This window comes from Vombatus ursinus, unplaced genomic scaffold (assembly GCF_900497805.2).
Source record: "Vombatus ursinus unplaced genomic scaffold, bare-nosed wombat genome assembly UNPS02014794.1, whole genome shotgun sequence".
NCBI lineage: Eukaryota > Metazoa > Chordata > Mammalia > Diprotodontia > Vombatidae > Vombatus > Vombatus ursinus.
Genome location: NW_020954572.1, coordinates 12016452 through 12088540, shown reverse-complemented (window position 1 = coordinate 12088540; position 72089 = coordinate 12016452). Strand labels below are relative to the sequence as shown.

Genomic DNA, 72089 nt, shown 5'->3' with positions numbered 1-72089 from the left:
ATCTAGACTTGTCATGGTTTTCTCTTTCTCTGTCCAAAGCATAACAACTAATAATGGCTTTTTTTGGCTTAGTTTAATGACAACTTCATCCTTCAAAAGTTGAAGGAAGCAACAAGGACTATAGCTAAGTTCTGTGTCTGATTATTTCCAAGGAGAAAGTGGTTGCTGAAGTAGTAGTAGAAAGAAAGTAAAAATTTTAAGTTTTGTGATAGAAATTAGAAGGCACTGCCTAACTGACTTGTACCCTAGATTTTTGGAGAATATATATTAAAGGATTCAGAGAGATAAGTATGGAATTTCATGAAACTTCTATTGGGAAAGTAATTCCAGGTGAAATTAAAAAAACTCTGTAAGAATGAAATTCTTAAGGCACAAAAATAATTCCGTTAAACAAGAAGAGAGTAATCTTTTAATGACCCTAATTAAAATACATAGGTTACTCCGACCAATTTAAATTTTATAAAGATAAATAATGCAAGGAAGAATACTGAAGGATCTTACCTTACAGGACTAGTGTTAGGACTGCTAAAACTCTTAGTCAAGACTGGCAAGACTTTTGGACAACTAAAAAAATGTATTTAAAAAAACTCAGCAGCCGGGGTCAGGGGAAATAGAGGACAAAAGAATGAGATGGGGCCACTTATTGGGGTCATTTGGCTAATGACATGATGGGGAGAAGACAGAAGTATTCAGCTCTTTTTCCATTTCATAATATATGAGACGCAGTATGGTCTTATGGCCAAGAAGACCTGAATTGAGGCCTTTCTGACCCATCCTGACTGTGTGACTCTGAGTCACCTAACCCATCAGTGCTCTAAGCAACTCTTAAGACAGTAAATCACAGGTAAGGTTCTGACATGGGAGTAAAGGGAGTTTCCTTATCCAGAAGTTCTGTATTAGTGAAATCAGAGGCCTAGTTCCTTCCCCTAAACATATTCCTTTAATTGGTTCAAAAAATGAACTTATAAGTTATTAGATAGATGTGTCTAGATTACAGTTTGTAAGAAAAAGATTGAAGGGAGAGGGATTAGTGGACTCCAAGCTGAGTATGAGTCAAAAGTGTGATACAGTCAATCCTCAACTTTTGCAGGAGTAACGTTCCTTGAAAACAACACACAAGTCAAAACCGCAAATGTTGATATATTGAACTTATGAGAAATAGGGGGTTAGATTCCTACAACCACCAAAAACTGTAATCTTTCACTAGAGAGAGATTGCTGAAAGTACACTTTTCTGTATATAATTATTTATCACCAAATATTAATTCTGATAAGATGCACTTTTCCTCCCATAGTAACCATGAAATGACCCATACCATTCAATACACAAAACAATATTAGTAATATGCAGAACATTTTTTCTTGCTACCTAAAATTCTGTGCCTTTTGTTCTGACATCTCAGAAAACAAAACATTGATTTTAGATAATATTCACTATTCGTAACACATGAAATCTACAGTACCATAAATATTGTTCAGCAAATAAAATTTTAAAACTAAAACTTTAAAAAACTTTGAATCTTACCTTCCACTGTGTCAAATAGGCAGTGTGAAGGTATTGTACTGTATACTATACTGCTATAAACCTCTCTACCTTGGTGGCCCTCTGAAATCCAAGGGAGAGTTTCCTGGGACTTTAGTCACTGCTGTTGGAAGACTCCAATACTGTCAAGGTCTCGACATCATCTGACTCTCTTCCCTTCACAGCTGGTGGATGGCATTATAGATCACGAAGGACGCACCAGCTTGAAATAATATGTTAGCAGCGTTTGCTTTGTGAACCGTTTTGAGATCCTTAAGGATTTTGGCAAATGGGAGCATAGCAGAGGCAAGTTGACACTTAGCCTTGAGGCTGCAATTGATGATGAGAATGGCAGCATTGATGTCCTTAGCCAGCTGGTTGATTAGCCTGACGGGGACTGCAGACAAATTTCAGCTTGAAGTTTTTTCTAACACCTTTATTTCCTCACTAAGCTACCTCACTGACTTTGCACACTTGGGCTTAGAGCTTAAAGAATTTGCTCTATGCTTGAAGGACATAATTGCAACACAAAACTTGAGTTTTTAGAGGCAAACATTGAAAATATGCAATGAACTCATGCATATTCAAATGTGAGCTCTTTACAACAGTAGGGTAAATAAGACCAGTGATACACTTAGGAAGGAATACCAGCTGTTTCACAGATTTACTAGTGTCATGCCTCTCATTTTTTTTTCCTTATGCACACAGCTGTAAATGTGTTTGGTTGCCAGTGCAAAAGTGAAAATGAGATTATTAATAAAATCATGTGAATGCTTGAAGTCATGAAAGTTATATACATGAATGTTGGGGATTGACTGTATGTGCAACAGCAAATGTAATTTTAGGCTACGTTTAGAGGGATATGTCAGTTTTGTTGTCCTGATAGACCGTATTTAAATTATATTCATTTCTAGATACCATATTTTAGGAAGAACATTGATAATCCAGAGCAGCAGTATCAGACTCAAATAGAAACAGATTCCTGTAAGCCACATGTTGACTTAGCACACCACAAATTAATATTATCTATGCTGTAGTATGTTTTTATTTATTTTGTTAGACATATCCCAATTACATTTTAATCTGGTTCTAGTTTGACCCCTGACCTCGAGCTGCACTTCTTAAGTTTAAGATGTGCTGAAGGGATCGTGAGTGGAAAAAGTAAGAAGCCCTGATCTAGAGAATGTGCAGAGAAGTGGAACTAGAATGATGAAGGCCCTTGGAAATATGCCCAGTGAGGATTACTTTATGGACACAGGGAATATTTAGCCTGGAAAGAAAAGCCATTGAGGAAACTGTCATGTGGGAAAGGATTAACTGTGTTCTACTTGACCCCAGAAGTTGTAGTGATGGCTGGAAATTACAGAGAGGCAGATTGAATCTTAATATAAGAAAAAAAAAATTATTGATAGAATTCTCTAAGAGACAAAGACCAATGTATGCATCCGTTACTACTCATGTTGAGGACATAGAACAGGGAGAACAAAATGTCTCTTCTGAGAGTCGTTCAGTTTGGCTGCCGCATAGCTTGTATGGAGATGTCTAATACAGGTGCCTTGACGAGTCAGAGAGGGTACCAGATTATGCAGTGTCTTGATTTTTACAGTTTGAATGTTACTATGTGGAAAATAGAAAGGCCTTGAAAGATTTTTCAATAGGTAAATTAGCTCTAAGAAGATAGAATTATAGCTAGAAGTAATCTAAGATCTTAGCTATGTTATCTTTACAGATGGTAAAACTGAACAGAGATAATAAATGACTTGCACATCAAATAACAGTTGGGATTTGAATCTAGGGCCTGTCAATTACAAACTCATTGTACTTTCTTCTGTGATATACTGTGCCTAGGAAAAGTATTTTGGTGATGAAGGACAGATTGATAGTAGTGGGAAATAGAATGGAATCAAAACCTGCCAGGTCAGAATTTGAATGTTCTAGTAAATGCTTGTAGCCAGCATAGAAGTTAGGTTTTCATTGACTCTTTTAATAAATGCACTGATAAGTAATCTTTTTCTTTTTTCTTTTTGTAGTGGACCTGTACTATCATTAGCTATTAGTTCTAATGGAGAACAGTGTTTTAGTGGTGGCATTGATGCAACCATTCAGTGGTGGAATATGCCTAGTCCTAATGTGGATCCATATGATACATATGGTAAGCAGCAGATACTATGATGTCAGTAGGGCCTACAGATATAAATGTGTGGTTGTCTGGCATATTAGGAAGCTCTCATCCTTGTTTGGTTCTGCCTCACACCTAACATACTTTGGTTTTGAAATAGAACTTACTTGGGGAACTAGTTATTTAGCTGTGAATAACTTTCTACAAAGTCTAAAAAGGTGTAGACATATAGTCTGCAAAGAAAATTCCTTAATTTCTAAGCTGGTTGTTAAGTTAAGAAGGAGAAACTTAATTTTTAAAAAACAAGGATGACTTCTCAGTTTCAAGAAATATGTTTTCAGAGAGCACTGAAGTAAAGGCAATGTGGAAGAAAAAGTGAAAGGTAAAAGTGCTGTGAAGTTTAACAGCACAGCTAGTGTGGGCTTTGCCAGGGAACATTGGCCATTATGACCTGGTTTTGTAGAGTTAAGTTTTTTCTGCACTGTTGTAGCAGATCATGATGGTGATATTGCACTTGAACTTCTGACGTAAATATTAGCTATGTACTTTAGTGATTCATTTCTTTCCTACCACTAAAGTAAAGTGCCATAGTAACTTGGGAATATAAACCCAGTTTTAGATGGAATAAGGGATTACTTAATGCAAGATTTCTGATATATTATGAATGAGTTTGTGGTGGTAGTAAAGTGACAGATCCTTTTTATTAATAAACTGAAAGATTTATTTTGTGCTATTATTTTAATAATTAAATTTACTTTCTCTCTTTTTTTCCCCTAACCCTACTTCCCTAGAGCCAAACGTTCTAGCTGGCACATTAGTTGCTCATACAGATGCAGTCTGGGGTCTTGCCTATAGTGGCATAAAGAATCAGTTACTGTCTTGTTCAGCAGATGGCACTGTTAGATTGTGGAATCCACCAGAAAAATTACCCTGCATTTGCACTTACAATGGAGATAAAGGTAAGTAAATTTTGCTTCACATGAAAAAGCAAACTTTCAAAAAAGGAGTTTGTTAAAGTAGAGAGGAGTTAAGTAGTTTTTATTTCCTTTGCTTTTGACACAGTAACTCAAGAGAATTTTTGATGGATGTTCTTAATGTTAAGAGAATATTAGAAAATTTATGTTAATATTTTGGCTGCCAGTCAGCTGTTTAGAGCAAAAGGATGTTTTACCTTTGATTTAAAGATTAATCTAGTGATTTAAAGGATCCTCTTTTCAAAATAAGTTCTAACTAGTTCATGTTAGAAGAAATTGATTTTAATATTCCTAGCACTTTTTAACAAGCACTTTTTTATGCCTCAAGTTGAGAGAGGAGGTTAGGTTTGGTAGATAAAGTGCTGGCCTCAGAGCCTTCAAAACCTAGGTTCAAGTCCTTCATATTAGCTGTGTGACCATAGGCAAGTCATTTAATCTTTTGATGCCCTAAGACTTTTAAGTAGCAGAGAAAGTGCTGACCTGCATCGGTTAAAGGAGTTGTAACCAGTAACTAATGGGTGCCGTCCTTCTTATCTCTCAGTTTATCATTTAGTTATTTTATAGGTACTATTTATTACCTTGAATCATTTTAAATGAAACATATGTGTTTTTTCCTTGCTAGTGCAGTTGTGCTTCATGTATGTCTTGGGTAATTTTTTAAATCTGTCCTATCAGATTACCCGGGTGTGTTTTTGTCCTGCATGATTCTGATAATTGCCCAATATCCTAATTTAGTTGGTATTGTGTAGAATTTGTTTTCTTTCCAAAAGAATGAAGATTTCATAATGATTATTTGCCGTCATATAATACATTCTTGTTTCTCCTGACCTCTTTAGAACATGGAATACCTACATCTGTTGACTTCATAGGCTGTGATCCTGCTCATATGGTGACCTCTTTCAACACTGGCAGTACAGTCATTTATGATTTAGAAACGTCACAGTCATTGTTGATGCTTTCATCACAGGTAGATTCTGGTAAGTTTGCTTGAATATCTTGGCTCTTCTTCCATCATTCTTCTCCTGCCCTTCATGTGCAAATGGGGTGGGAAAGTGGTGTGAGAGTGTGTCTTTAACTCTCCCTTTTAACAAAGAAAAACATTTAAGCAAAACCAACCCACATGAATGAGTTGTCTGAATTGTCCTCCTGGCTCTCCACTGAAAGGAGCTGGGGTGGGGAAGTGTTTTATCAACTCTTTTGGAACCAAGATTGGTCACTGTAGTTACTCAGAATTCAGCTTCCTTTTAATGTACTTTTCCATTTATAATATTGAAGTTATTGTATGTATTCTTTTCCTGGTTCTGCTTATTTCAGTCCACTCATTCGCTTTTCTTCTTACCAGTTTTGCCAGCCTTTAAATTTATCATATTTGTTGTTTTTTATGTTGTTATAATATTTTATTCTGTGCACGTAACAGTTTGTTCAGTTTCTTGCTACCACAGAAGTGTTTCTGTGAATATTTTAGAACTTACAGAGCCTTTTTATTCTGTTTTTGTTCTCTTTGCTATATATGCCCAGTAATGGGGCCCTTGAGTCAAAGGGTGTGAATAGTTGAGTGACTTTTCTGTGGTACTTCTGGATTGGTTGGACTAATTCTTAGGTCCATCAATATCGAATTCTTGTACTTGTCTTTTTTACAACCCCGCCAACATTGACTGTCAATTATCAGCTGCCAATCTGCTGATAGGTGTAAACTTTGATCTCAGAATTGTTATGATTGTCATTTCTCTTATCTTTAGAGATTTGAAGCTGTCTTTTCATATAGTTGTTTATGTGTTATGATACTTTGTTTGAAAACTATTCATAGCCTTTGACCATTTATCTAATGAAGAATGGCCCTCATTCTTCTTTAAAAAGACAAAATCTAATAGTATTTGGAATAGATCTTCCAGAATTATTTCTGTCTTGTTTCATCAACTTAGATTATTTCCTGAAGTTTTCATTATAAATTGGGTTATTAATAAAATTGCTTAAATATAAAATGAGGAGGTTCAAGGATCAATAACTAAGTTCTTATTAGCTTTTCTTTAACTTAATTCTGAACTCTTCATTCTGTGCTCTTGAGTTATTGTCTTTTTTTTTTATCTAGCAAGTATAGATTGTACATTTGTACACATGGATATGTGACATGGTCCATTGTTGCAACTGTATTTAAAGTCTTAGTAAAACCTGTCAGAGTTATGCCCCACTGACATAATATTTAAGAACTAAAGGTTACCTCCATACTATAATGATACAATTGAGTAGGGATTTTAAGACCAGCAATAATAAATTTTAAAAATCATGGTATGTGTAAATTCTCTTACCTGTCCATGGCCTTAGATTTATCTATAGCACACATAAAGCCACAGTGGTGAAATCTCATTGGATTAAGTCTCTTAGTGCATGTAGAAATTAATTTGTTTTTGTTTTTGGAGTTAAAAGGATTTCATGTTTGAGGCTTAGAGGTTAAGTGACTTGCTCAAGGTTGCACACAGCTAGTAAGTGGTGGTTTCTTCTTCTGTAAAATGGGAATAATATGTCCACTCTTTACCTCACATGGTTACTATGATGGTGAAATGAAGTGCTGTATATAAAGCGCTTTATAATTGTAAATTGTTTTATAAATCTAAGTTTTTTCTGCTCTTTCCTTTCCTTGAATTTAATCTAGAATTGATAAAACAGGAATTTTTTTTCTTTCCACAAGGCTAATTTTTATTGTTTGGGTTTGTAAAAAGTCTGTAGCACCTCACTTTCTTCTCATAATGACCACATGTAGTTCTTATAAATTAAGTGAAAACTATTTTCTCTTATGAAGTTATATCATGTTGAGTATTGTCACTGATGCTGTATCCTGATCTTAAACATAGGAAAATCCACCAGCATACTAAATAATCTTAAATTTAATGACTTCCCATGAAGAATGAGTAGTAAAAGGGAGCCATAAACATCACCCTCAAACTTTGGTGCTTAGGTCTTAATATTAAGTAGAGGCATTAACTTACCATTGATTCCCAACTTAATAGTTCAAACCAAACTATGTAAGAGTTTATAATCTCTTGTGATTAGTACAAGATGTAGTAAAGAAAACTAAATTTGTCATTGGTTGTGCTTTTTCTTCTCCATCCAGGTTTACAATCAAATAATCATATTAACAGGGTAGTAAGCCATCCCACACTTCCTGTTACAATTACTGCTCATGAAGATAGACACATCAAGTTTTTTGACAATAAAACGGGTAAGTAAATTAGTCTTGTTATTTTCATCGTGGGGGAATTATTGCCTTTTTTAACCTTACTTCTTTTGGAATTATGAATTTCAAAATTATCCCACTAAGTAATGAATCTATGAATCTTTTTAAACTTTTTGTGATTGTTATGCTTTAATCTTGTGATTTAATCTTGAGAATATAGTACCTTTGTATGGAGTTTTTTTTTGTTTTTTTGGGTTTTTTTGCTTCAAAATAGCTTATGTCATCTTAATATTATCTTCCTGCTAAAAGTGGGAAATGCCTTCTGCTTTTCTCATGTCTCCTTAATCCTAAGCAATTACTTCTAAAATGTTCATTAGATTGTTTTTTACAGTGTCTTAAATTGATGCCTGAGTCAATTCAGAATAGTTTCTTTAGGCCAAGGGTTCTTAACTCAGGATTCATAAACTTGTTTTTGTCGATATTTTTATTTCAGTAGTATTGGTTTCCTTGTAGTCTTAGGGGTTTTATTTAAATTTTATGCATTTAAAACATTCTGAAAGTAGGTCCATAGACTTTTTACCTGACTGCCAACCTAGGTCCAAGGCACAGTGCTCTAGGCCAGCCTTTGTTTACTTGTTCCTGCAATGTGAAATAATTGACATCTCAGTAGAGTAATGAACTTGATGAGTCTTGACTTTATATAGGAAGATACATCCATTGAACAATTGCTTATTTTTCCAATTTACTTAAATGTTGTAAAAGTGAATTCACTTCTGCAACTTATATAATTTTGTGTCGCATCTAGTGATATAATTTTGCTGTCAGTGGTGTATTTTCGGTGTCTACCACATGTTGCCAGTTCATTTTGCACAGTGGCTTATTTGAGGCTGCTTACTAAGAACTTAGTTCCATGTTAGGATTTTGTTCTTATGTGAAACTGTTGCTATTAACATGTTAAAAAAATAAGTGTTATTCTTTCTCCAGCCTCCCCACCCCCAGAGTAAATGACTTCCAGAAACTTGACATTCTTTATTATGTTTCATATAGGTAAAATGATTCATTCTATGGTTGCTCATTTGGATGCTGTTACAAGTCTAGCAGTAGATCCTAATGGCATCTATTTGATGTCTGGAAGTAAGTTTTAATATAATTCATGATGTCTGAGTGTTGTATGCTAATTGCGGTTCTGTTGCAAAACCTAATTAATTGTGACCTTCTTCCATAGGTCATGACTGTTCCATTAGATTGTGGAATTTGGACAGCAAGACATGTGTGCAAGAAATAACAGCTCATAGGAAGAAATTGGATGAATCCATTTATGATGTAGCTTTCCATCCATCAAAAGCATATATTGCCAGTGCAGGAGCTGATGCCCTTGCCAAAGTATTTGTGTGACATAACAAATACCTGCAATATAATAGCAGATCTTCTTGGACAGAAAGAGGGAATGCATCACTGCCATCAATGAGGTTACTGATAAGACACTACGTATGATCTGCCTAGGCAAAGGCTATTTTGGGGCAGGTATAAATTGGTGAAAATCACCACATCTTGAATAATGTCAGGCTCATTCATTTAACTGTAATTACTGTATTTTGTGGGGGCAAAAAAGGAAACCAGTATTTGTAGCCTTTACTGGATATGAACTGAGCATATGTCTGTTCATTATGTGTCTAAGCCAACGTGGAGTCTGATCTTACAAAAAGACTTATTTTGGACTCTGTGTGCTGCCTTAGGGTTAGGATGTGGTGCTCTTGTGGGGGGAAGTGAGCTCCAAGAGTAGCTTTCTTTTCATCTCTTAGTGATCTTCTCTGTTTATCAGTTGAATGCCACAGATTCCCTTTTAAATTTATTTTGCTTTAAAGAAAAGGAAATTTAACTTAAAATATTTTAGCATTAGTTGCACAAAATGTTTGGATAAAATTCTAGTTTTTATAAGTCTTTTTATATATTTAGCCTGTCACAACAGTGCTCAAGATTGTATTGATGATGTTTTTTCTGCATTATAGAACCCTAAAACACAGAGATCTCACTGACCCGCTGCCGTGTAACCACTCTTCCCTTCTTTTGCCTAATACAGCTCAGCTAAGTCCTTCCATAAGGATGCTAATTCATCATCATCACATAACTGTCTTCATAAATAAAGGACTGTAAAGAAAGATGTGTTAAAATGAAACACTGGGGCTTACCACCCCCAATGAACTCTTTAAAATTAAAAAAAAAAACACAAAAAACTAATCTTGGCATCCTATCACTATGTGATATTTTGTACATCTTACTGTATTTACAAGTTTATTTATCAAGGATTACCCATCTTACTCTAATGGCCTATTGTTATTTATTTCACTTTTTTGTTGGTCTTTATATCCTTTATGTATGTGCTAAAGGGCCCTGTATATCTATTATGGCGTTCTTTGAACAGTCTAAAATAGACTAAAAATGCATAATTTCAGTTTAATTTACAAACCAAGTTATTTTTCTCCCGTAACATATCTCAGTTTACCACAGTTCCAGAAAAGCTATCTTGTTTAAAAAATATTTGAAGTGAAAATGTTATATTTGCATTACAAATAGGACACAAAAGTAGTTGAATCAGGATTCAGAAATCTGCTGTGTTTGGACTAGTTATCCCTGTTTTTATTTTTTCAGATGTGCTTAATTTTACAGTGTAACTAAAGATTTTGTTTGTGTAATGCATGATTAAAACAATAAAGTATTTTTTCTAGTCTTCCACAAAACTTTTCTGATCAGTTTGCGAGTTTTGATGAGTTTTGTAAGGTTTTTGTTTTACAAACTATGAATCAGCAAATTTTTAAGATTGTACCACATAGCAAAAGTACAGCTGTTGAAAAATAATGTACATAAAATGCATATAATAAATATTAAATGGTGTACCTGTATGTTACTGTTGGCTACATTATTTTGTGTTGAACAGCAATAAAGCATAATACTTTATTCTTAGTCATTGAACTAGAGAATTTTTTAGATCCTTTAATTTTTATGCTGCTTAAAACAGCACTTGGATTTTTAATTTATGCTAGTATATCAGTGCTTTGAAAATATTATTCTTTAACAGTACAGTTGACACCAGTTTTAAGAATAATTTTCCAGAAGTTTCATCTGAGTTGGATTTTTCTCTTGCTGATCCTGAAATTGAATTTTGATAATTTGTATCTCCTTTGAAATTATATTATGTACATTGAACCACCATTATTTTCATTTGGATGGTCTTGAAAAGCAATTAAAAAACCTCATCTCTTCTCTTCTCCCATTTTCCTTCTTCCCACCTCACAAAAGTCAACTCAAAGCATTAGTGGTTCTCTTCTTTTCTCCCTCACTGCCTACTCCAATTCAGTTTGTCCTAATCTACAAAAAATCATTAAAGATCAAATTGAATTTTTAGACAGTCCCCAGTCTATGATTTTGTGTATCAGTCATTTGGATCACCAAACTCATTTTTCCATAGAAACAATGTTATAAATGTTATTTAATTCCTCAGCCTAACTCTTTTAAAAACTTAAAATGTAGCTAAACTAGTAATAGTGCTATAAAATAGCATTCCCACCTGTAATGTTTCTCCTTACAGATATGTTCAGAATTACAACTTGGGGCATCAGAACCTAACACAAGCACATCTCTGGCTTACATCAGTGTGGTTTTGACTTTCTCACCTCCTAAGCCTTCTTCACATGGGCTTTTCTTTGCATTGCTACCACCACCACCTGTTAACTTTCTGCCAAAGACTTCTTTCCTTCCTAGCCTAATAATGAATGCTGTCTCAGTTTTTCTTACATTCTCCTGCTCCTCAAAAGCCAGGGTGCAAGAAGGATTGTCAAGCACCTGTTACTGGATGGAGTTTAGGTTCCTGCTATTGCTCCTTACCATAACTGGCTGGGACTTCTCCCCAGGGCCTTTTTGCCTTTAGGTTAGGGTGTGGGCAGCCAAGGGCTGCTGTTTGTGTCCCTGAAACATGGCAAAAAAAAGTGTTCTTAAAAGTGATGTCAAATATAGTGTCGTGATTCATCCAGCTCAATGATGAAAATTAACTACCCTTTTTTTTTCCTTAAGGAAATAAACATAAGATACATGAAATAATATATAGATCACATTTCATCCAGGATAATATAATCATAATTTTAAAAAGTCATGTATAGAAATGTGCATTTAAAAAAACATTGCAGAACAGTTTGGGAGTGTTGCGTATCCAGAGCAGAATTTTTTCGTCATACACATGACAGTCTGGTGTGATGCCTTTGACACTTCAGAATAATGGTTTTAAATGCATAATGTGAAATAAATACAAAGAAAACCTGTTATGTTGAAACTCTGTAATTGGGAAGACTGATCACAATTCATGCACCAGGTTCTATTACGTATATCTAGTAGTGGTGAGCATAAATTTTTCAAGATACTTGCGACAATGGCAATGTGATAGGAACATATCCATTTCCTTTTGGTGACAAAGACCACGTCCTGTTAATACTGCTTTAGTTTGTTGTCAGCATTCGTCATTGAAAGAAATCTTAATTTCCAGTTAAAAGATAGTGGAAGTAAAGATGTATTTTTTTTTTACTATCCAGTTTCACAAACCCTAAAAAATCTATCTGTGGACTGCAGGTTAAGAACCCCTGATTTATCAGGCTGGCTTTGGAGTCAGGAATATTTGGGGTCAAGTCTGATACATACTGGTTACTGTGAGCCCATGGGCGATCATTTAACTTAGGACCTCAGGACAAGGCAACTTACTTAGATAATTTTCCAAGTGAGTTGATCTGCAGTTGTATAATGGTCTACCTTCACAAAATCACAGGTCAAAGATCAAAGAAAAGAGGTTATGTTTTGTGTTCCAAGAAAAAAAGTTTAATACGGTTAAAAAAATTTTCCCTCCCAATAAGTGGAACAATCACATTGTCTAGATTAAGTTCCATACTGTTTGACCAAGTTGTCTTTAAAAAGATGTCAAGAGCTGTGTGACCTTGGGCAAGTCACTTAACCCCCATCGCCTCACCAAAAAAAAAAGTGTCAAGAGACTTTAAGTCTTCCTTTCAAGAAAACTTTAAATTATTTCTATAATACTTGCTGGTTGGTGAGGTTTTTTGTTCTGTTTTGTTTGGTCATAGCTGGTTAGATACTATTATATTGAAAGCCCTTTCTATTTCAGTTAAGCTGTCCAATTTTAGAGTGGTTTTGATAGTAGTTTACTGTCAAGGTGTTGGGGAGCTGAAGGGTGAAGCTTGTTGCCTTAGAATTGTATGCATCATGGGGGATAGGGTGGGGAGACAGTTTTAAACTGGTAGTTTCTTTGGTTTGCTCCTCTTGGTTGGTTCACCTTAGGAAGAGAGGCAGTTTTATGAGTGTCAGTTTATGTGAAAATAATTGATATGCTAATTACAAAGTCTTTTCTCACTATGACGCAGGGCTTCTGGGGTCACCCATTCACAGTCTGTTGGCCTATTCCTTGTTAATGTATGTGCTTAAAAATAATGAAGGCATTTTTCAGTAACATAGACTGGCCTTTCTCCCAGTTTATCTCAGTAAGTGACCAATTTTTTTCTCATCTTCCACTTCTCTCTCTCCAATCACTGAAACAATCAAATCCTATAAATAAAGAGTGGAGTGTTAGGCAACTTGGGATAGTACAGATTTTGTTTTGTTTTTTATTGCTCGAACATTCAAACAGTAATGTTTCATCCCTGGAGTTTCATTCTGTTATTTGTAATATGTATTTATTTTTCCTATGAGTTATCTTCAAGAAAAATGTTTACAATGTAAGATGAGTTTAAATCTTGCTTAACTTGTCTTTTTTTTGTACATTAGAGATTCTTACAGTATTAGCCTATTTCATTTATACATGTAAAAAAAGGATATAAATAGAAAAATACAAGGCACTCCCCCCACATTCAGTGTTATAAGTTGCTAGTCATAAGTTATTACAAAAATACACTACATAAAGCTTGATAAACAGTTCCCTTCCATGCCATAAGTCCTTGGTTTTGCAGCCAATGGACACATACAGAAACGAATAAAATACCAAGAGATACTTCTTGAGTGCGTAATGTTAAAGAAACATCTACAAATGAGCAGAACATACTTGGATCAAAACACCATTTTATCTATTATGACATCACTCATTTTGGCAAGCTCTGAGAAAATATGAGCTACTTCTATAATTAGATAGGTTCCAATGTGTCTTTTTTATTTCTCATATTTAACATAAGTGTTAATTTTTTTTCTTTTCATTTCGGAGGAGCTACCTCTGCTTGCAGACCAATCTGTAGTTACCTTTTATTTATTATAACTTCTGTTGAGCTTACAAAGATGTCAGTTGACATTAAACAATAACCAATCTTCCCTAACCAAGATTATAAGAGTATTTTTGAAACAGGAAATGTGGTGCTTCCAAATACCATCTTGAATCTTATGCCTGTCATAATGCATTAATGTAAAATGTATAGTGTATGTGTTCCATTATATTGTTGGAGATTGTTTGAGAGAGGTACTGATGTCATTAGAATAATGTTCTTATATTAGATCCAAGTACTTTATGTATTAAAACATCAGCATAAGCACTAGAGACCTTTATAGCATTTCCTTCTGCTGTGAAAATGTCACCTTTACTGTTGTGCTTCCAAGAAATCTCTACAAATGCCTCTAATTATATCGGTAGCTATCTGTTCTAATCCTGAGAACTCTCTTGTGAAGAAGGCATGAGTCTCCTTTGGTTCAGAGGCCATATCTTTCAGATCATCCAGAGGTGCCCAAGCCACACCAATAGAGTAGACAGTGATACCTATAACGGAAGTATTTCAAAATTAATTTAAGTGAAACTAGCTGATATATGCAATCAGTTTACTATATAAGTATAAAACTTGGTTTTACATTTTGAATTCATACACAGTTGCATAAGATAGATTAAGGGGCCAAGTACTGTGACCTCAAGCTTCCTGTCATGAACAGTCAAGTTAATTGGGTATACTGAGATTAGGCGAGTATGAGGTTAGATTGCTGGATCACAGATCAAGCTTGGAATACTGGAATACCTTTTCCTGTAATTATGTTAATGAATGTTTACGATGAACACTACCCAAAAAAACAAAAGCATTTAAGACAACTTTTTGCAGGTGTGCAGATTTCTTTAACAGCTCTGCTATCATTAATGCCATTTCTTAGTCTCCTCTGGTCATGCTTCTTTCTATGAGTAGACCAGTATATTTCTATCATTTCTCTTAAAACTCCCACCCTGTGTGAAAGAAAAAAAAATCCTCACCCTTTCTTAAACATGCATAAAAGTAAAATGGGAAACTTTCAGCAAGTAGGAAAAAAGGAATGAAATGGTACCCAATTATCCTCTTTTATCTACTTGTCAAAAAAATAATTAAGACTCTGTTAGTCTCTCAGAAAGCTTCCTTCGCCCTAGATAAGTTCTGTTAGAAATTGTAATTTTTCTTGGATCTGACCAGAAACACTATACACCTTTTGGACGTGAGGTGGTATTTCCTGTGCAGTAGTTGTATTTGTCTAGTACCCAAACATGTAAATAATCTTTCAGATTCTTAGCATTTTAGTGCCCTTCTACATAATATTGATAAATCAGATTTCCCCAAAAGACTTCTGTATGGGAAGTATCAGAATGGGTCCTAGTCATTTACCCCTGTTGGCTTCCACTTAGCAGATAACTCACTGTGGTTCTCCAAGATTAACAATTAGTGAGTAATTGTAGTAAGAGCAAGTCAGGTAACGTGACAAATGCTACTTGAAACAATTTCTGATGGTATTGCAATTCCGTAACCCTTTTTCTGGTTCCTCTTGAGGTTCACTCCATTTAGACCTACCTGTTAAGACTAAAACATTGCTTAGACCCATTGCTAAAGTAGTTGGTGATTCCTAGACCTAGACCCTCATCCAGTTTCAAGCTTTTTTGAATCATACTTCTTTCCCAACATGCAGAGGAAACTCAAGACTATTCCAACAGAGCTTCAATGGAGATAAAATACAGGAAGATATCTGAGTATTCAGAAATATGGCAGGTAGGTTACAATGAACATGTGCAAAGCAGTGTACTTATAAGGAAAAATTACATAAGATTTCTTAATAGTCCATGATAGTTTGTATCCATCATTTATATTCTAAGAAGGGAGCTAAAAAGTCCCTGAAGAGTATTTCCTGATTATACCTACCTGATGTACCACCAAAAAGATGGACATTTTGGAAGCGAAGCTGAAGACATTCATTCTATCCTTGTATAGAAGTCATAATGCTTCTTAGTTTAAAATACAAATATTTCTGTTTGCCTCAAGGAATAAGTACACTAGAAAAGGTCTAGCTGGAGAACGGCAAGTAAAATGATAAACAGAATGGGAGATGATCTATATTAAAAGAGCCTAAAAATTAGGCCTCTTGTCTTGAGAGATGAAGAGTGAGGGAAATTAATGAACATAGTAAATCCTTATATTCACTGAATCCAAGAATATGGAGTCTCTCCATGTAAATTCTACTGCAGAGATAGAGGAGTCAGTATAGATTGGAAAAAAATTATTCAAAGAAGATCTGTATAAATCCATAGGTGGCAAAGTTAATGCCAAGGAAGACAACTATGCTAGTCTGCTCTTTTGTATTGCTTTCAGAGAAAGGATCCTGGAGTTGTTGGACCGTGAGTTTGACCCAGTGTAGAAATCATAAGATCATAGATTTAGCACTGCAAGAGACCTTAAAAGACATCTAGTGAAACTCCTCCCCCACCTTTTTTTTTTTTAAACTGATGAGAAAACAAGCTTGAAGAGGGAAGTTAAGTGACTGGCCCAAAGTCACACAACTAGTATGTGTTAGAGGCAGGATTTGAACCCAGGTCTTCCTAAGATCAGCACTCTATCCACTATGTCAAGCTACTTCTCTTAAGAAAAAAAGTCATTCTGATGACTATTAAATTGTATTCTCCTTTGAATATTAAAATATAAGGAAATAATTTCTACATTAAAATGAATGACTACGTAATAAAATAACTTTGCTAATTAAGATGAAATCCTAGTAACAGCACTTCCAAATGAACATTTCCTCAATTTTCTCCCAGATCTTACCCATGTAGGGGCAAAACATTACCTGCTTTGTGAGCAGCAGCTGCAGGGGCTTGGACATCATCATAGGATTGCCCATCGGTTACAATTACAAGGAAGTTTTTGTTGGGTCCATCCCTTATGGGGCCAAATACATTTCTCACAGTGAAAGAAATGGCATCCCCAGTGGCTGTCCCACCACTCATGTAGCGGATGTTCCTAATGACAGCCAGGACATTCTCCTTGGTGGTATAGTCAGTGAAACTGAACTCTGTGCGCTGATCATAGGTGAATTGTACTGCAGCAATCTTGGCACCAATGTCAGAGATCTCAAAGGTCTTGGCTATATTGGAGACAAATTCAAGCATAAGGCGGAAGTTACTGTCTCCTACACTACTGGAGCCATCAATCAGGAAAGCAATGTTAACGGAGTTGTAGCAGGTCTTGCTACACATCATCTGCTCATGGGTACAGAGCTTCTGGACCAGTGGCTTCACATACTTGGTGGTGCCAAACCAGCTTGGAATGTGGTAAGAGAAGAAACCATTATTCCGACAGACGGCCTGACAAGTAGAACAAAATACATGAGGAAACCCTCAGGGAAACTCCAAAATTACATTCTTTTTCTCACAAAAAAAAGAAAAAAAAGATGATCCAATTATGGAAAAAACACCATAAACTTGTGCTTTTATTGTAAATGTTCAAAGTTCAATTGAATACGAAGAAAACCCTATTTCCCCAGAGCAGTGTTTGAAGTTCCAGCACAAAATCACTGCTCTTAACCTACACTGACAGGACGCCCCATCCCCCTCTCTGAACCACTTTACCTTGTCAACAAAGCCAACATCCTGAACCATGCCCAGTTCTTCAGGTATGGGTTTGGCCACAGAGACAATGAATACGTTAACACCAAACTCTCTGGCCACAATGCCAGCTTCCTCTATGTCATCAGAGGGCCAACCATCAATGAAGACCACCACCACCTTTGGAATGCCTTTTCTCACTCCACTGTCTGCTGAGAAAAATTTCTGGGCTGTGTGCTTTAAGGCTTTTCCTAGGATTGAAAGGGAAGAGCATATTGAAGTAGCCTTCACCACTGCAGGAACTGATTGTCCAATTACCTATAGGCACCCACTACCTGGCAATTTGATAAGTTGTGGAGACCTTCTCTCCCTCCTCTTCCTATGACGTATAAAGACCTGACTGGTGGAAGAAGTTTTTCCAACTTATTTCCAAAACACTGCCCCCCCCCAGTCAATTTAACTTTAAAAAATTTATTAAGTGCCTACTATATGTTCTAGTCACATTCTAGACAAGAACAACAGCCTTGCCTGGATGAAGCTCATGTATTCTGTGATTCTCTTTAGAATCTATGTTATTCCCATACCAATTCTCATAAGCCTTACTTCTTTCAGAGTAATTTTCACAGTAACTTAGGTTAGGAGTCATGAAGTAGGGCCTGCCCCCATGAAAATCTCTTGTCTGTCCCAATTAGCAAAATTACTAGTTCTCAATAGAACTGAAAGTGTAACAGCAGTTAAGAACTTGAACCCTGCCTTGTGTCTTTTGGGGCAAGTCCCAACCCCTCTTAATTCTAGTGCTTTCCTCTTTTACTAAATTGCTATTTATTCTGTATATATGTTGCTTTGTACATATTTATTTTTATATGGTCTTCCCCATTAGAACCTAAACTCCTTAAGGGTAGGGATTGTCTTTTGCTTCTTTTTGTCTCCCCAGCACTTAGCACGGGTGCCAGTAATAGGTACTTAATAAATGTTTATTGATTTGTTGATTGACCTGTACAGATATAAATAATTACATACTTCTCTTTCAGATCTGAAGGAAGATAGATTACAGGAGGAATATTCAGTGATCACGGTTGTGTCAGGCCAGTATAATAAAAACGACAATGCCACCAGTAATTTACAGAATTAGTGCTATATTGATTATTAAACTTGATTCCTTTGCTTTCCTCTGTACATTAGGGACACCTATATGTGACATGTAGCCTAGCTACTCAAATGACTGTGAGCATTCTAAAGAAAAAAAAAAAGGCCCCAAAGTTGTAAGGTTTTTTTTTATACAAAAAATATTTTGTGACACTTCGTCACAAATTTAGAGATGATTTCCCATTTTTAGTCAACTATCCCTAGGTCCTACAATGCCTGATCTACTTACCTGTATTGGAATTGCCCCCTCTGAAACCCACTTCCTTTATGGCAAACAAAACATCTTTGGCTGAGGTAAAGTTCTTCAGAAAAAATTCAATTTTGGGATGTTCACTAAGAGGAAAACAAGACAAAAGCTATTCCCAACGGAATGAATAAAAATATATTCTGAATCTCTTTAAGAATTAATAGCATTTAGAGGGCAGCTAGGTGGCACAGTGGATACAGCACTGGATCTGGAGACAGGAGGACCTGAGTTCAAATCCGGCCTCAGACCAAACACTTGACACTTCGTAGCTGTGTCAAATTAAAAAATAAATAAATAAAATGCTATTCTTTTTTTTTTTTTTTGGCAATTGGGGTTAAGTGACTTGCCCAGGGTCACACAGCTAGGAAGTGTCAAGTGTTTGGTCTGGGGCCGGATTTGAACTCAGGTCCTCCTGACTCCAGATCTGGTGCTCTATCCACTGCACCACCTAGCTGCCCCAACCCAAAGTTTTTAACAGGAAAAAGGTAGTTAAAACAAAACAAAACAAAAACCCTTGTTATACAGTTTCAGTAGATTGAAGGTTTTATTCTTATTTTTAAAAATACATCTTCCAGTCTTAAATCTACATGTTATTCAGGTATTGATTTGGGATTCTGCATTACCAGCTGAGTGTTACAAGCATTTCCATTTATTTTTAGAAGTATTCTCTCAGGGTTGTGTGTATTTAAGTTATTTGGTAGTGTCAAAACCATGCTAAAATACCAGTACTCAAGGATCTGTGATTTTAGGAGTGGGAACTTCCTCCACCTAGATAAACTACCTATAACTTAATAAATAAATTTTAGAAAATTGCCTGAGGTTTAGACGGATTTAAATGTCATTCTCAGTCCTACAGCTAGTTAAGTGCCAGAGACAAGATTTGAACCCAGGTCTTCCTGACTTCAGATTTGGCACAGTATTTATTGCATTGGGCTGCCTCTGCAAATTTATTGTATTTGTATTGCTATTGTGTTGCTATTGTATTTTTCCATTCATTTTTTAGATATGTGGATAAATAGCTACTTCCTAGTTATAAGACTTAAAAAAACTCCTTAGCCTTGTAAATAGTGGCTTGCTAACAGTGAGTAATGATTTATGCGGGGCAAATAATAACATTGATAACCTATTGACCTTTTTTTTTTTTTTAGCAGTTATCATACCTTGTATACTGTAGTGTGCCCAAAACATATTTGGTGAATGTTATACATATGTTCTAATTCAGCAGCATCTGGAGGGCTTTTAAGCTGGAATAAGCAGCTAGGTGCCGCATGAGTTTAAATCTGGCCTCTGACACTAGTTGGTGATCCTTGGGAAGTCACTTAACCCTGTTTGCCTCAGTTGCCTCATCTGTAAAATGAGGTGGAGAAGGAAATGACAAACGACTCCAGTATCTTTGCCAAGAAAACCCCAAATGGGGTCACAAAGAGTTGGGCATGACTAATCGACAACAACAAACGAAAATTACCTCCCTGCTCCAGAGAAGACATGAAACAGAAAATAAGCTGAGAGAACTCAGCTCTCTACTCTCTAGGCTGGTTCTTGTATCAGACTGAAAAATGATGTCCGTTCCCAGCATGGACTGTGGGCCATGGGGAGATTCGAACAGGAAGGCAGGATATAAAAATTAGACATGCCTTTATAGTGCTTTACCTGACATTCTCTGAATTTCTAATTCTGGGGTGCCTATGTTAAAATCCAAGTTTAAAAATATCTCCCAAAGCCAAATCGATCATTTTTCATTGTCTGCCATTTTGAATTATCTTTGCCACTATTCTTCATTTGCACAAATAATTGAGTGACAGCTATTTTCAAAAGCTTTCCTGTTTTTTCAATTTAATAATTACAATTTTTTGTTGTGAACCTGACCATCATCAATATAACATTTCAATATAGAAAGAACATGAGGGTTCTTAAGAACCTGAATTTCTATGAAGTATAGTTTATTTTCTATAAACATTTAAGGCATTAATGATTGAAAATGAAGTGCCACAAACATTTAGTTTCCTAGTTCTATTGCTGGAAAAATTTTAATCACCTGACGCTTAAGTGTCAATGCTATGAACTGGAGCTTAGCTCTTTTTAAACTCAAAATTATAACCATCCTTACAGAGGCTGACGTATTCATGCATTCCCACCCCCAGACTGTGGGCAACCGGATCTCACTTTTAGATGGGCCTCACCCAACCAAATAGTGCCATAGTAACAGAGGTGTTTTTTTCTACTTGAAATTCATGATTAAATAGGTGTCAGGGACTCCAGGGAGGGTGAGGAGGAAGATCTGTGCTCCTGGTTTATGAACTGGAAGGTTTTAATGTAAAATCTAATTTGAAAAGGATGAACACTAAATCGAAGACATAGATAATTACATCTTAGAGTGGAGGCTCTAGCTAATTCACTGATGACCAAATGGGGAGACATAGCAAGGAGTCATATCTAGAGGTCTAATCTCTAATCTCATAAATTTGCTATGCATTTCAAAGATTAGTCAAGGTTTATGAATTCTGGGACTGCCCTAGCTCTCAGAGGTGTCTCTGCTTTGATGGCAAAGGCTGAAGTTGGTACTCAGAAGAGTCCACATCTATATAGTTTAAATTTATGCACTGGTATACAGAGCTTCCTAAGCCTCCAATTTGATAGTCCTAGAAATTTAAAAACTTTATATTTGTTATTTTTATTTATCTTCATATTTACCTGATTTGGAAAAGTACAGATTCCTGCTCTAGTACCTCATTGTGTCATGGAAATCATGGTGGGTTCTTCAAGGCTATGGCAGTGTAGTGGATGGTACAGGGGAAAGGGTAATAGCTTTGGGGTCAGAGGATCGGATTCACATCCTGCTTCTGTCACTTACTGCCTGTGTGACCTTGGGCAAGTCACTGTAGTCTTTCAGGGCCTCAGTTTTCTCATCTGTAAAATGAGAGCTTTGGACTATTGTCGTGGCTGTTTCAGTTATGTCCAACTGTTCCTGACCCCATTTGGGGTTTCCTTGGCAAAGATACTGAAGTGGTTTGCCATTTCCTTCTCCAGCTCATTTTACAGGTGAGGAAGCTGAGGCAAACAGAGTTTAAGTAACTTGCACAGGTCTCTACAGCTAGTAAGTGGCTGAAGCCAGATTTGAACTCAGGAAGATAAGTCTTCATGACTCCAGGCCCAAGACTTTATCCAGTACATGAGCACTTAAGAGAAATAGTGATCACCATTTCATCAAGAACAAATCATACCTTGACTTCTCTTTTATGACAGGGTTACTATCAATCACAGAAATTATCTAGATACAGTATAGCTAGATTTCACCAAAGCATTTCACAGAATCACAATGTCAAAATTAGAAGGGATTCCAAAGCCATCTAATACAAACAATACCTAACCAATATACTCAAGTGGTCACCAACCTTTGGATTAGAGATTTAGAGCCAGAAGACACCACAGATGCCATCTAGTCCATCCTCTTCCTTTTATAGATAAGGAAACCAAGGAATGAGGAGATCAAGTCATTTACCAGGTTCTCACAGGTTAGAAAACATTAGAGGTGCCATTGGAACACAGGTTCTATGACTCCACAGCTGGTGTTCTTTCCACTGTCTCATACTGCCTCTCTATTTACCTGAAGACCTCTACAAAGAAGGAACAAAGCTACTGCCTCCCAGAGCAGACCTGTACACTTTAGGATAGGATAATTTTTAAAAATAAAGTTTTTCCTCATCCCAGGCCTAAATTTGCCTTTTTACAGCTTCCATCCACTATTTCCAATTAGAACCAAGCAGAGAAAATATATTCCCTCTACTTCTTGAAAACCCTTCAATTACTTAAAAATCATTATCATGTCCTCCTCTTTCTTCCTTTCAAGTATTGTCTTCTTCCTTGGTCCTATCACTAATCTTCATGAACCCAAGACCCTTCACCATTCTGGTTGCCTTTCTCTTACCCAGCTCATCAATGTTCATTCTAACCTATGGAAACATGATACTCCAGATATCTTCTGACCAATCAGAGTACACCTGTACCTTAGCTCTAGATGTCTCTCTGAATGCAGTCTGAGAGTTCATTATCTTTCTTAGCTTTTCCTACTACTGACTTGTATTGAGTTGGCAGTTCACTAAAATTCCTAGGTCAGAGGTTCTCAGTCTTTTTTGTGTGTCATGAACCTCTCTGACATCTGTCTGATGAAACCTAGGAACCCTTTCTCAGAATAATGTTTTTAAACTCCCCAAATGAAATATGGAAGATTACAAAGGAAACCAATTACATTGAAATAGTTACCAAAATATTTTATTTTATTATTTTTTTAAGACTGTTTCTCCCTATCCTGCCCTGGCTGGAAGTACAAAGGCTTTTTCTTATAGGCCAGATTTCACTACTAATCATCATGGGAGCTTTGACATGTTCTGTTTCTGACATGGGTCAGGTCACCTCTCCTTAGGGGATTTGGTGGCCTCCTCTTGGAGCTCACCATAATTGGTGCTAGATACAGTGTAGACACCCAATCAGCATAACCTGCTGCAATTCAGAATTCCCAAGCTCAACTGATTCACCAGCCTCAGCTTTGCCAGTAGCAGGGATTAAGAATGTGTGCTATCATGCCTACCTCATTATCAAAATATATATTAAAAAAAAAAACAAGTTCACAGATCCCTATCCTAGATCTTTTTCAGACAAACTTTTATCTAGCCATATCTCTCCAATGTGACAAAGTCTCTCAAGTATCCTTGTGGATAAGATGGAAGAGCATGGACTGGAAAACTAGTATGGGAAGATAGATTTGAATATATTCAAATGACTGGATCTAAGCAGTAGGAATTAACAGATCACTGTTACCCTCAGAAGTCTCAGTGAAATGACTGAAGATCTGTGGCCCTTATCTATGTAGTTCAACATTTTTTAGTCAAAGACTTCAGTGAAGTTATAGATGACATGCTCATTGAATCTGCCAATTCTGTACAGCCAGTTTGGATATTTAATATATTAGATCACAGATATGAGACCCAAAAAAGATCTTCACAGGCCAGAATTATGGGCAGAATTCAATAAAATGAAATTCAGTAGGGATAAGTATAAGTAAAGTTCTATACTTTTTAAAAATCAACTTCACTAGAGGCTTTTCTTATTTAGGGGATAAGTCATTTTTATAATTGGGCTTAATGATAATAGTTGAAAACCACATATACATTTAACTAAATGCTATTAATGTTAAATATAGATTTATTTTTGCTAGAAATCAAATATCTTCATATCTGAGCCTAATCAAGACAGACTGGAATTGTTGCGGTATGAAAGAAAAATATCTAGGGCTCTTAACAGAGTAAGATGATCAGCAATAAGAACTACCTGATAGTCTGGAAAGCAAACAAATGGCATGCATCATTGTGAAAACACTGGGGATTTTTAACACACACACACACACACACACACACACACACACACACATACACACATATCCTCAGTACTTGGCACAGTGCCTAGCACACAAGAGGTACTTCATAAATGCTTATTGACCCACTGACTCTTGAAATTACCTTGAATTACTGTATACAATTTTGTATTTACCTATTTGCATTTACATAGTGTGTATTATTCTAAATACATGTGCATATATCTATCTATATGTAACAAACTAATACACACACACAAATTGTATTCCCCCCATAGAACGTAAACTCAGAGTTTTGTTTTTATTTTTGTCATTGAATGCCTAATGCCTAGCACAGTGCCTTATATATAGGAGGAACTTCATGAATGTTTGTTGAATTTATTTGGCTCCCCTACTCTTAAGTCTCATAGAATTTGGGGATCTGAATTGTTCATGATACACCTACCATACATGCAGTCCCTCCATCTATGGTTTCTAATTCTGAGAGGTCATTTGCTCTATCACTCAAGTCTCCTGACATTTTGAAATATAGGTACCTGGCTTGAACAAGTCCCACATGTGGTCCTTCTGTTCCAATCCCCAACATCAGAGCCACTTTTCCAACAAAGTTCTTCTGTAGGTTAAATCTGCGCTGTCCAATATTAAAGCTTCCATCAATCAGAAAAGCAATATCTGCCTTACAATCTGCAAAAAAGCAAAACAAGTCACTTCACTCAGCAGTCCTAGAAAGACAAGGACTAATTCTGGACAAACTTAAAAGTCTTGGCTCATCTTACCTTTGTTTCCAGCCTTTTTGTTAGGTGTCTTCTTCTGTCGTTTACCTGCAACATAGTAAGCACCCAACACCATTACCAAAAGGAGGGAAGGAAGTTCCAAAGTGGAAAACTGAAGCAAGGAGGAGTCATTAGTAAGGACCAACATTCTTAAACAGATTGATCTATTTCTTTGGGTCATTTTCAGAGGTAGAAGCAGCAATATCTCCACCAAAGAAACTAGAAGTCAGGAAGCAATATCTCCACCAAAGAAGCTAGAAGACAAGACCCTAAGAGCTTAGCTTGCTGTGTCTCCAATCTAGAGACCAGTACAGACTTCCAGAGGTCAGATGTTTAATTCTTTGCTAAGGCCAATGAGGAGGCTTTGAAGCTAAAGAGGTTGGAGACCTTGCCAGGAGGGAGAAAAGCAAAAGAAAGGATCTCATTTTTACTTCTCTGAGGTTCAGTTTCTTCATCTGTAAAATGGAGAAGAAAATACTTGTACTATCTATTTCACAGAAATGAGATAATATTAATAAAGCATATTGCATTCATAAAGCATACTTTAAGGCATAATTTTATGTGAGTTTTTATTTTTTTATCATTGTAATTTCTCCTCTCATATTCTTGCATTTCCTTTCTATGACTTTAAATCTAAGAAAGCCTTAGAAATCAATCAACCAACAAGCATTTATGATGCTCCTAATATGTACTAGGCCTTAGGCACGAAGAATGAAACAATCCCTGGTCTGAAGGATTTTAAATTCTACTGGGAAATACAATATATCCACAAATAGTAAATACAAAGTAATTTCATGAACACTAACATCTGGGAAGGTGGAAATCTACATGTTAATAAATGTATCAACATTAATTAACTAATCAATAATGATTAATTAGTATAACTGAAGAAGGGCATTCCTCGAGTTCTTTTTCTTCACCTAGGAGAAAAAGTCAGGGATGATTTGGTGAGTGAAAGGATTTCACCATCACAGATTTAGAGATAAAAGGGATCTTAGAAGCTATTGAATCCAACACTTTCATTTTACAGGAAGAAACTCAGGCCCATAGAGTGACTTGTGAGGGACTGTCTGATGTTTGCAGCTACCAGGTTGGGCGCTGTGGCAAGGGTAGGGTAGGATCTGTGTATTTTGGAAGTCGAGGCAGGGGCTGTGGTAGGCAGAGTCGTGGTGAACTGGGATGGGCTGGATACGGAGAAGCCCTGAGGCAGTGGACAGTGCTTTGTGAGATAAGCTGGGTGCAAGGAAGTAGCCGGAGCTTGAGCTCCTGAGGCAAGGGGCGGTGCCACGTGGGAGTGGGACAGCAGAGGACTGAGTTCCCTTTGCTTAGTCCCCTCCCTATATGCAACGTCATCCCCAGACGCCTCCTGTGACCTTCCTGACTTCCTGGGTCCCTTTGTGCAGCACTGACCCCAGACCCCTCCTGAGTCTGACTTCCTAGGTCATGTACTCTTGTCTATGCGCCATTCCCAGATGCCTCCTCCCTGTATCCGGTCCTAGCCTCCTACGTCACTCCCTCCCCCTTGGTGCGCTAAACTCAGACAGCCTCTTCCGGTATCTTACCCTACAATCATTGGCTAGTAAGCGGGCTGGGGAGGAGGGGCTAAGTAGGTGCTTAGGAACGAGCGTGGTCAGAACACACGCGCTCTCTCCTGGCTCCTGCCCTGTTGCTCTGGCCTTGCTGCTTGGGCTTGCTATGATGGCTTGCTGTGATGGCCTCTGAATAAAGCTCTGGTGTTGGCACCTCCCGATGGCTCGTCTCTGTGTGGTTATCTGGCAGAGGACCGAAGACTCGAGTGTGAGTATGACTCTGGTAGTGTGCTCCTTATAGGAGGAGCGGGTACCGGCGTACGGCCGGCAGAAGGTTGGCGTGCGGCCTGTATAGCGACTGCCTTAGGACATACAGATAGTAAATGACAGAGGCAGGATTAGAATTCATGTCTTAAGACTCCAAATATACTACTTATTTGACTGTATCAGGAGTTCACAACACACTTTTGCTTCTTCCATTGGATAAGACCAAGGAGCAGTGATGAAGTGAATGGCGGAGAATGATTATTACCACAGTTCAGGGTAGACAAAAGGAATCATGGGAAATATGGAAGAGAAAACTGTACATGCCTTCTCATACTTGTCCTTTTTTTGCAAGAGCACAATATATTTATTTAGCTGCTCTTTAACATCGTCACAAAACAATTAAAAAGTTGACTTACCCCAATTATTAAAATACACTTATTTCTACTTTTCAAATTTTGGGCCAGGCAACTGAGAAGGTATATTCCACACTTCATACCTGCTGGTGGATGTGCTGTGGACACTGCCCGTCCTGTGGCTTCCAGAGCTCTACTTTTGCCTTCTGTTAATAAAATAAAAAGATGATTGATTTTTTTTCCTCCCATTTCATCACCATCAGAGATTAAGGGATCTAATTCAGGAGTAAGACCAAGTAGTATGCAAGGCTGGTAAACCCTGAATGCTGACTGCTCATGGGAACAAACTGTGACCTTTCAACTATGAAGAGTCAAATCTGACCCACATTGGACAATGAGAAAACAAATCCCACTACTTTTCAAGTCTACTGTTACTTATCTAGATGGTCTATATTCCTTTTAATACTGGACCAGTCCTCTAACATTAGATGGAAAAAGTAGAGAGATACAGAAGTTAAAAAACTCTTTTCTCCTTTCACACACATTCTACCAGATGGAGCACCAGATCCCAAAGATCACAAGTGATACACTGACATCAACTGATGGCTTCAGTCTTTGGGACAAGCAATGTAATTAAAGATGCTGACTTAAGAAAGGTAGACAATGTTGCTGCCTAGTGATGCCTTTTTTTTTCCCCCAAAGAAAAAGAAGCTAGTTGCACCTACTGGACACTGTGAAAGATGAGGACCATCGGGTCAGGGTTTGAGACTGGATACCATTGGAAGCTACTGAAGAATAGTTTTCCCGGCCAGGCAGACCATAGACCCGCACAGCCCCTCCTGAGCTGGTGATTACCCCCCTGAAACATAATAACAGTGGGTTGAGCAGCAATTAAAACTCACATCTGAGATCATAGGATCATAGATTCATGCTGGAAGAAACCCCAGAGACGTACTCCAACTTTCTCATTTTATAGATGAGGAAACTGAGCCTCAGAGAAAAGAAATGACTTGCCCACACAGATAACAAATAGAAGAGCTAGGATTTGAACCCAGGTCCTCAGACTACAAATCCAGTACCAGATGATACTTCTCAAAAGCTTCATAGTAGCTCTAGGGGCTGTAGTGGGATGTCTGGGCTGCAGTGCCCTACTGTATCTAAGTAAAAAGGCAAAATGATGAAATGAAAAGAGAATTTGATTTAGGAGTCAAAAGCCCCGGGTTTTAGCACTGAGCCTAAAACTTACAAGTCATATGGCCATGGGCAAATTATTCAACATCTCCAGTCCAGAGGTTTTTCATGAATGAAACAGAGATAATAATACCTGTACTACTTACTTTTTGAGGGAATACACTATAAATAAGAGGTCTTATTATCTGCAATTCTGATAGACAACATGGCATGCAGAATAGTGTTATTCAGGAAGAACTCAGTTTAAGACCCGCCTCTGACACTTTTCACTTGTGTGGCCATAGGGGAGTCACTTAACTTTTGTAGGCCTCAATTTCCTCATCTGTAAAATTGGGATAATAAGGCAGGCAGGACCTTTCCTACAGGCTGTTATGACACTTAAATGAGATAACAAATGTAAAGTTCTATGCAAATATTTATTACAAGGCAAGGAAATACATGTCTCAGTAATTCAGGCAAAGAAGCCATGTAAAGATTCTATCAATTTTGTCTGTTTGTTTTTGTAATAGCAGCTGTTTAGAGTTGTAATAAAATGTCTCTGGGGAAATGTGCCCTCTTAACTTCTTGAATTATTGATAGGGACCACTACTTTCTTATTATTTCTCAGAGCTGCCACGTTAATAAAGATCTCAACACAACTTTTCAAATATTCCAACATGTGCCTTTGAACCATAGGACTTTGGATTCCTTTCAAAATAAATTAAAAGGGCCAGAATCCATTCTTCAGCTTACTATTAGTGTAGGGAGCTGCAACGTATTTTAGAATGAAAGAAGCCTCATAACAGAAGGGACCCTGAGAGGAAATTGAATCCATTTTGCCTTTTTGTCTGGATGACCTCTGAGGGGGATAGTGCTTTTTTTTTTTTTAAAGAGCTAAAGTCTCCCTTGACTATTTTATTCATCTAAGGTTTTCAGGTTATCCAGGAAAGCTTTCAGAACTGGTTGTCTCCTACAACCAAAACTGACAAAATAATGTGAAAGTGGGAGATGGATAAAACAGTCATTCCTGCTCTGACACGATCACTAGGCTTACCTGTGAATAGCAGCTCCACAGATGCTTGAAAGAGAGGCATAGACTATGTTCCCAAAGACATAGAAATCTCGGAGAAGACACCCCCCTGGGCAAAGGACATCAGCTTTCTCCTTCCTGATATCAAGTCCTCTTGTAAAGCATGTGATAGCAATAGGAGCTGAAGAAAAAGAAGGGGATACAACCAGCCCCATGATTTCTTTGTGGTAGCTATTTTTCTACTCTCTCTTTTTTCAATCCAGAAATACCTTGACTTTGGTCAAGCTTGGCCTCAAGGAAAAGACAAAAGAAGGTACCATTATGTTGTTTTTTTGTCTTGTTTTGTCATAAATGGTGGATTAGGAGTGTGGAGTATATTATTTGCCAGACTTTTTCAAAATGTTGACTGATTTTGCTGATTTTTTTAAAAACTCATTTTAATTTTGCTATAAGATATTAAACTCTGGGAGAAGGAAGGAAGGAAAATTCTTTGAGAAATACAGGTGATATAAAAACAAAAGGTATCAATAAAATATTGTTTTTAAGGGAATTTAGAGTAGAGGAGGAGGGATACTTTGGGAAATGTAGATGATGTAAAAATATAACAATAAAAATATTTTTAAAAGAATATTTTGGCTTATCTCTCTACTACATTTTAGATTTTTAGCAAGGCCAGGTAAGTACCTTCCCCAAACTGGATCCAACCCTTAATTATTGGTCTCTTCTATTATAAAATTCTGATGTGTGTATTTTTTTCAGGGCTGGTTTAAAGATCATGCTAGGTAGATATGTTCGGGATGACTTAAAAGCTTTGGTCCAAGATAAAGCAGTATTAGTCACAATAATGGACAGTCTTTACTTTTATAAAAGTGGAAAATTTACAAATCCTACTTTGCAAGTATTACCTAAAAAGATCACATATGTAAAATTGTTTTCGAATGATTCTATGATTAAATGTCTATATATGTGTAGACAATCTGAACGAGGTATCAGGTAGTTTTCTGGTTTAAGAATGCTATTTCTATAGTTTAGCTAGTCCCAGAACACAGTGTATGTATATTTAAAAAAAAAACAAATAACAACCCTATGTGCTTATGTAAGTAAAATAGTAAATAAAATATTCTTCCCTAATATGAAACAGAAAAGTATAATAGGGCATAAGGGTAGAGGGCTGGCCTTGGAGTTTGGAAGACCTAGCAGTCAAGTCCTACCACTGACACATACTTTCACTACAATCATAGACGTCTCTTAACCTCTCATTGACCAGTCAGCTTTCTAAGATCTATAATTACAGATGATTTGCTGATCTGCATTGGCAAAGGCGTTTCCACTCAAGGCATTCTGAGCCTCTAGAGGCAGCTAGGTGGCACAAAGGACACAATGTTGGACCTGGAGTAAAGAAGTTCTGAATTCAAATGTGACATCAGACACACAGCTAGTCTGACCCTGGGCAAGACACTAGCCTTATCTGCCTCAGTTTCCCCATCTGTGAAATGGGGATAATAACAGTACCTACCTCCCAGGGTTATTGTGAGGATAGGATAAGATAATATTTGTAAACCACTTTGCATATTATAAAGTGCTATATAAATGCTAGTTATTATTACACTGATTAAATCGCAAGTCTAGACAGAAATATGAAATAAAACAGTCATCCTCCACATGACATACTATGAGAAAATAAAAATCTCCATCAAGAAAGATATCAGAAATACAAGAACAACTTTTTAAACAAGCTAAAAAACAAATTGGAAAACCTATGTAAATATTAAATTTAGAATGAATGGTAGCAGGTGCTGTCTTACAAGCATGCAGCTGAGAAATTTTACAACAGATGGTGAAAAAAATTTACACTAGAGAGGGTTCTGTTCAAGTACTTAATGTATATGTTTTTTAGAGTCAATAATGCTCAATTTAATACTCAGCATTCTTGGCAAATCTACCATGACCTATTGGATCTAGAACAAAAAGTAAAGGTCTTCCTTTAATCAAGACATGAGACCATTGTTTTAGCAGAGATTCATATCAAATGCCACTTTATTAGCTGGAGAAAATGAATATCCTTACAGAAGAAGAATCCAGTAGCCTCAAACCTATTATCTCACTGATTTCACTGAAATCATCATGTTTTACATATTTGGGTAAGCAGATCAAAGTTTGAACAAAATCCCCTATCTCCAACCATTATTTTTAATCTCACCGCTACTTCACTCAGTGGCTGCCCATTGTCCCCTTCACAATACTTATCTTCTTTGAAAAAAACCAAATAATAATACATTTAAAAACTGAATCCCATTCATAAAATCCAGAAACAACAAAATTCCAAACAAACAAACAAAAACCTCCACATGCACAACGTTGGAACACAAATAATTTCTACAGTACCCCAAATTCCTTCATGTCAAGGAGTTACTTATAGTGGTGCAGACAAATGAATGAATCTTGATCAAAGCTTGAGGCCCACCTGGCCCATACCATAGTCCAAATGCTGCACACTCCTAAGGGACAATCTCACCTGGACCCCAGGCCTCGGGCAGAATTGAGTGCTATTGGGCAGTCAGTGGATTCTGTGACACAGCCTGGAAAAGGAGATAACTTTTTTCCTCATCCTGTGACTTACAGAATCAAAGCACCTAGAACTGGAACGTGTCTATTCCCTAACTCGAATCCTATCTACAACATCGATGACAAGGGAATCATCTGGCTTCCATCCAGCTTCTGCTTAAACACCGCCAGTGATGAGAAACTCCGTACTTCACTTGGCAGCTTAGTCCATTTTTTTAAAAACAAAATTTTCATTATACTGAACCAAAACAAAACCAAACTCCCTAAAATTTCTACCCATTGCTTCTAGCTGTGCCCCTTGAGTTCAAACAAGATATCTAATGTTTATGACAACTTTTCAAGTATTTGAAGATGACTATTCCCTCCTCTCACCTTCCAAGTCCCTCTTAAATGCTCTCGTTTGAGGGATACACACTCTCATTTCTACAACTGACCTTCTTAAAGACGGATTCCAGTCCCCTCAACCATCACTATTGCCCTAAATAAGGCTTGTTTCACCTTCCCCAATGTCCTTTTAAATGTGGGACCACAAGTGAAGACAGACCTTCCGATTTGACTTTTCAAGATTATTTTACCTTGCTCTGGAGGTTGCAACCTTACTTGTTCTTAGTCTTCCCCTCTTCCCGATGATCTCAAATGGCAACTTTTTTTCAAGTAATGAACCCACTAGAGCTATCCATCCCCAGTTCCTAAGCACTTACCTTCTCCATCTTAGAGCCTGAGGTGGGGAAACTACCCCTAAAGTAGGAGGGCTGGGAGAAAATCCCCCATGAGGACTGAAAAAGTGGCAGGACTGGGAGAACGAGCCCCATTGGGGACCGCAGGAGCAACTAGGGTGTAGGATGAACGAACTACAAACGAGTATATTACAGCTTCAGAACGAGGACGGAGGCAGAAATCCAATTTGTCTATAAAGACAAATTGGTAACCAGCTCAATACACCCGTTTCTTCTTCTTTTTTTTTCCCAAGTCTGCACTTGGATTTTCCTCCCAAAGGGCTGGCCCAAGGAGGCTCAAGGTCAGCTCCTGGGGATGGATTGAGCTCCTGCGCATCGTTCCCACTGAGAGGCTCGAGTTCTACAAACTCCTCACTCCACCCCCTATTCCCCTGTTCTCTCTGGCCAGAGGCTGAACTCACCGGAGCCCTCGCAGCTCACAGGTCCTGGCAGGAGGAAGTAGCCACCTGTACAAAGAAGAGAAGAGGCGCCGGATAGCAGCTGCGGCTCAACGGTTCCCTCTTCTTCCTCCTCCCCATCCCACTACCTTCTCGCGAGTCAAAGGAGAGGCTGGAAGCAAACCCAGGACATGATATTGGGGAAAAGAGGGAACAGGGTCAGAGGGTGAGGGACACTGAGAGACAGAACTGAGGGTGCGTAATAATCCACAAATTACCCACCGAGGTAGAGAACAGAGATCCAAGCTGGAGACATGGTGGCTCAAGGAATGGTCAGACCTGGAAGGAGGAGAGAAGAGAAGGAACTTCTGTGCGTTGTCATCACTCCCTACGGATGTCCCCACTAGAACGCCCCCCACCCAGATACATCTCAGTCTCTCCCTCCCCCCCGCCCCCAACCTCTAGTCTCCATGCAATTTGTGTACGATGTCACAGCTCCAGGGAATTGGTGTCTCCTCCCCTGTCCCCACCCTCGCCCAGCTGCCCAGTGCGTTCGGGACTCCTTTGGAAATCCCGGTTCCCTTAGGATGTAATGGAGCCATTTCTCCACCCGAAGGAAAAGAAATGGGGCGGCTGCTCCCTTCCAGCTAGGGGTTCATATTCCTTCTGTAGAAGGGGCAAAATTCAGAGCCTTTTGGGTTATAACGGATCTAAAAGAGAAGGTTGAGGGAAGGTACCCCGGTTAGGTGAGGGGGGACCCGACGTGGAGGCAGGGAGGCAGGCAAGAGGATAGGCAAGAGAGAAAGAAAGGAGGGAAGAGAGAACGAAGACAGACAGACAGACAGACAGACAGACACACACACACACACACACACACACACACACACACTCAGATGGTTCTCCACCTGCTTGCTCTCTGTCAGGCCGGGTGTGCGAGTGCAGAAAACCCGGGAGCCCGGGTCGACTATAAAGAGTCTCCTGCGCGCATGGGCACTAGGCCGGGGGCAAAGAGGGGACAGAAATAGGGGAGGGCCTTGAGGGGAAGGAGGGGGCTGCGTGGGGGAGCCGGGATTCCCCTTGGGACTGGGCGGCGACAGCAGCCTGGTTCCCACTGCTCTTTCGCCTTCCTCCTACCCTGGGAACTTGCCCGGGGTGAAGCCAGGCTGGAGGCGCCTTGCGCCACAGGAGCCGCCTACTCCCCGCGGGGCTGCCCAGTAGCCTGGGGAGCCCTAGGGGCTCAGGCGAGGGTCACCTGGACCAAGCCCTTCCTCCCTGCTGGGGGAAGTCGGACACGGGGAGCCAACTACCAAAGTGTGGAGACCTCCATTCACCCCCTTTCTCAAGGGAACCCCCAGAGGGTGCGCACGGGGTGGAGGGGAAGGCCACAAACAGTAGCTGGGCTCTGTAGGTGCCTAGGACTCACAGAAATGTGTGTATGCGGGGGGAGGAGTGGAAACGCGCCGGCTTGAAGTATTCAGCCTTGCCCAGCGTTTCGTCGTGATTTCAGTAATAGAGGAAAGCATGCCATGGAGTTGAGCAGGTGCTATAGAAAAAAACCAGGGTCAGATTACCAATCTCCACCTCCTACCCCGGGTTCTGTTCCCCACAGAGCAATCCAGCCTTTGATTAGTGGGTGGTGGGATTTTACCAGGCTCAAAAACCTGCCCTTTTTTTGTATTTCTCTAAGGAGAAGAAAGGCAGCAACTATGAGGCACCCTTAATGACAGCTTTGCTTGTCAAGTTTTACCTTGAGAGTTTGAACCTTGTTGCCTGGCAATTGGGCACAATGCCTGACACATATGCTTAATAAATGCTAGTTGACTAACTATCATTGTAAAGGGGAGGAAATGTGTGTGTGTACATATATACACAAAATAAGTAGGTAGTTTTAGGGGAAAGGGCATTAGATCTGGGGAGGGGGTTTAAGAAAAGGTTTTGGATAAAATCTGACAATTGAGCTGAGTTGTGAGGAAATCAGGTCTTCTGAGATGCAGAAGTGAGGTGAGAGTGCCTTGCATACTTGGGAGAGAGCCACTGCAAAGGCATGGACATGGGAGATGGTTGTGCAGAGATGGAACACTGGATGTGAAGAGCAAATAAGCCAGTATGACTGGAGAAAAACGTTAAGTTGACTGGAAAAGTAAGGAAGGAGCCAGGTTGTGTAGGGCTTCAAATGACAAACAGGTCAGTTTGTATTTTATCTTAGAGGAAATGGGGAGCTATTGGAATTTATTGCGTTTGGGAGGCTGACATGGTCAGCCCTAAACTTTTGGAAAATCATTTGGGCAACTATGTGGAGGATGGTTTGGACTGGAGAGAGGTTTGAGGTAAGGAGGCCAAATAGGCTATTTTCTTATTTTATTTCTTTTTTTAATTTATGGAATAAAACAAGCATTTCCATAACATGGTATACTAAAAAAAGATATTGCACATGAAACTGCAAATCTATTATGGTCAACTTGTTATTCCTTTTAAATATATAATAGTTATCATGTAAATTTTTTTCCTCCCCCTCCATGGCTACTATTAGATACAAATGTGTATATATGTGTATATAAATATATATATATATGTAAAATCATTCTATAACTACACTTCTATTTATCAGTTCTTTCTCCAGATGCACGTAGCATCTGCCTTCATATGTCCCTTATAGTTAATTTGGGTATTTGTGATAGTCAAAATGACTTATTTGCTCAAACTTGTTCTTAAAACAATATTGCTGTTACTGTATGCAATGTTCTCTTGGTTCTGCTTATTTTGCTTTTCATTATTTTGGGCAAAATGGGCTATTTTGAAAGTCTGGGCAAGAGGTGATGAGGACTTGAACTAGGGTAGTGGTTGTATTCAGTAAGTGAAGAAAAAGAACTGTATCTAAGAGATGTTGTTATGATAGAAACGATAAGATTTGGCAACTGATTGGATATATATGGGAGTAAGTGAAAATGAGGATTCATGGATGACTGGAAAGAAGATTGTACCTTTGACAGTAATAGTGAAATTCAGAAGATGGAAAGATAATGAATTCTGTTTTGAACATACTGAATTAGAGATGCCTATTGGGTTTCTAGTTTGAACAATCCATTCAACAATTAGAGCAATTCACAAGCGCTCGGGAGAGAGATCAGGTGGAATATATAGATCTGGGAGACATCCGTATAGCTATGATAATTGAATCATGGGAACGGATGAGATCACTAAGTGAAAGAGTATGGAGAGAAAAAAGATGAGTACCCAGAATTGAACACTCACAGCTAGTACACTCACAGCTAGTGATGAGCCAGCAAAGGAAACTGAGGTGTGGTCAGAGGTAGCAGATAAACTACAAGAGAACAATGCCAGAAAAACACAGAGAAGAGACTAGGTAGAAGCAAAGAGGGGGTGATCAACAAGAGTCAAATGCTATGAAGAGGTTAAGAAGGATGAGAACTGAGAAAAAAGGTCGTTAGAATCCGAAATTAAGAGATCAATGGTTACTTTAGAGAGGGTAGTTCCAGTTAAATGATGTACTCAAAAGGCAGATTGCAGAGACTTTAGAAGAGTAAGAAGAGAGGAATTGCAGAGTTTTTTTTTTTTTCAAGGAGTTTGAGAAAGAGAGTAAAGATGTAGTAAAGGGGCAGCTAGGTGGTTCAGTGGATAGAAGGCCAGAACTAGAGTCAGAAAGACTTATCTTCTTGAGTTCAAATCTGGCCTTAGACACTTCCTAGTTGTGTGACTCTAGGCAAGTCACTTAATCCTGTTCGCCTCACTTTCCTCATCTGTAAAATGAGCTGGAGAAGGAAATGGCCAACCACTCCAGTATCTTTGCCAAGAAAACCCCAAACGGGGTCACGAAGTGGTCGATGTGATTGAAACCACTGAACAATGACAACAAATGACTATGTTGTCTCTCCTAATAGACACTAAGCTTCTTGAGGGCAGAAATGGTTTTGATTTTATCTTTGTAGCCCCAGTGGCTGCAATATAGTAGATGCTTAATAAATGCTTGTTGAAAGAGATATCTGAAGAATGAGTCTTTCTATAAAACCTCTGACAAATGGTCATCTAGTATTTGTTTGAACAGGCTTTCTGAGACAGCCAATTCCACTTTTTTTTCCATAGTTCTAGTTGTTAGGAAGTTTTATTGATTTAAGCTGAAATCTGCCATTTGCAGCTTTTATGCATTACTTCTCATTTGGCACTCTGGAATCAAGCAAATTAAGTCTAATTCTCTTACATGACAGTCCTTCAAACATAGCACTTGTTGTTGGAGTGGGAAGGGAGAGAGGAGAAAGGAATAAAGATTTATCAAGTACCTATTAGGATTATTATGTGTTAAGCATTTTACAGATATCTCATTTGATAGCTATCTTGTCCCATTCAAAGTCTTCTCTTAGCTAAATATAAGCAATTTCTTTCAACCAATTCTTTTATGACATGGTTTCAATTTCCCTAATCATCTTGGTCACCTTCCTAAGGAAAGTTTCTAGCTTGTCAATGTTTTTCCTAAAATATGGCAACTAAAATTTAACACTACATTCCAGGTATGAGCTGACCAGGGCCAACTATGGCAGAACTACCACCTAGATAATTTTAATACTATACTTTATTAATGTAGAACAAAGGTAATTGAGCTTTTTGGGTTGCCATATTACATGGTTGACTCGTTGAGTTTGCAGTTCGATAAAACTTACCTTTATCTATCCTCACCTGTAACTGTGCTATGGATTTTTTTTAACTAATGTGTAAGACTTAGATTTATCCTATTCAAGTACTTATAAATAAGCATTTATTTATCCCTATTTAATTTCATCTTAATAAATTTGGTTCATTATTACAGTCTGAGATATTTTTTGAGACTGATTTGGTAGTACAATACATTATTCATTCTTCCAAGTTGCATTTAATCTGAAAATTTGATAAATCTGATGTTTATACCTCTGACAAATCATTGAAAAAAAATAATGAGGCCAAATGGCAGTTCACTAGAGTCTCTATTCAAGTTCACATCAATACGTTAATCAATTATGTTTGGCATCTGGTTTTTCAAGGCATTCCAAAGCTACCTAATTATCCTGTCATTCAGCCCATATCTCTCTGTCTTGTCTTGGCTATCATAAGAAACTGTGTCAAACATTTTGTTTGTGATCTTCAAATCAAATAATCCCATCAAAAAGCAAAAGGCAACTCTTCTTAAATCCTTGTTTTATTTTATTTTATTTTATTTTTTATTTAATTTAGTTTTCAGTTCCAAATTCTCTCTCTCCTCTTCCCTCTCCCATTTACTGAGAAGTCAAGAAAAACAAAACCAATTACAAATATGTATAGTCATTCAAAACCAATTTCTGAATTAGCCATGTATCAAAAAAGAAAGAAAGAGAAAAGAAAAACTATGCTTGAATATGTACTCTGAGTTCATCAGTTCTCTATCTGGAGGTGGATGTAGGATATTTTATCATGAGTCTTTTGGAATTATAGTTGGTTATTGTGTTTCTCTTCTCAGGTTTTTCTGAAACCAACCTCTTCATCATTTCGTAAAGCTCAATAGCATTATGTCACATTCATATACCATAACTTGTTCTGTTACTGTATTTTTTGGGAGGGAGGGTGAGAAAATTGGGGTTAAGTGACTTGTCCAGAGTCACACAGTTAATGAGTGTTATGTGTCTGAGGCTGGATTTGACCTCAGGTCCTCCTGACTCCAGGGCCGGTGCTCTATCCACTGCACCACCTAGCTGCTGTCTGTTACTGTTTAATTGTGTTTCAGTTGTGTCTGACTCTTCATGAGCCCCATTTGGGGTTTTCTAGGCAAAAATACTAGAGTGGTTTGCCATTTCCATCTCCAACTCATTTTATGGAAGAGGAAATTAAGGCAAACAGAGTAAATTAACTTGCCTAGGGTCATACAATTAGTAAGTTCTGAGGTCAGATTTGAATTCAGGAAGATGAGTCTTCCTGACTCCAGTCCTGGCACTCTATTCACTGGGCCATTTAGTTGTCCTATCATTTTTTCATCCATTCCCCAATTAATGGTCATCCCCTCAGTCACCAATTTTTTTGCCAACACAAAAAAGAATTGTTGTACCTATGGATCCTTTTCATCCTTCTTTAATCTCTTTGAGGTGTAGACCTAGTAGTGATATCACTGGGTCAAAGGGTATGCATAGTTTAATAGTTTTGGGGCATAGTTCCAAACTACTTTCCAGAATGGTTGGACTAATCGAAGTTCCATCAACAGTGCATCAGTGTACCTTTTTCCTCATATCCCCTCCAGCATTTGTAATTTTCCTTATTTGTCATCTTAGCCAATCTGATTGGTATGAGTTGGTACCTCAAAGTTGTTTTAACTTGCATTTTTCTAATAATTAGTATTTTATAGAATTTTTCATATGGCTATTGATAGCTTTGATTTCTTCCTCTGAAAATTGACTATTCACACCCTTTGACCATGGCTCAAAGAACACTGTTCTTTTCTCCTTGCCACATTGCTTCATTACAGTTTTTTGATCATTTAAATAAAGTAGATATTTCTAATTGTTGAGAACAATCAAATATCCGTTTTTGGTGTATGATGAGTAAGGGAATGAATTGAAGAGGTTTGTTGACTTACGGAGCGAGAAGGGAATAAGAATTTACATAGTGTCTACTGTGTATCAGGTTTTATAAATATTATCTCTGATTTTCACAACAACCCTGTGGGGTATGTGCTGTTATTATCCTCATTTTACAGCTGAGACTTACGAAGATTCAGTATACAGATAATTCAATATTTATGTGGACTATTGCAGTTGGAGGACATTTACTGCAATCCAAAGTATTGTTATTGCTGATGTTTTTAATTGTTTAGACTTTTATGAGCTGTGCTCATGGCTTGACAAATCTTTATTAGATCCTTTTCGCTTTGGTTAGTTGTGTCTAGGATAATAGATTTAGAGCTGGAAAGGAAGTTTTAAGTCCAGTGGTGTCTCAGAGAGATTAAGTGAGTTGCCTCTGGTCATACAACTAGTATCTGAAACAGAATTTGAACTTGGGTCCTGCCTGATCTAGTACTGGGGAGTTCTCATGTGGAGTCTTCTTTCTTTTTTTTGGCCACTCATATACACTCCATTTTATTGGACGATTACCAAGAAAAAAAAAGCATCATTTGGCACAAGAATGCCAATTTATTATTTTTTTGGACACAAACACAAAATATCCCTGCGGGGGAATCACATTGCACAATTGAAACAATCAACATTTTATTGAAATACTAGACTACAGCACCACATACCCCCTTAATAGTTTAGAAAGTACTTTGCATTACTATTAGATATACACCTAAATCCATATTTAATAAAATACCATTTGAAATATTGCAAGTCTGACATGGATTCTACTGTTAGTCTTTCTACAGGGGGCCACATAGCATTAGTACAACTTAATAAGTAGGTCACATAAATCCTTTACTTCAGTGGGTTTCTTTCTTTTTCTCTTCTGCTTTGGCTTCTGCTGTTGATCCTCCCCCTCCCCTCCTTTCTTCTCCTTGTCTTTCTCTTTCCTCCGCTTCCTCCTTTCCCTTTTCTTCCATCCTTCTCCCTCCACCCCTTCTTCTTCTATTTCATTAACATAAGGAATACCAGTGTAGAACTTCCTATAAAAAAAGCAGATGATGTCTCTAAAATTCATAGTCTTAGACAAAGGTTCTTAACCTGGAAATTTGTGAACTTGAAAAAAAATTTTTTTGATAACTGTATTTTAGTACAATTGACTTCCTTTGTAAGCCAGTTACAAAAGAAGGCAATGGCATTATCTTTATTTTAGTGCATATTAAAGTGTGATTTTACGCATAATTCTGAGAAGGGGTTCATAGGCTTCATCAGATTGCCAAAGGGGTGCATGACACATAAAGGTTAAAAGCCCCTTTGACTGAGCAATCTAATTGAGGCATTGAGATATTAAGTGACTTGCCCAGGGTCACACAGCTAGTGAGTGTTATGTGTTGAACCTATTTTCTTGATTACAAGGCCAGCTCTTGTCTACTCTAACACATTGTCCCCTCTCAGTGCCTGCCTCTCACTGGATGCTACACCATAAATGTAAGCATTTTACAGATATCTCATTTGATAGCTATCTTGTCCCATTCAAAGTCTTCTCTTAGCTAAATATAAGCAATTTCTTTCAACCAATCCTTTTATGACGTGGTTTCAATTTCCCTAATCATCTTGGTCACCTTCCTAAGGAAAGTTTCTAGCTTGTCAATGTTTTTTCTAAAATATGGCAACTAAGTAGCTGGTACACCAGCTACTTTACCCCAATAGGCAGCTAGGTGGCACAGTGGAGAGAGTGACTGGCCTAGAGTCGGGAAGAATCATCTCCCTGAGTTCAAATCCTTAACTAGCTGTGTGACCCTGGGCAGATCACTTAACCCTGTTTGCCTCAGTTCCTTATCTGTAAAAAATGAGTAGAAGAAGAAAATGGCAAACCACTCTAGTGTCTTTGGCAAGAAAACCCCAAATGGGATCACAAAGGGTCAAAAGTGACTGAAATGACTTAACAACAAACAGTACTTTTTTCTCATCTTTTTCTTTCTTCAGTCGGTGCTTTGACAAGCTGCCCTCCACTCAAACCTGAGTCCAGATATGACCTCATAGAATAATCTTCTGTTTTCTTCTTTAAAGCAAAAGTTGTTTATATCTATTTTTTAAATAGGTAGATATAGGGAAAAGATACAGAAGGTTTGGAGTCAACTCCAGGAGGACAGAAGTACTAGATATATTCCTGCATGTAGATGATATCCACTACTAAAGAAACATGACCTCAGGCTGGCTTAAAGTGAGGAGAGGCAGTATCATGTCTTTTTTATTAAACAAACAAACAAAAACAAAACACCCTAAGACCAAAATATTGAAGCAGTTAAGCAAATATCCTCTTACCTAGGGAAGTAAATATTTATTCCAAGCAAATCAAGAACACTGATATAATTTATTGGACTACCTCTCTGTCTTTGGGAGGTAGGGTGGTTGGTGAAATAACATTTGTGGGCTGGCAGAATTTTGGTACTTATTTTCGGGGCTGTGTTAAAGCTCTAATCAGTTCTCTCTAGAGAAAGCAATAGCAGAGTGTTCCAGTTCTTAGAAACTAGATTATTTAACCACCATTCCTGAAGTTTTCCTGGGGAGAAATTTCACGTGTTCGGAATGATTAAAGCCATTTATGCTCTTCTGCTGCTGTTTAATGCTTACTGAGTACCCACAAACAGGGCTGGACTACCTACCCCAATTAGGTTGGGCAAATTCCCATCATGGCAGGCCATCAGGAAGAATACACACACTTTCTGGAAAAAGTATGGGTTATTCCATAGTTCACCAGGCAGAGGAGGCCCAGTTGCTGGAAGGGCTTGTTCAACAAAATATGCTAGACATTATTTTCAATTTATACACAACAGAGTCTGACTATGACACTGGGATCCCATTATACCCAATTATGAAATTAATTTCCTGGTAGGTCTTCATTTTCAGGGATCATTCAAAAGGGAAAAGAAAATTGCCTTTTGATTTTAAAGTTGTTATTTATCCAGAAATGAACTTAAAGTTTTTGTCATTATAGTTGTTGTTTTTTTGTAAAGTCAAAGTGAAGTTTTAGAAGGGGAAAACACATTTTCATATGTTTGAAAAATAGTCAAATTCAAGATTGAGTGAACCCTGCAGGAATAGATGTCAGAGATGTCTGGCTGTGAATTTTTCATGGGAATATTTTAGAAAATGCAAAGTTAAATGTGATCCTTTTTTCTTCTTCTTTAATTTTTTTTCAACTTAAGAGCATTTATTTTCTTTCCTTCCTCCTACAGTGTCCTGCCATGGTAGTAGTGGTGGGGGCATCAAGCGCTGTAACAAATATGCATGGGAAAACAAAACAATTTCCCATAGTGACCATATCCAAAAGTTTACATCTCATTCTGCACCCTGATTCTATCACCTCTCTGTTAGGAGGTGGGTAGCATTCTTCCTTATCAGTCCTCTAGAATTATGGCTAGTCATGGCATTCATAAGAGTTCTTTAGTCTTTCAAAATTGTTCATTTTTATAATATAGATATTACATCAAAAATTATTCTCATGGTCTGCTCACTTTACTTTGTATCAGTTCATACAAGTCTTCCCAGGTTTCTCGGAAACCATCCCTTTCAACATTTCTTTTGACACAGTAATATTCCATTACATACATACACCATAATTTGTTCAGCTAATTGGTGGATATTCCCTTAATTTTTAGTTCTTTGCCACTACAAAAAGAGTTGCTTTAAATATTTTTGTAAGCCTCTTTCCTCTTCCTTTGATAGTTTTGGGTAGAGATCTAGTATTAGTTATTAGTGGGTCAAAGGGTATATATGCACAATTTAGTGACTCTTGGGGCATAGTTCCAAACTGTTTTCCAGAAGGATTGACTCAATTCATCGCCACACCAACAGTGCAGTAATAAGCCTATTTCTCTGCAGCCCCTCCAACATTTGTCTCCTTCCTTCCTTCCCTCTCTCTCTTCTTTCTTTCTTTCCTTTCTCTCTTTCTTTCCTTTCCTCTTTCTTTCTCCTTTTTCCCTTTCTCTCTCTCTTTCTGTCTCTCTTCCTTTCTCCTTTCTCTCTTTCGTTCTCTCTTTCTCACTTTATGTGCTTCTTTGGAGATACTCTAATCTAATCCCTTCATTACACAGAAATAGAAACTGAGGCCCTTTTAAAGCCTATAGTTTGCTGAGCAGAACCAAGAGAATACTGTATACAGCAACAGCAATATTGTTTTAAGAATGACTTTTAGCAAATAAATTATTTTGTCTATTATAAATATCCAAATTAACTATAAAGGACATATGAAGAAAGATGTTATCTGCATCCAGAGAAAGAACTGATAAATAGAAGTATGTATAGAATCATTTTACATATATTTACCTGTTTGTGTCTGATGGTAGCCATCTCTAGGGCAGGGAAAAGGAAAAAAAAAAGAAAAACCATTTACATGATAATTTTGTTGTATATTTGAAAGGTTGTGCATTGTGGATTTGCAGTTGTATGTACATTCATTTTTTTATTATATTATGTTATAAAAATGCTTGTTTTATTCCATAAATTAAAAATAAAATTAAAAAATTGAAAAAAATTCTTCTTTCATTTTTTGAGCCTAGTTCTAGCCTCTGGGGTTAAAGTGAATAACTAAAACCCTTGCTCTTTGTGAAAACCTTTTAAACGCCTGAAGGCAGCTACCCTGTTATCCTTTAGTCTTCTCTCCTCCAAGTTAAACAACTCCTTTTTCTTCAAGCCTTTTTTTTTTTTTTTTTGGTGAGGTAATCAGGGTTGAATGACTTGCCCAGGATCTCACAGCTAGGAAGTATCAAGTATCTGAAGCCGGATTTGAACTCAGGTCCCAGGGCCCCGTGCTCTATCCACTATGCCACCTAGCCGCCCCTTAAGCCTTGCACAGTATGAATTCTATGACCATCCTGGAAACTCTTCAGTTTCTTAAAATGTTGTAACCAGAAGTAATCACAATAATTCCAGATGTAGTTTGACTAGGGCAGAGTAGAGTGGTACTACTATTACTTTTTATTTCCAGATGTATATCTGTTGGTACATTAGCTTTTTTGGCTGCCATATTGCACTCTTAACTCATAATGAACTCATAATTCATTAAAAGTCACAGAATTTTTTTCAGATTAATTTTCTTCTAGCCACTCCCCATTTTGTACTTATGAAGTTGATGTTTTTAGTCTAAGCATGTCTTTACATTTATCCCAATTAAATATTTCCTACTTTGCTTCAATCCAATATGCCAGCCCTTTATGATTTTTAAAATTTTCATTCTGTCATCCAGTATATAAGCCATCCCTCCAAGCTTTGTGTCATCTGCAAATTTGGTAGGTATTCTACCTATGCCTTTTTCGAAATCACTGGTAAAAATGTTTAGCAGCACAAAACCAAGGAGAGGTTCCAGAGACACTCCTTTGGAGACCTTTTTATAAGTTGACATTTAACTATTAATGATCACCTTTAGGGTCCCACTCTCTGGGTTCTGGATCCTCTGTTTGTGCTGTTGTCTAGCTCATGTCTTTCCATCTTTTCCACAAGAATAGTATGAGAAACTGTGTCACATAGTAACATATCTACAAAGGTCCATGAACAAATCATTTTGGGAGTTCCTTCCAATGATTCGGATCATAATCCATTCATGCCTGTCCATCTTGTGTAACTTTCGTCCATGTCAGTCCAAAAGTTGTCACAAAGGGTCCATGCTTCCCTTTGGTGTGAAGATGGTAGTCAGATTAGTAACCCTGTCAAAATAAAGGAAATAGTTTAATTGATCACAAACTGTTCTTGATGAAGTCAAGTCTTTTGTAGAAGTTCATTAACCATCTCTTTAATAATACATTCTAGAATCTCGTCAGGAATGGAAATCAAGCTCATTGTCCTATGATTTTCAGACCATATTTTCCCTCATTTTGAAATTGATACATTTGTCCTTCTCTAATTCCATGACACCTCTCTTGTTCTCCATAATCTTTGAAAGATCACTTATAGGGGCTCAGTACCCCTATATACTACTTCTTCCAGTAGCATGGTCTGTAATTCAACTGGTCCAGGAGAGGTGAACTAATGAAAGGCAACCAAGTGCTTTCTTACTCTAATACTTTTCAAACTTATGGGAGGAAAGGATGAGAGCAATTCTCTTACTAGCTTCATACCTATCTTGGGTATCAACTCTTTTTTAGCCATATTTGTTCTTGTCATTTCCAATATCCTTTCTTTGATCTTCCTCTTTTCTACTACTACAAAACCAGAACCTTTTTCTTATTTCTAGCTTTCCTATCCAGCCCTGGCTTATTCTAACATTATTCTTAAAACACTGTGCTGTGCTTTTGTATTTATCTTTTGTAATCTGCCCCTGCTTCTATCTTCTTTACATGAATTTCACAAATTTGAATTGGTTGGTGGTTCCCCGTGAATTCCCATTGATGTGGTTTAGGGGTTCAGGGGTCCTGGGACCCCAAAATCACAACACACGGGTCCTGTCCGAAAGAATTCGACTCAAGCCTTCTTTCAGTCAAAGACAAGGTTTATTAGAACATCTGTCATATTGGGCAGACTCTTAAGGAGTCTGAACATTAGTAAGCTATTGTCTAGATTTTAAGAAACTAAGCAGTGGCTAGATTATAAAAATGTAAGCATCTTAACGGAGACAAGGTGGACCTTATATACAGAAAGACTGTGGGAGGGACCTAGGAGTGGCCAATAAACTGGGCTGAACAGTACTCCTGGGACCTGGACCTCATGGCCAAGGGAGAATGGAGCCTAGCTAGGATTCAGGGTGGGAAGACAAAGGAAGGCCAGGCTAGGTGAGATTGGGTGTAGCCACAATGAAAGGCCAGTTGATGGGATTATAGCCTCAGGCGAATGCCAGAGATTTGGCCAAGTGGGAAAGTCCAGGGTTTTTCCTTTCTGGGGTCTAGATCCCAGCCCCATCACCATCAGTCTCTGTCAATAACTTCCCTTTATCTTACTTAATACAATTATTTCTTTGAATGTCTTCAGAGTTTCATTTTTGATTGCTCCCCATGCTTCCTTGGTTGACTTCCTCTATAAGACTGTATTAATGAAACTTTAAGCTTAAAGATTTAATTTCAAAAGTAGCTTTTATTTTTTTAAAAAATATTTCCATTAGGAACTTAAATGAACAAAAACATAAAGGGGAAACTATAAAAGTATATTTAGAACTATTTATAATAAAATAAAATTTCACTAACAAATAATACAGTACATTGAATTGGTTGGTATTCCATTTATTTTCCCTTTTAAGCTTTTTATTCATTTACATTTACTATATAAAGTATTTGTGTTTTGTTGAAGTCAACATATTGTGACTTAAATCTGCTTTCTTTATTCTCATCTATGTATTTTATGCAACTTTCCATATTCCTTTATAATATATTTGCTATTTTAATTGTATAATAATATTCCATTATATTGATGCATCACAATTTGTTCAGCTAAAAAGTAATTTTCCATAAGCATGCTAGCATAATTATGTTCCTAAACTTTTACATAATGGACCAGACACTGTTCAGTGAGGAAGTTACCTCCAGAAGTTTGGCCCTTTAGGGGAGACATAAGATATTTTAGACTATGGGCAGCAGGAATTCATTGTTTACTCCCTGAAGATCTGAAAAAGTTCATAGCCTTGAAAACAGAGTTGCAGATTATCTGATTGGATTTGGTTCATTGCTTATACAACTAAAAACATATCCTCTGGGTCCTTAGGATGTTGTATTTTTTTTAAGATGCAATTTCATTTAAAAGCAAATTTCAAGTGAAAAAAGTCTCAGTTGCTACAATATTTGATCACAGAATTCATTAAAAAGTATAATAATACATGTAATATGGTCCTCACAACAATCATCTGAGGTAGGTGCTATCGTTAATCCTCATTTTGTGGGGATTTCACCTCACTCCCACCCCCTCATTTTGCAGAGAAGAAAATTGAGTCCCAGAGTAGTTAATTATAAGTGACAGAAACAGGACTTGAACCTAAGTCTTCCAACACAAAAGTCAGTGTTCCTTCCACCAAAACAAACAGAAGCTCAAGATTAGTCACTATCTTAGAGAAAAGGATAAGGTTGGGGACTAATAATTGTCATTTTACTGATGTCAGAAACTCCTACACGAGGAATCTCCCAGTGCAGGTCAGCACCTTCTCTTTAGTTTAGTCTTAGAGAATTGTCTAGAGCACTGAGAGGTGAAATAATATTCCCAGGGTCATACCATTAGGAGTTAACTCATCCTCTTGAACTTGAGTTCAGCTTAAACTCATCTTCTTGGCTTGAGTTCAGTCCTTCATCCGTTACACCAATGGTTCTCAAAGTGTAGTCCAGAGTTCCCTGGAATCTCCAAGATTCTTTCAGAGGGTCCTCGAGGTCAAAACTATTTTCATAATAATTCCAAGATGTTTTAATTTCTAATATAGTACATTTAAATACATGTAACTTATATAAACAAAAGTTCTTTGGAGTCTTTAATGATATTTAAAAGGGCAAAGAGGTCCTAAGACCTCTGTAAGAGGACCACGCTCCCCCAATGGAAAGAGTCCTTTGTCTGGAAGTCAGAAGACCTGGGTTCTATAGTCTCAGTATTATAATCTTAATTGCTGTAGGACTTTGGATAACTTCCTATGTTAAATTATCTGGGCCTCAATTTTTATCTGTGTGAAATGAAGGGACTAGACTAGATTATCTCCAAAGTTGCTTCTAGCTCTGGTGTTTTTTGATTCTGGCTCATCTACCAACAGCCAATCATAATTTATAGCACTTTAGACATCAAAAGTCTAAGATAATATAGTTGTCTCCTAATATCATTGTTATGCATATATGACTTTGAATTTATTTTAAAGCATTTCAACAGGTGGAATAATAATTTGCACTGCCATGCAATATGTATTTCTTGACCTTTGTTTCATTTAAAATTTGTAGCATAAACTCAACTATGTCCTTTTTTTTCAGTCTAAATATATTCTTCAATTAGCTGACGTAGCATTTCAACACAAGGTGGTTGCAAGTTAACATTTTTAGATGCATTATTAAGTCTTTAGGTGATGGAACACCACTAATAAATTATGACTATGCTTACCTGCTTACCTGTAGTACCTAAGCCCTAGGGGTTGACAAATGGCTTTCCTTCCTCAAATGCTATTTTCTTCTCCTATGAGTAATTAACACATTCTGTCACTTAGCAATTCTTATTACCTGTTTGTCAATCTAGTACCTAAGGATCCTATCACAGGTAGGCACCCCTCTCTGAATTCTCTCCCAGATTCAAGGAATGGATATTTATGGATGTGGATGAGGATCTACTTAAAATCATAGAGGCAGTGTGACATAATGAATAGTGTAATGGACTTGGAGTCAGAGAAATGTGGGTTAAAATAACTCCTCTGACTTTTACCAGTTCTTATCTTTTGTCATTGTTGAGTCATTTCAATCACAATCTTTGTGACCCCATTTTGAGGTTTTCTTGGAAAAGATATTTGAGTGGTTTACCGTTTCCTTCTCTAGCTCATTTTAGAGATGAGGAAACTGAGGCAAACAGGGTTAAGTGACTTCCCCAGGGTCACCCAGTTAATGTGTATCTGAGCTCAGATTTGAGCTCATGAAGATGAATCTTTCTGATTCCCAGTCCAGTGCTCTGTCCACTTCACCACCTAGCTGCTCTATTAGCTCTTTATTTCTCAACAATTCAGTTTCTTTCTCTGAAAAATGAGGATAAGGAATATTTCTAATGCCTGTAGTACTTATCTCATAAGATAATTGTGAGGTCTAATGAGATAACATTAGTAAACCACTTTTCAAAACAAAGTGCTACATAAATGTCTATTGTTATAGACATTTGTTATTATTTTGCTATTGTTGTATACATTTATTATATTGTTATTGTTATTCATATGGGTCATAAGCCCTTACTTGTGTATTTCTTTTACCAGTTAACTAGAGGATACATTAGTTCAAATGAAGATATTAAATTAAACACACAGCAAGAAAAATGACAAGAAAGATTTTCTTCATAATGCAATGTTATACTTTACCATAGGTTACCCTGCTACTTCTAGGGAAGGGACACATCTAGGACATATGTTTCAAGAACATGTGCATTAGCAGGGCAAATTATGTTGCCATGAGTCAGAGGCACTAATGTGCTCCAGTGATAGCATGGTGCAAACTGCTTTCTCTGGTGAGCTGGGTTCCTCTGCTTCCTTCTTCTCTCTGCTCTGCTGAGCTCTCTAGCATGTCTGCAGATTTTATTGCTCTTCCTGGTCTTTGGGTCCTATAGGATCTCAAGGGGAGGGGTGTGTCAAATCTTCAGTTTGATGGTCCCAGGGATGATCTTGAGCTCTTTTTGTGATTCCAACCCTCCAGCCACCTGCACTCAGCCAATAAGTCAAAGAGGCCCTTAGGCATTTTAAAATCTGTCTTTTGAGTTGCTTTTCTCCTGCTACACCTTAAACTAAAAAAAAAAAAAATTTTTTTCTGCATTATGCTCTGAAATTCCCTTTAACTCACTTCATGACCCTGGATATATTAGCTTAAGGGTTACCCCAAGCGATTCATTTATTTAAACTACGGTGGTGCTAGCTAGAACTGAGACAAAAGAACTTCTTTCAACTCCATCATGCCTTTGGTAGTCATGCAAAGCAGTCCAGAAAAACTGAAAAAGGCCGGGTGGTGAGTGCTGGATACTTTATTTTTTACTAGTATTACCTTTTTTAGGTGTCGCTGCCAGCAATAAAATTACTTGTTTGCTCACAAGTAGTGCCTTTCTCTTTTTTAATAGTCACAGTTATAATTCTTAACAATTACTCATAATGGCTCAAATTATATAGTTCCTTAAAGGTTAAAAAGTACTTACCTTGCAATAATTCTTTGAGGTAGATAGTACCCATATTATTATTCTCATTTTACAAATTAAGAAATTGAAGCTCAGCTCTCAGGGGTGAGTGACTTGCCTAGGGTGGCACATTTCCACGCTGGGATTCAAACCTACATCTTTGGACCCTTCTGGATACACCATGCTGCTTCTCTCATTGTGCTTACGAAGCCCATGAGGAACGTTGTGGTGGAAAGCACTAACAACCAGGGGCAAAAGAAGGGTCTCGTGCATGAGGCAGCACCAAAGCTGAGCTTTAAGGGTGCTAAGGATTATCAGAGATGAAAGTGAGGAGAGCAAGTAAGAAACAAAAGAGGAAGATGGAATGTTATGGACTGGGAGCAGCAAGTAGACCTGTTTGGATGGAACACAGAATGTATAAAGAGGAATAAAATGAAATCAGTTTGGAAAGGTGGGTTAGAGCCTTATTATGATGAGTTAATGGCATTTATCAAAAGGCAGTAGGGAGCCATTGAACCTTCTTGAGAAAGGGAGTGATACAGTCAGACATGAGTTTTAGGAGTATCAGTTTGGGGCAGCTAGGTGGCACAGTGAATAGAGCACTGGCCCTGAAGTCAGGAGGACCTGAGTTCAAATCTGGCCTCAGACCAAACACTTAACGCATACTAGCTGTGTGGCCTTGAGCAAGTCACTTAACCCCAACTGCCTCACTAAAAAAAACAAAAAACAAAAAAAGAGTATCAATTTGCCATCTGTGTAGAAGATGGAATGGAGAGGGGAAAAGACTGAAAGCAAGAAGGCCACATAAGAGTTATTACAATATATTAATAAAAATAAGTACTTTAGAAATAGGTTATCTAAATCTGATGGTTTTTCTGTTTCTGGCCTTTTGGTGAAGCAATTGGGGTCAAGTGACTTGCCCACAGTCGTGCAGCTAGTATGTGTCATGTGTCTGAGGTCAGATTTGAACTCAGGTACTCCTGACTCCAAGGCTGGAGCTCTATCCACTTTGCCACCTAGCTGCCTCTAAATTTGATGTATTTAATGTACCCAATCACCTTTTAACTCTATTCTCCATTTTTCATATTAAACTGCAAAAAGCACTAATAGCATTTCTCTAGTATATTTCTTAGAACTAAGAAAATCTGTGAAATTAATTCCCCTAGAATTAAGCTAAATTAAGTTGTTCAGTATCTTCAGATACAAATTTAAAAGTTGAAATGAATGCAGTTTAGCTTCTTGGCTACGTCTTCACACTAAAGAAGATTGCTTAATAGGAATGCTGTGCCAAAAATGTTTAACATAAGAAAGAAATTTATTCCATCCTTAATGTCACAATCATCTGAGACCTATTGGAAAAGAAAATAATTTTCATTGGATGGCAGAAGAAGAAAAGCCCAACTTACAAATTAGGCTATTTAAGATTTTAAGAGGTCTACAAATCTGAATGGATATAAGACCTATAATACGAGAAAAGCCAATTCAGAATAGGAGTAATCCTAAGAGTAAGTTAATGTGATTGTTTTCTCAGCCAGCATCATCTTGGGAGGTAGAAACTAGCCTAGCATACACCATAGGGGAAAAGGGGGGAAAGTAACAAGAGTACATTTCTGAACAAGCTAAAAAGATTAAGCTTAAGACATAACAATTGAAACCTATGGTAGGTGGCAAGCATTGTCAATTCTAATTACGCTATTAGGCGATTTTTCAGGTAATTTTTTTCAGGGTATGAATGTACTTTGTATATGTGGGGTAGGTATTGTTTATGTCTTTGTTTGTTTGTTTTGGCAATCAGGGTTAAGTGACTTGCCCAGGGTCACACAGCTAGTAAGTGTCAAGTGTCTGGTCTGAGAGCAGATTTGAACTCAGGTCTCCTGATTCCAGGGCCGGTGCTCTATCTACTGGGCCACCTAGCTGCCACTAGTTTATATGTTTTTTGAGAAATGTCTCAGACTCAAAAACTCAGATGAATTTGTAATCTCATTCATTCTGGAGATCATTCCAATGATGCAGATTTCACCCCATCAATGTTTGCCCATTCTGCCCTTTTCTTGTCCTTGGCCTCCCAAAAATTTGCCGCAGTGCATCCATCCAATGTGCTGGAGGCTTTCTTTGATTTCGTTGTATATAGGATTACACTTAGTTTGCTGGGTAGGTTATCCTTTCTTGCAAGCCCAGATCCTTTGCATTCTAGAATATCATATTTCAAGCTGTTCACCTCTTTATAGCTGTGGCTGCTAAATCATCTGTGTTCCTGCCTGTTTCTCTTTGACATTTGAATTCTTTCTTTCTGACTGCTTGCAATATTTTTTTCCTTGACCTGGGAGTTCTAGATTTTGGCTATAATATTCCTGGGATTTTCCATTTTGGGTTCTCAGGAGGTAACCAGTGGATTCACTTAATTTCTACTTTGTCCTATGGGTCTAAGATATCTGGACATTTTTCTTTTGTGATTTCTTGAAACATACTATCTATGTTCTCTTTTTTCATGACTTTCAGGTAGACCAGTGATTTTTTTTTTGGTGGGGCAATTGGGGTTAAGTGACTTGCCCAGGGTTGCAGTAAGTATCAAGTATCTGGTTTGAGACTAGATTTGGACTCAGGTCCTCCTGACTCCAGGACCAGTGCTCTGAGCCATCTAGCTGCCCCTAGATCAATGATTCTTAAACTGTCTCTCCTTGACTTTTTTTTTTAGATCAGTTGTTTTTCCTATGAGATATTTAAAATTTTCTTCTATTTCTTTTAGTCCTTTGATTTTGTTTTTATTATTTCTTGATATCTCATGGAGTCATTAGCTTCCATTTGGTCAATTCAAATTTTCAATGACATATTTTTTTCAGTTAGGCTTTGTATCTCTTTTTCTAAGCTGTTAATTTTCTTTTCATTCTTTTTTTCTTAGCTCTTGCTTCTTTTTCTATTTTTTCCTCTATCATGCTCATTTTAAAAATAATTTTTTAGCTCTTTTTAAAAACTCTTCCTTTAATTCTTCTAGGAATTCTCACTGGATGTGTGTCCAAGCTGCATTTCTCTTTGAGGCTTTACTTGTAGAGAGTTTAAAGTCATTGTCTTCATCTGTGTTTGTGCCTTGAGCTATCCTGTTAACATAATAGCCCTTAGTCATGGAATTCTTTCTTTCTTTGCTCATTCTTTCAGCCTACTTCTTGACTTTTGACTTTATATTAGTACTGAGCTCTATGCAATTTAGGAGTGGGAAATATCTGACCTGAACTTTTGTCCTTTTACATATTTCTTTACATCTTTTGTCAGCTCAGGTGAAGTCTGTTCACTGCCCTCCTTGTCTGAGCTCTAAATTCCTGACCCAAATTTGAGTCTGTCCTTGGTTGGGAGTTTCAGACACAGCTATTAGCTTGCTGAGAGGCTCTGCAGGTTTGGAGTAGCTGAACTGCTGGCTTTCCTTTGGTCTGGGACTCCTCCTTGGTTATTACCCTGCAGGATTACACGCTGGGCTAAAGGCTAGAACTGAGAAACTGCTCTGCTCGTGGGATCAGAACCACAAAGCTACATTTCTGAAACGCGTACCTTGATCAGTTCATAGCCATGGCTCACACTTATAACCACTCCTTTTGTTCTGGATCTGTGAACTGGAACTGGGTAAAGGGGAACAGAGCTGACAGGTGGTATCCATTTCTATACCCTACGCTTGTTTAGGGATCTTCTGGGATCCCAGTGCTTCCTGCTCTGGTGCCCTGTCTCAGTCCCCTTTCAGAACCTGTCTATGCTAGTGCTCCATATTGCTTACCTTGCTTTTGGCTAGACCCCAGCCTTACTCTCTGAAGACCTCTCTATCTGTCTCCCTAAGTTTCCCTTGGCTGAAAAAAAACAACTCATGGTGACTTTTTCTTGCATTTCCCAATCAGAATTCAGTCTGATACATTTTCTAGATCACTGTGGAGAAGAAAGTGTCATCTTGACTCCTCTTTTTTTTTTTATTTCTTTGTACTAGTAGAATAGTCTCTCTGTCTATCTGTCATCCTTTGCTCCTGTCATGTGATCAGCTCACCCATCTTCACTTTCTCTCTTATAATTCCTTGAAGATATCCTTTGCTCCTGTTCTTTCTCAAAGTGCAGTGTTGGGTCTATATTGTAGCCTTCTCATACCTATCATGTGCTTCTCTATTATCTTATGTCTGATATTCATCTTTAGTTCTGAGTAGGCAGTAGTGTTCCACATCTTACATCTCAGTAAAATGTTGGTACTGGAAAGATAAAAGAAAGACAATAATTTTTTGAAATAAAAAAATCGAAATTAAAAAGAAAAGAAAAGAAAAGAAAATCAGACCTTTCTTTCCATGGGATGCTCAAAGTCAATAAAAGAGTTTTGCTATTTCCTGAAGGTAATCTAGCACACTTTTTTCTCCTTTTCGGCTGTGGGATCCCCTCTTCGTTACATGCAGATATATATGCTAAATAAGCTCTATAGGGTGTCTATCCAAATACAGGTTGAAATCTGGGTGATAGACATTCTTAAGAGACTTAGTTTTCCTATGTGATTGGACAGACCAATTTCCTTTGAGTGATTATATTTAGCAAAAGTAAAGGGCCATTTAAGGAGCAGAATGCTATGGAGTGTTTTCTTGTAATTTGCGCTGGAAAAACTGAGACACTAACAATCAGTTTAAGACTAAAAGAACAATTATCATGTGAATCTGGTCCAACCCAACCCATCTCTGCATAGGACGGCTAAAGTTCTAGTTTCTGTTTATTCCACTTAGTCATGCCTCTACCTTTCACCTCAGACTTGTCTATTTTGGTCTGTTTTGTAATAGACAAGATGATCATTTCCGTGTACCCAATGATGTCTGTGTTCCTGGGACTACTAATAGCTCAGTTTGAATAACTCTGGACTATGGAGTGCACTTCATGTGTTATTCTACTTGACAGATTTGTATTTTCTTCTATTTGTTGTTATTCATTTACTTGTCTCCTCAGTCATTTTCACAGGCTTTTTTTTTTTTCTTCAGACTGGTGTTGACACTTTTAGCTCATTCCAGTGATGATTAATTAAAAAAAGCTGAACTTAGACACCTCAAGTAGTTTACAAAACATGTTGTTTAATAGATGGATTGATGGCAGGGAATCATCTTTAAATGTCGTACATTTTAGATGTAGCCAAAAACTACTGAATAGCTGGAAATGCCAAATAAATAATGATTTTTCCTAGATATAACACATTAAGCAGTGTCTAATTATTTACTCTGCAGAGATATAGTCGCCCTTTTAGGCCACTAGTAGTCCATGTAGAATGAGAGGATTTTAGAGGTAGAAGGGACATTAGAAGTCCCCTAGTTCAATCTCCTCATTTTACATGTAAGGAAACTGGGACCCAAAGAGCTGACTTGTTTTCACATACCTAGTAAGTTCACATAAACCAGAAGCAGGACTGGAACTCAGGTTCTTTGACTTTTACTCTTGGACTCTTTTGCCTTCACCATGTGGCTCCAGGTTCTGGGAAGATATGGACTAGCTTCACTTTGGGGGATGGCTCCCATATGAGCACCCAAGGTAACAAATACTTGTACTTATACTGATATTCATAACAATACTTCTACTTTAGTATAGGGCAGCCTTTATTTCACCCCATAGAGGAAATTTACAGAAGACAATGGAATTATGGGATCCAATAAACAAAGCATAAAAGACTAAGAATGGCCAATAAATAATTGAACTTGGGCTTGGTAAAGAGATAGTCCCCTAGTATTCCACTGAGTCCTGCTTTTCTCTCAGGCAAATATACAGGTCTTCAGCCTTATTGTACTACTGTAAAGGCTTGGCTTCCCCCGGAAGGAAAAATGACCTTGGTGATGCCAAAGAGGCAACCTCATTCCCATTGACCTTACATTGTCTGAATATTGTGTTGTATAATAGAAGGTAAAGTTCAGGTTTCTTACTCCACCATGTAGTAACTTAGTCTCTTATTGATCTTTTAGCTCCAGGGGCATGTGAAAGATCCTCTTCTCCCCAAAAGGCTGTTGCTGCCCAGGAGCTGTTCCTTTTCTTGCTAGAAGCTAGATTCCAGAACTCTCCAAAAATTTGACATTGTCCAGGATTTCCTTGCTGTCTATTCAGAAATCTGGGATCCAATGACTTGGCATCCAGGAACTCTCACCACATGGATGAAAGCACTTGTGACTCTCATGCGCTTCTGCCCTACAAAGGCCATTGGTAGGGAGAGGCTATATGCTGTCAATCCACCCTTTAACCTGTGGATGGCAGGAGCCGGACAAAGCAGGCTAGAGAGAGGAGAATCAGGAATAAATGGAAGTTTAATTTCAAAGTGAGGAAAATCGCTTGCAAGTAAGGACACATGTGCCAGAAACCCCACCTCTACTTGGGGGGAACTCACTTTAATGTAGGCAGATCTCAATACTTTTACCTATCGCTGTGCAGTGAGCTGTAACCCTGACAAGGAGGGGTAACAGCAATGATGAGATGGGTTTGATTCATAGCAAGACTTTGTGACCGGAACATGGGTTTTTGTCCCCGCTTGTATGATTTTGCCAGAGGATAAGATCATCCAGAGGGTGAGTGCAAAGGATTGTTGTTATGCCAGGTTCAGGGCACAGCCTGCTTGCTGGGCCTTAGCTCTGGAAAACAGGGTGTCTCTTAATATCTTGACAATGCATATAGTAGCTTATCCCCACCTGGGGTCTAGGTTCACTCTTATCTGTTCTCTAAAAAGAGAAAAAAAGATTGGCTCTGATATGGATCCCTGTTTTTATGAGCCTATCACAGAGGGATGACTCTATCTCACAATAGTCTGAGCCAATCAGTTCATCTATAATTGATCTACACTGAGTTGAATATGTGAAATGAACATGTCCACAGCCTGTATAAGAAGATAAAAGCAAAGGCTCAGCCAGTAGGCTCACTGAATTGATCAAGGAAACCCTGATAAACTCCTCGCGCTAGCTATTATACTACAATGCTTCATACTGGACTGACTAGACTTCTGGTTTACTGAATATAGCTCCAAAGAGAGTAGTTTACTGAGAAAACTGGGACCAAATAATATTAGAGGCTCCAGGGATATAAAACAAGTTTAGGAGGCTTTTAGCAGCTGCAAGCTGGTCTACCTTTTGTATCAGTCTGGACTGAGGTTAGAACAACACTAAAAAGGGAACCAATTACAGCAAGATTTACTTATAGACTACTTTGAGTTGTATGGAAAAAAAGGAAAAAAAATCATGAGAGATTTTCAGTGATTGGTGTGGTTTGCTTTGGAAAGGAAGACAATGTTGTGTAGTAGAAAAAACATGGGACTTGTAGTCAGGAGACTTGGGTTCAAGTCCCAACTCTCTCATTTATTAGTTATATGTCTTAGTTTCCTGATCTGTAAAATAGGTATCTGTCCTGCTTCCTTCATAGCATTGTTGTGAAGATTAAATGAGATGACTTAAATCCAAAATCCAACCTTTCAATAACCATTAAATACCTACTGTGTTTTTGGTACTGGAGGAGATAAATAGTTTAGCTAAAAAATGATCCTTGCCAAAATCAAATCAGGTATTTTTCACAATTTTGTTGAAGGGAAGAGTCCTTAACCAGACAAGGGATAGAGATGATCACAAGTTATAAAATAGATAATTGTGCCTACATGAAATTGAAGAGCTTTTTCACAAACAAAATCAATGCAACTAGGAGACAAAGAGAAGTAGTGGATTGGGAAAAATCTTTGAATCAAATCTCTGATAAGGATCTGATATCTAAGATACATGGGGAACTAACCCAAAAAAAATTTGGCCAAGAGTCATTACCCAGTGGACAAGTGGTCAAAGGATATTAATATTTCTCAGAAGAAGAAGAATCGCAAACTATTAAGAACCATATGAGCACACAATTGTTGCAAATTAGGAAAAATAAGAGAAATGAGGATTCACCTCACATCTAGCAAGTTGGCAATGACAACAAAAGGTGGGAATAGTTAATGTTGGAGAAGGTTTGGAAAGACAGGGAGGCTAGTATACTATTGATGGGACTATTTTGAAAGCATTCTTAACCATTGCTGAAAGCAATATGGAATTATGCAAATCAAATGACAAAAATATCACTTGATTCAGAGATTGTAGCCTTTGATCCAGAGATTCCACTGTTAGGTCAAATTTAGAAAGAAAGCTCCTATATGTGCCAAAATATTAATAGTAGCACTTTTGTACTAGTAAAGAACTATAGACAAAGTAAATGCATATTGGTTGGGAAATGGTTATTATTATTATTATTAAATTATGGTACACAAATATAATAAAATATTACTGTGCTCTAAGAAATGATGAATAGGAAGAATACAGACAAGCATGAGGACAATTACATGAACTGATGTAAAACAAATTAAACAGAACCAGGAAAACAACATCTATAATAACTATAATAATATAAATAGAAAAATGAAAAAATGAAGTTGAGCAGTTTAATTATAATAACAATGATTCTAAAAGAAGGGATGAGAAATGTACCTCCAGCCCTTGAGAGGTAGGTCACTATTGGTATGGAATGTTACATATACAGTCAGATTCATTTGATAGGTTAGTTAGTTTTTCAGAACTGCTTTTTTTTCTTTGTTTCTTTTTTTTGGTATTTGTTATGTGGGATTGCTCTAAGGGGAGAGATATAATTATAAATGAAGGTGATGTAAACACAAGATATGTCAATTTAAAAAAGAAATGTTCCCTTTTCTGACATTGTTTACAATCTAATGGGAATGATGGATGCCAATCAATCAATAAGCATTTATTAAGCACTCACCATGTGCCAGGCACTGTTGTAGATGCTGGGAACTCAAAGACAAAAACTGAAGTAATTCCTGCCTCCAAGGAATCTACGTGCTATCAACATGTACATACATAAGTCAATAGAGGATAAATATATACAGAATAAATACATAATATACAAGTTTAAAAAACACAAGGGAATTAGGGAGGGAAGGCACTAGGACTTGGAAAGATAAGGAAAGGCTTTGTATAAGAAGAGGTGCTTGAGCTGTGTGTTGCAGTGGATAGAGCACCAGCTCTAGAGTCAGGAGGATCTGAGTTCGAATCTAGCCTCAGATATTTACTAGCTGTGTGAGTTACCCTTTCCCTCTAAAAAAGAAAATTCCCTAAATTCTTTTAACTTTGTTTCCTCAATTATTTCTGAGGAGAGTCGGCATGGCATAGTGCATAGGGTACTGAACTAGAACTCTTCTAAACTTCCACTTCTTGGTGTAAATCCTGCCTATGATCCTTGGTAGTGGTATGTAACCTGTGGTTCAAAGTCCATTAGTATGGGAGTCTGTCTTCATTGGTGGACATAAATATGCTGCTCCTGAATGAAGGGAGGAGAGAGTCCTTTGACCCCTCTGGGTCTCAGTTTCTTCACCTGTAAAATGAGGGAGTTGGATTTGGCAATCTCTAAGGTTCCTTCCAGTTCTAAATCTATGATCATACAATTTGAATTACTGAAAGGGAAGGATCTATTTATTGTTTGTGGTCTTCAGGGTAGGGGCTGCAGATGCCTGTCATCTCTGATTGAACTCCAAACTGTTGCTGCTTCATCTGTGAATCATTTTCATTTCTATGGGGAGTTCTGCTGCAGGCTGTTCCCCTGATTCTTTCCACCTCTTAGGGTATTACTAGTTTTGGAGATTTCTGTGGCTGAACCTGGGACCTAGAAGGAAGTTAGTGTTTTGTTTTGTTTTGTTTTTAACGATTTGAATTACAATGAAGAAAGCTTATGAAGAGTATGCTTTGTAGGGGCTGGGGAAAGTGACTTAATCTTCATTATCTGGGGCTACTTTTCTCTATAGTGGCTGTGTTAATATTAAATCCCTAACACTACATTTTCTTATTAAGCATTTCTTTATTGTAAAAACATGATTATACATTTATACTCATTGTACTCTGTAAAGAGAGGTTGCTTCACCTGTACCTCACCCCTGTAAAGAGGTTGCCTGTTTCACTTTGTAAATCTGCCTCTGGTCTTTTAGCAAATGGTTTCTGAACACAGGTTTAGAATGTATTATTATTTTTATATTATATATTATTAGAACATATATTATTCTTTTTTTTTCCTTTTGTTTGTTTAGGAATGTGATTTAATTGGTTGGAATCTGAGGACTCCCTGTACAAATTAATAACTGCAAGTGTTCTGTATCTTACCACTCAGAAATTCAGCTTTATATATAGATAAGGAGATAGTAATAACTTGGATTTTTATAATGCTTTTTGCTTTCTTAAAGTACTTTCACACTTACAATGTAATTTCCCACCTTCCAGCCCCCAACAATGGTTATTATTTTCATTTTATGAAAGGGAAAGACACTAAGATTCCAAAGTTATATGACTTGATTAAGATTGTATCATTGGTTAGGATCAGACTAAGGCTATGGTCTCCTGACTCTTGATCTATACACTCAGTGGCAAAAAAAACCAGCCGATCTGGCTGCAGGTGTCTTGGATTTGCTTTGCCATCCCCAGCAGGTGAGGATGGTGTGGTAGCTGGGAGGTTTGAGGAGAAGAAAAAACAACGAGTACCACCTGATGGCTAATTAGACTAGTCCTTGTTGCTTCGAGAAGCATTTGGTTATTTGGGGGAGGAGAGGCTGACAAACTAAACCCCTAGGGCTTGAGAAGGATGCTTCTGCATTCTGGGGAAATTCCTTGGAAGTGAGTATGCCACTGTATGGTTTCTCTGGTATGCTGACCTATGTGTGAAAATTCTATTTGGGGATAATGTGTTGTGTTTATTTTTACCTTCCACAGATATCTTGTGTGCCGCTATTAGGCTTAGTACTTTCCACAGTAATAAGGTTTGGTACTCCTGTCCAGGTGATTTGTGATGATGATTATTCATTGATAGCCCTGGTTGCATTTCTGTTATGCTGATTGTTCACAGACTCTGCCTTTTTGGCATAGGGGTGCTTGAGGCCACAGAAATGGCATAGGCAACACGATGTTGCTTCTTTAACTATAGGTGCTTATCCAAACAGATTTTAGTGTTTGTAAGCAATGCCTCGAATAAATAAAAATAACATATCTCAGTTTCCCCAGTAAAAGGTCAGAATTGAACTTGAAGAGACTGAGTGAACTTAGATTGTGATTATTAATTAATAAAAGTTGATAATGTGACTAAGTACACAGCGTGGGTAAGCTAAGGCCCTATCTTTCATGACTTAAAAGACTGGAGTATATTGCAAAGGCTTGTATGTATGGGACTCACAAAAAGGCTTGGTTTGGGCCCCTCTGTCAATCAACGTAGCAGCAGTCATCTTGAGAACCTGGACCGTAGTACTCTTGCAGCAGGGCTTGATGCTAGGTATGAATTCTCTTCCTTATGCCCTTTAAAAAAAAACAAAAACTGTATGGATTTTAACTAACTAATGGCTCTTCTCCATGATATGTTAGGGTAGTATTTCAATACAGGCCTTTAGATCTCTGGAACTAGGAAAACTGTATTCTGATTGTGAGCAATCATAAGATTTAGGGGTATTGTGGTTAATTGAAATTTACTTCTAGGTAACTATAAATTTATCCCTAAATATAGTTTTGATCATTGGCTTAACCTTCCTTGCACTTAAAACAAACAAGTAAATAAAAAAATGCCTAAAATTGTTGACCTGGTCCTGATGAAAATGGTTTTTACATAGTGTCTAAATCTTACCCTTCTGGATAGGCTAACATATTGGACAGTCAATCTTGAGCAGGCTAGAGTTGCTGGTTTTATAAAAAAGTGTAACTTGATCATTATAATTTCCTGTTACAGCAAACTGATACATAATCTATCTGGAAAAAAGTCTGGTAAGCTTAGGGCTTCAGAGTTGGCATTTAGAGTTGAGGCTGATTTTTTTTTCTTCCTACCCCCTCCCCCACCCAATGCCTAGTTTACAAAACATTCACACGTTTTACACAAAAAGGCAGTTAATTCTGGTGTCCAGTATAAGAGCGGATTGTGCCACTTTGACCAACAAAAAATATTTCTTCAGAAAATATCCCCAGCAAGTGTAATGTGTCAAAGTGAAGAGGCCGCTTCTTCTGGGTAGTTGAACGCCTATACTTTAAAAATAAACAAACATAGGCATGCCAAGAGGATCCTCAGAGGTCTACTAGTCCTGAATAGGAATCCCTTCTATGGCTTTTCCAACAAGGAGTCATCTGGCTCTGACTTGATGACCTTTAGCATTTTTTTTTTTAATTTTGAGTTCCAAGTTCTCTCCCTCCCTCTATTTCCTCCCTTATTCATTGAGGAGGCAAGCAATATGGTACCCATTATACATATGAAGCCGTGTAAAACATATTTCTATATTAGACATGTTGCAAAAAAAAAAAAAGAGCAAGAAAAATAAAGTGAAAAATAACATGTTTCGATTTGTACCCACAGTTCACTAGCTCTCGCTCTTTGTTATTGTGAGTCCTTTAGAATTATCTTGGATCATTGTATTGATCAAAATAGTTAAGTCTTTTAAGGTTGATCATTGTTAGAATATTGCTGTTACCGTGTAATATGTTCTCCTGGTTCTGTTCACTTCACTTTGCATCAATTCATATGCCTTCCTTGGTTTTTCTGAAACCACCCCCCTTGTCATTTCTTAGAGCATTTCATCACAATCACATACCGTAACTTGTCCAGTCATTCCCCAATTGATGGGTATCACCTAAATTTCCAATTCTTTGGACTTGATGACTAGGCACCTTGCAATTCTCTGAGGCATCATTTCCTTTTTGGTATATTTCTCCTTGCAGTATTAGAAAGTTTTCCTTTATATTAAACCAAAATTTGCCTTTCTGTAACTTGCATCCATTGTCTTAGGCCTTACCTCTGAGACCAAACAGACAAACTCTAATGAGTTTTCCACATGACAACTTTTCAAATAACTTGAGTTATTACACAGTTCCACAATTTTGTCTTCTTCAGGCTAAATATTCTTCAGTTCCTTCTACTGACTTAACTGTGGCATGTTTTATCGGTTGGGATAGTTATAGGGAAACATTCTATTATCTTTGTTTGTGTACTGAAATTTCACCACCATCCCTTTGTCAAATTTTCTTCCTTTTTTAGCACTATAGAAATTTTATTAGTAGTAGTATAATGGAAAATAATTGACAGTTTGTATCTGGACAAATTTCAAATATTTATTGAGATACACTCATCTCTTGAAGACCCCAACCTAAGCAGTTATATGATAAAAATTAAAAGATCATAGCTAAAAGGAATTGATAAGGGAGTTAACCAGTCAAGAGGTAAAAAGGATAGAGATAACTAATTAGAAAAAAATTAAAATCTAAAGAAATTTCATTCACCCAGCACTTGTCTGAGTTGTTCAAGGCATTCATCTAAAAAAGCCTTTCCCCATCTCATTGTAGCTTGGAGAGGCCTTTGTCAAATTTTTACAGCTAATCAAGTATCCTGAGAAGGGTCCATCAATTATCCTTAATGAACAGGAGAGTTCTGTTTATCTCACACTTTGAATGATGCTAGAACTTGTGTGTATGAGTTTTCTGAAATAGTACCCATTTATCTAAAAGGTTTTGAATTGAGGAAATACATGTTTTTACAGAGAGACCACACTTTAAGTGAGCCCAAATAGATGAGATTCTTAGGAATTTTTAGATAATTCTGTATTCTTCTATAACCTTTCTTGGCAACTTATTTTAGTATTTATTAATCTGTACTATCAGGAAGCTCTTCCTTAGGTCTAATCTAGACCTATCTTTATTCTATTCTTAGAGGAGGAGACTTCTTTCACATCCAGTTGAAGACTATAATTGATTTTTCTCAGCCTTTTTCCATTGTGAATAATAATATGTCAATGAATTCATGATCTCATTGGTAAAAATATTCCTTCAGAAGCTAATAATAACAATAAGGCAGCTAGGTGGTGCAGTGGATAGAGCGCCAAGCCTGGAGTTAGGAAGACTTGTCTACCTGATTTCAAATCTGACTTAGGCACCTACTAGCTGTGTGACTCTGGGCAAGTCACTTGCTTCAGTTTCCTGTAAAACGGCAAAACTCCACATCATCTGTATAATAAGCTGGGGAAGGAAATGGTAAACCACTCCGGTACCTTTGCCAAGAAAATTCCAAATGGGATCATAAAGAGTTGGACATGACTGAAATGAGTGAAGAGTAAAAACAACAACAGCAACCCGTAGTTTATAGCAAAATGGATCGAGTGCTATGCTCAAAGGTAGGAAGAAGACCTAGGTTAAAGTCCTGCCTTTGACCCATACTGGCTTTGTGATCTTGTGTAATCTGCTTAACCTCTCAGTGGCATGTCAATTCTCTAACACCACAGATTACAGAGCAGGTGGGACCAGCACAGGTAGAGGGAATTTCCTCACAAAAATTCCCTATACTGAAGAAATGACAAGTCTGATCCAAAAATTAGAGAATAAATAAATAGAACCAAATTCTCAAAAAAAATCCATCTTATTTTTGTGCAAGATACATGTTATATATTTTTTTCCTTCTAGCTTCTTTAACTTTCCCCTAGGTGTTGTTTTTCAATCTTTTAACCTTTTTTGTCTTTCTATAACATTGTTTTGAAAAGTTTTATTAATGCTCTTTTTAAAATCATGGTCATTTCCCAATGATTCTTCTCACCCTCAGATGCCCTCTTGTAGCAATTAAATTCACCCTAAATGAATAATGTTTGAAAAATAAATCATGTCTGAAGTCATATACCTCATTCCACACTTAGAGTTTTTCTGTTTAAATTTCTACAAACTTTCTCCTTTCTGGTTTCTGCTGTCTTCCATTTTAATTGCTGAGGCACAAAACTGACTGTACTGGGGCAGAATTCAATGTTAAGGATCAGTTCTTTGTAGGACCTTGAAAGAAAACTGTCCTCAAACTTTGTGTCAGAGGCTCCAGCACCATGAAAGGTTGTGGTACCCTTTGGAACGTTTTCTATCCTCTGGCTCATAGCTCCCACCCAGAAAATCTGGAGAAATCACTATCTGACAGCATTTAGTAGGCTGATACCAATTTCCCTTGCAAGCACACATTTCACAATATTGAGGAAGAAAAGAAGTTTTGTGGAAAGAATTGAGAAAAACAAATCCTTGGGAACAAAACAGAAACCCTCCAATGAATAACTTTCATTCAAAGAACTGTGGAAACTCTCAATCATTTACAATCCCAGATGGGCAGACTCTTCTCCCTCTTGTGTAGTTCCCTGTAGATATTTTGAGAATGGCTCTTGTTTTTTGCTCTCATCTAACTTTTTCACCTGGTGAGCTGCTCTCGCAGCGTGCTGTATCTTGGTTCTCCTACTGTGTGTTGTTGAGTGTCTCTCACTGTCTTTCTTTGTCTCTGTGTCTCTGCCTCTCTCTCTGTGTCTCTGCCTGTCTGTGTCTCTGCCTCTCTGTCTCTACCTCTCTCTCTGTGTCTCTGCCTCTCTATGTCTCTGTCTCTCTCTCTGTCTATGTCTCTGTCTCTCATTTTTAGAGGCTCTTTCTGCAGTTCCCTATTAATCTATACAGGAGTCCTGGATGGAGCTATATTGCTTATCTGCAAGGTTGTCTTTTGGTCAAACCTTCCCCTCTGCTGATGCGAAGCATGTTGTTTCTGAGTATGGTCTTTTGTCTTTGCCAACAAGAGGAAAATCCAGAGGAGTTTTTCCTTGTCTCACAGGAGACACCTAACTCCCTGCATAGCTCACAGCTGGTTATGCTTGTACCAGACTGAGGATTTCCTCTTACTGAGCCTATTCCCATTTGCCATTGCTTCTGTTAGCTTCTGGCTACACAAGAGTTTGCTCAGGAACTGTCTTTCATTCTTTAACTTCAGGAGAGAACAAATTATAAACATATTAAATTGTTGGTTTAAAAAAAAAAATCATGGCTTTACCAGTGTACGACTTGCCGTTAATGAACCTTCCCTTGTAGAAAAACATGCAAGAAATTAGAACCAACTAAGAAAATAGCTAAGTTTAACAAAAAGGTACATTTTGTACCAGTATTCCCCCACCTCTCTTTTGAGAGGTGGGATATATGTTATACAGGTAGCTGGTGGCCCAGTGGATAGAGTTTGAAGACTCATTTTCCCGAGTTCAAATCCAGCCTCAGACACTTACTATCTGCGGGACCCTAGGTAAGTCAGTTAACCCTGTTTGCCAGACTTTCCTTATCTGTAAAATGTGCTAGAGAAAGAAATGGCAAACCACTCCAGAATCTTTGCCAAGAAACCCCCAAATGGGGTCATGAAAAGTCCGACATGACCGGAATGACTGAACAACATGGCCCCTACTCTGTAATTTCTAGACTCAGAGAATCGCCTGGGAGCACTAAGTGGTTAAGTGATTTGCCCTGTGCCAAATGGCCAGTAAATAAGAATCAGAGTCTACACTTGAACTCGAGTCTTCCTGACTGACTGTGAGACCTGATCTCTAACCATTCTGTCCCAACTCTGAGAATCTTCAGAGATGGGAATACCAGAGGAAGCTGGCAGCTTCTCCTAGGGCTATCCCAACTCACTAGTGTGACCAGTTAAGTATCCTGCTGTGTTGCAGGTGATTCTTATCCAAGAAGCTTTCTTCCATGTCCTATAAACATTATTTTAGGATCTCATCCGAAGGGGAGAGAAGGTAAGGCAAATGCCAAAGCTCTGTTGAACATACATCTGCTTGTATTGGCACTACTGCTAAGAGCAAACCGTTCTGTTCGCATCCTCTTCTGGCTAGTCATTCATTCTGTTCTTTCTGGCGATCACATAGGGGACAAATGCAAAGACTCGTTTGCTCTCACAGATTGGGAATGAGGGGAAAATCAGAAGGAGGCTCCCCCATCTTTTCCAAACACAGAACACAATTACCAAAAAAATGTTACAGAGTCCTATATTTTCTACCAGGTAGGATAATAGGAGGGAGATCCTTAGAAGCAAAGCCTATATATTTCTCTATGTCCATGATTTCTGGGTGGGGGAGAAAGAGAGGGAAGGAAAAAAAAAGATGAGAGAGGAGAGAAAGTTTGGCTGAGAGATGAAAAGCCTATAGCAATAGATTATTTAAAGATGTTGAAGGGGGTGGGAATACCTGCCCTGTGACCTGCCTGCTCACATACCTTCCTAGTTGCTGATAGGCATTCGGCAAGGATAAGAGACTAGTTCTAAATTTTATCAATTATAAAGAAATAGGCCGTGTTTGAATGCCCAGGGGAAATAAGCATTGTAAATCTGTTTCTTTTCTCATATCCTGGAAAAGATGTCAGTAATGAGATGCCCCAGTCTCAGGCCAGAGCAGAAGAGTCAGGAAAACAGAATGACCTTAGTAATAAGTACCTTGCTAATTCTTGACAAATGTCTTATTTTGGGTTTAGAAACACTTCAATTTTTTCAAAACAGTTTTATTGTCACCTTTGGTATTTGTATCACTGTCATTCCTGGAAAGACCATACCTTTTCCTCCTGCTTCAGATTGAGTCTTCGCCTGGTTGACCCAAGTTTTTATGAGCCAGGTTTTACTATAATAGCATCCTTACCTTGTTAAAAAAAAACAAACAAAAAAACCCCCCAAAACTCATGCTTTTCCAGAAAGAGAACAAAATAAAGATCAGCTTTCTGCAAGAGATCTTTCCTATTGCCTCCCTTCCATTCAAGCTGTTAGTGACTTCCCCTCTGAGATGGGCATGCACCAGTTAGTTACCATGCTTGTTTGCTACTATAAGAAGAATTGTTATAAATCTGCTTGCATATATGGGTCCTTTCCCACTTTCTTTGATCTCTTTGAAATAGTAGTGGTTATTTCTGGGTCAAAGGAAATACACATTTTAGTAACTTTGGGGGTACAGCTCTAGAATGGCCAGGCCAATTCGCAGCTCCACCAGCAATACATTAATGTGCCTGTGTTTTTTTTTAATATCCTCTGACACTCTGCATTTTTTGGTCATCTTTGCCTATCAGATAGGGATGAGGTGGATCCTCAGAGTTGTTCTGATTTGTATTTCTCTAATTATTAGTGATTTGGAGCATTTTTCCATATGGCTGTTGATTGCTTCTTTCTTCCTTTGAAAGCTACCATTTATATTCTTTGATCATTTATCAGCTGAAGAATATTCTTATAGATTTGTATCAGTTCCTTACATATTAGAAATGAGACCCCTATTAGAGAAACTTGCTGCAAGGATTTTTTTCTCCAGTTAAGTTTTCCTTCTAATTTTAACTACATTCAACTTGTTTGTACAAAACCTTTAATTATTGAAATTGTTCATTATCTTCTCTGATCCTCTTGCTTTCTTGTCCAGTCACCCTATCCAGAGATCTGAAAATTGTAGTTTCTTATTATTTTTCTAATTTGTTTTTGTTTTATATCTAGGTCATATATTCATTTGGAACTTACCTTGGTATGTAGTTTGATGTGTTGATCTAAACCTAATTTATGCCACGCTACTTTCCAGTTTTGCCCAGCAGTTTTGGTCAAATGGTGAATTCTTACCCCCATAGCTGGGGTCTCGGGATTTATTAAATACCAGGCTACCAGGTTCCTTTGCTTCTCCGTATCATGTACCTAATCTGTTCCACTGATTCACCTCTTTGTGTCTTTACCAGTACCAAATAATATTTATGGTTATTGCTTTGTAGCACAGTTTGAAATGTGATGTTGCTTGGCCCCCTTCCTTCCCATTTAAAAAAATAATTTTTGAGATACTTGGTCTTTTGTTCTTTCAGAAGAATTTTCTTACTATTCTAGTTAGCTCTATGAAGTAATCCTCTTGTAAATTTTTAATGATTATGATCATTAATAATCATTAATGATCATTCATGATAATGATTTAATGATTATCAATAAGTAGATTGATTTAAGTAATATTGTTGTTTTTGTTATATTGGCTTGGCCCACTCTTGAGCAATTAATATTTATTCAGTTATTTAGGTCTGTCTTTATTTCTGAAAAGAGTGTTTTAAAGTTGAATTCATATAGTTCCTGTGTATGCCTAGATGGGTAGATTCCCAAGTATTTTCCACATTCTTTTTTTTTTTAATATTCCAAATACTTTATTGTTTGGACAATTTTTGGAAGTTTCATTGATGAGTTCTGGAAAAAATGTTATTTTCAAACAGTTTCCTTCATAATCCTGCTTAGCCTCTGGATCTTGGTTCTTGCAGACATATCAACATATTTCTTTCCTATACAAACAATCATTTCTCCCATGATTGAAGGGTCAGTCTTGACCTCCATTTTCAGGACTTGGCCTTTTCGTAGGAAGTTGTTCAGGACTGTTTTTAATTCTGAAAGACTTGAGTCATCTAAGGTAGATGCAGTAGTAACTGAGCACTGTACTTCTCCATGATGCACACTCATCATGGTAGAACACGCTGAAATGACTTCTGGAGTATTGTTTAAGTGACCATTTTCGGCAAGCAATTTCACGAGGTTGGTTGTGATGGGGGAAAACTTTTCTTTCGCTATTATGTCATTTAGTTTTTATCTTAATAGAATGCTTTATATGGGGATTCATAATAGAATCAATCATTTTGGGATCCTTCAAAAGTTTTGTCACTCTGAATAACTACTTTTCTACCACATCCAGTTTATTCTGCTTAGTAAAGAGCAGTGGCATATCAACCTTCTAGACCATAACCTTGAATTGGAGACCTGACGAGTTTAGCAAATGGTCTGCTCACTGAAGTAGTGAAGCAGTGTACCTGCTGGAGCATCCTGGATGCACTGGGTACTACCATCCTCTCCTGTGGTCTCTGTAGATCCTATTTTCTATATTCTATAGTTATTTTAATTGGAATTTTTCTATCTCTTTTGGCTTGCATCAATATTCAGTGGGGATATTAGTCTATAGTTTTCTTTCTCTGTTTTGACTTTCCTTGGTTTAGGTATCAAAATTACATTTGTATAATAGAAGGAATTTGATAGAATTCCATATTTTTCTACTTTTGCAAAGTTAATGTATATTGAATTTTTAATTAGTTATTCAATTTCCAAATTTTTAACCATTTACTAGGTCTTTATAATTTTTATTGGATTATAATCAATAAGATATAGTTTCTTCTTTTCTGAATTTTTTGTGAGGTGTTAATGCCATTATACATGGCCATTTTTTTTTTGTAAGGGTGCCTCGTACATCTGAAAAATACATCTACTTCTTTTTGCTTTTACTTAGTAAACACCAGAGATCCATCATGTCTAACTTTCCCAAATTCTGTTTTGGTTCTTAACTTTTCTTTTTATCTTTTTGTAAGATTTGTCTAGATCTGAAGGGGGTACATTAAACTCCCAAACTATTATAGTTTTACTCTCTATTTCTTGCTGTAACTCATTTAAGTCTTCCTTTAAGTATTTAGATGCCACGGCATTTTGTGTATATTTGTTGAGGATTAAAATTAATTGTCTGCGGTACCTTTAAGTTTAATATATTTTTCCTGTTTTGTCTGAGATTATGACGGCTACCCTGCTTTTTCTTTTTAGTTCAACTGAAGTCTTATTTATTTTGATAAAGTCCCTTATTTTAAATCTATGTGGGTTTTTGTTTCAAGTTTTGTTTCTTTCAAACAACAAATTGTTGGATTCTGCTTCCTAATCTATTCTCCTCTCTTCTTCTGTTTTATGGGTGAGCTCAACCCATCCACATTAATTTTTTCACTAATTGTATATATTCTTCCCTTCTGTCCTTAAGGTTTTTACCCCTCTCTTTACAAAGAAGAGGGTGGTAAGAGAATGCTTAACTCTAGTGCAAGCTTCTCTTCCATGCCCCTCTTCTCTTGTTCTTGCCCAGATACAAATCACAGATTCTGACCTTTCTTCCTTTCCTTCTAAATTTCTTATTCATAATCCACTCTTTAAGGTTGGAGTTTCTTTTATTTATGATAATTCCTTCCCTTTTTCTCCCCTCCTCCCTATCATATTACTTTGAGTTGAGTGAATTTCTAACCAAATTCTCTGTATGTGTGTTCTACTTTCCTTTGGTTCAAATGAGTGAGGTTCAAGTGAAACTCACTTTACCTTCCCCTCCCACCTTCCTTCCTTCTTATTCTTCTACTTATACACCCAGTTTATGTGATATAGTAAGTTCTTCCCACTCCCTCAAACCCCTTTCTTATTTAACTATTCCTTTTCTATCCCTTTCCTTTCTTCTTTTAAGATTATCAATGATAACAAAATCACTCCCTGGGCTTTAATTCTTTTTATGTCTCTTGATGACATTTGGGTTCTGATAGGGTACTTATTTCATCTCATCCCTTAGAATTTAAAGCATTCATAATTGAATAATCCCTTATGATCAAATATATTTAACCTTTTATGTTTCTCTTTACTACTGTGTTTGCACCTCAGAGATTCTACACAATTTTGTTCTTTTCATTAGGAATACTTGGAAATCTTCTATTTCATTAAAGGTCTCTTTCCCTACTGTGGGATTTTAGTCAGTTTTGCTGCAAAATTATTTTTAGTTTTAAGCCTTTTGCTTTGTAGTATTTTTTTCTTTGACTTGGAAACTTTGGGTTTTGTTTATGATATTCCTTAAGTTTATATTTTGGTGTTCCTTTCAGGAGATATCTGGTTGATTCTTTATGTTTTTACTTT

At 37.5% G+C, this 72089-nt stretch overlaps 2 protein-coding genes and 1 pseudogene across 5 annotated transcripts in view; 1 reads left to right on the top strand and 2 right to left on the bottom strand.

The window, feature by feature from the left end:
• STRN3 (striatin 3) overlaps positions 1-10686 on the top strand; it is a 99647-nt gene extending 88961 nt beyond the window's left edge. For all 3 annotated transcript variants that reach the window (XM_027870084.1, XM_027870083.1, XM_027870082.1), the window contains 6 exons: positions 3552-3673; positions 4432-4599; positions 5451-5591; positions 7724-7831; positions 8834-8920; positions 9012-10686. In XM_027870084.1, coding sequence (XP_027725885.1) covers positions 3552-3673; positions 4432-4599; positions 5451-5591; positions 7724-7831; positions 8834-8920; positions 9012-9181 — 796 coding nt within the window. In that variant the 3' untranslated portion in view covers positions 9182-10686. The remainder of the gene's footprint in view (positions 1-3551; positions 3674-4431; positions 4600-5450; positions 5592-7723; positions 7832-8833; positions 8921-9011) is intronic.
• Positions 10687-13422: 2736 nt separating this feature from the next.
• Positions 13423-34166, bottom strand: COCH (cochlin). Of its 2 annotated transcripts, XM_027870063.1 has the most exons (12): positions 34107-34166; positions 33484-33540; positions 33226-33270; positions 29547-29703; positions 28048-28181; positions 27466-27528; positions 25177-25221; positions 24937-25084; positions 19015-19118; positions 17664-17890; positions 16883-17399; positions 13423-14576 (listed from the first exon to the last, which is right to left on the bottom strand). In XM_027870063.1, the coding sequence occupies exons 2-12, from the start codon at positions 33515-33517 to the stop codon at positions 14401-14403; spliced, it is 1650 nt and encodes a 549-aa protein (XP_027725864.1). In that variant the 5' UTR covers positions 33518-33540; positions 34107-34166; the 3' UTR covers positions 13423-14400. The 2 variants fall into 2 exon arrangements, with proteins under 2 accessions (XP_027725864.1, XP_027725865.1); XM_027870064.1 differs by lacking the exons at positions 28048-28181; positions 29547-29703.
• A 35442-nt stretch (positions 34167-69608) lies between these two features.
• LOC114048784 lies at positions 69609-70237 on the bottom strand (annotated as a pseudogene).
• Positions 70238-72089: the final 1852 nt, after the last annotated feature.

Bases quoted from the DNA above. Each gene is read 5' to 3' on its own strand.
- COCH (XM_027870063.1), bottom strand. From the start codon at position 33,517: ATGTCTCCAGCTTGGATCTCTGTTCTCTACCTCG. The intron at 29,704-33,225 runs GTGAGTTCAGCC...CTTTTTCTTCAG, and splicing joins TGTGAGCTGCGAGGGCTCCG to CTCCTATTGCTATCACATGC. The intron at 14,577-16,882 runs GTAATGTTTTGC...CTTCCGTTATAG, and splicing joins AGCTGCTGCTCACAAAGCAG to GTATCACTGTCTACTCTATT.